The sequence below is a fragment of the Grammomys surdaster genome, unplaced genomic scaffold (assembly GCF_004785775.1).
Source record: "Grammomys surdaster isolate TR1022 unplaced genomic scaffold, NIH_TR_1.0 210, whole genome shotgun sequence".
Classification (NCBI taxonomy): domain Eukaryota; kingdom Metazoa; phylum Chordata; class Mammalia; order Rodentia; family Muridae; genus Grammomys; species Grammomys surdaster.
Window position 1 is genome coordinate 5,748 of NW_021604655.1, and position 72,089 is coordinate 77,836.

The following is a 72,089-nucleotide window of genomic DNA, read 5'->3' on the forward strand; positions in this document are numbered from 1 at the left end:
AAGTGTTACAGCTCTTTGAAGTGCCCCGGTGAGGCACTGGCTGGCCGGAGAAAAGGGAAAGGACCTCGGCAGAAGCTCTCAGATGACGGAAGAATCTCACACACCTTTACTTCTGAGTTTGGCCTTTATATACAGTTTTGGGATGGGTTAAGGTCTGGCAGCAGGTAACCCCTATTGGCTTGGTCTGAGAACTTGGGAATGGCTCATCTGCATGATGGTGCTACTCCTACATGATCAATGACCATGGACCTCTCTGTGGGAGGGACTGTGGAGAGCTGGAGCTGAGAGAGCCAGAGGCCTAGGAAGAGTTCAAATCGCCTTCCGCCCAGTGTTTTTCAGACCAGGGTGCCGGGGTTCTAGAGCTCTTCTACCAGATATCCAGACTTTCCTCATAGGGAAGTTATTTGAGATATAAATGAATGGGATGAATAATAATGATTTTTAAAAATGACCCTTATCCCTGGGGCCTAGAAGTCAGTTTTCTACTAGCAGCCTTGAGAAGAAGATATAGAACTCTCAGCTCCTCCTGCACCTTACCTGCCTGGATGCTGCCATGTTCCTGCTTTAATGATAATGGACTAAACCTCTAAGCTTGTAATCTCATCCCAAATAAAATTTATTCTTAAAAGAGTTGCCTTGATCATGGTGTCTGCTCACAGCAGTGAAACCCTAGCTAAGACAGAAGTTGGTACCAGGAACTGGAGTATTGCTGTGATAGGCCTGACCATGCTTTTGTTTGGAAGAATGTGGAAGACTTTGGATTTGGAAAGCAGTGGAATGCTTTAATGGGGCTTAATGGGCCAGGAAGTAGTAGGAATATGGAAAATGTTGTTACTGAGAGTACTTTGAATTGTGCAGTACTGGCCCAAGAGCTTTCAGTGGAGAAGAAATTCAATATGTGGCCTAGAGACTGTGTTTGCAGCATTTTGGTGAAGAACATGGCTGCTTTTTGCCTCTGTCTGAAGAGTCAGCCTGAGGCTAAGGTGAAGAGACTCAAATTAATTGCATTGACAAAGGATGTCTCAGAAATGCCCATCATAGACTTTGTTCTCTGCTTAAGTCTGATGAAGAGCTTTGAGAATAAGCATAGCAAATTTAGAAAGGAAAAATATAAAATATGTAGCTCTAGTATTAAAGGGTCAGGCACCAGGAAGTGAAATGGAGCCGAATCCTGTGTTCAAAGATATTAAATTGAATTAATGGAGTGGTGACCTTGGGGCATGGTCCTACCCAGATAAATTTAGATCCAAGCTTGTTGAAACATGCCTTTAACTTTATGCAAAGGCATCCTTCCAACGAACCACTTCATACACAATGTATAAGTCATGGGTATGTCAGTGCCCTAAGGATCCTGCTGTCTTTGGAAACCCCTCATATCCACAGCTGTGCTTGATGAATCTTCTAGGCAACTTCTAGTGCAATCAAGCTGAGACCCAAGATTAACATCACAACCACTGAGCCACATCCCCAGCCCCTAGCAGCCAGTTTTCAAAAAATTATGTGGTTTTCTAAGGGCTGTCAGAAGTATTTTTGTGTGTCCTTCCCCCAGCCTTGAGCAGGCCTGAGAGATAAGACCTTGTTTACCACAATAGACCAAACAATAGGACTCTGGAGGCATTACCTGCCTTGGCATTGTCTGCCTTGGCGCCTCCTTGGCTGTCTGTAGCCTGGTATATAAGCTGAGAAGAATAGACTGCCTGTTGAGCTTGTGGTGACATCTCTGGCCCGCAATTAAGTATGGATTCCCCTCACCCCCAGCAGGATGGATTCCTCTCACTCCAGCAGGATGGTTTCCGCCCCCGGCCAGCTGAAGCAAGAAGGAACTCTGGGGGTGGGGGTGGGTTTTCCCCTTTAAATTAGAAGCTGAACATTAAAGCATTGAGCCTCCATCAGAAACCTTTGTCCTGGCTTCATCTCTTCCCACCCTCCTGTCCCTTCTTCCACTCCCAGCCTCTCTTTCAGGTGAACCTGGTCGACTGTGGCCGCTGGCCCTCAACATTTTTGTACCATAATGAATACAAGGAATTAAAAATGGTTAATGTGTTTTAATCCATTATGTTTTTAGCTCATTGAACACAAATTGCCTCATTTTTTAAATCCCTGCGATAGAGTTTCTCTGTGTAGCCCTGTTTGTCCTGGACCTTTCTCTGTAGATCAAGATGCCCTGATTTCAAAATCTGCCGGCCTTTTCTTCCTGAGTACAGGGACTAAAGCTATGTGTCACCGTGATTGAAAATTTCTCACGAATGAGACACTCCTGTATTTCTTTAAGGGAGTCTTTTATGTTCTTCTTAAAGTCCTGTATCATCTTCATGAGGTAGGATTTTAGATGTGAATCTTGGTTTTTAGGTGTGTTGGGATATCTGGGACTTAGTCTGGTAAAGGAAATGGGTTCCGATGTTGTGGAGCAGCATTGGTTTCTGTTGCTTATGTTCTTCTGCTTGCCCTTCTCCATGTGGGTATCCCTGGTGTGACCTGGCCTTGCTGTCTTTGACTCAAACATGTCCTTCCTATGAGCCTGTTATGCTGGGTGTGTCAGAATTCCTGGGGTCAAGCCACATCTGGTTGTGGGATCAGTGCATGGGATCCAGAGCACAGGCTCTGCTCCAGCACACAGGAGCAATCTGGACAGAGCCTGTGTGGCTGGACCGGGTTGCTCTGTCTCCTGGTTCCAGGTGGTCCCTGTTAGGCCAGGTATTAGGGCAGGGGTTAGAGTCTCACCTGTGATCCTAGATGTGTCAGAACACCTGTGGGTCAAGCTGTGTCTGGGCTGAGTAGGTGGGGATCCAGAGCACAGGCTCCACTTCTGGGTGCAGCTTGAAAAACCCAGTCAGTGCTCTTATCTATGTGTCATCTCCCCAATGACAAGACACTGTATTCTATATAGTGTTGTATATGTAGGATGTACTTTAAGCTCTCATAAAATAAATGTTAATATAATATTTATATAATAAATATAATACTTACATAACATTTCTTTACAAGAGCAGTAAGCTAGGCTTATGGCGAACAAAAGATTCATTTAGAGATCATGTGATGGCTGAGATTTTTAGGCCCCCGTAGCCCGGGGCTGACCTTTACTACATGAAGCTCCTGCTTCAGCTTTGTGAGTGATTTCATTCCAGGTGTAAACCACCATGCCCTATTGTATGGGACCTCCACCTTTGGCTGTTGTTCTGGTTAGCTTTATGTCAGCTTGACACAAGCTAGGGTCATTTGGAAAGAGGGAACTCTCAATTGAGGAAAATGCCTCCAGAAGACTGGCCTGTAGGCAAGTCTATAGTGCATTTGCTTAATCAGTGATCAGTGTGGGAGGGACCACACCCTGTTTTGAGTGAGGTCACACTTAGTGTTCCTAAGTGCTATAAAAAAGTAGGCAGGAGGAGCAAACAAATGAGTCTCATTCCTGCATGGCTTTTGCATCAGTTTCTGCCTTCAGTTCCTTTCCTGACTTCCTTCAGTGAAGTGTTCTCTGGCAAGCATAAATGTAAGTGAAATAAATCCTTCTTCCTCAAGCTGATTTTGGTCATGGTGTTTCATCAAAAGAATAGAAATCCTAACTAAGCAGGGCAGTGGTGGTGCACGCCTTTAATCCCATCACTTGGGAGGCAGAGGCAGGCAGATTTGAGTTCAAGGCCAGCCTGGTCTACAGAGTAAGTTCCAGGACAGCCAGGGCTACACAGAGAAACCCTGTTTCGAAAAATGAAAAAGAAAGAAAGAAAGAAAGAAAGAAAGAAAGAAAGAAAGAAAGAAAGAAAGAAAGAAAGATTAATTCTAACTAAGACAGATGTTAATCCACTGGGCCTGTGTGCCAGCACCAATAACCTGCCTCACAGAAGAAAGCCTCTCTGTTGTTTGTGAGTCACATGCATGCAGTGTCCTTGGAGGCCAGGAGAAGTGATTTGATCCCCTTGGACTGAGGTTGTGTTACAGACGGTTGTGAGCTGCTCTGTGGTGAATGAACATGAATGTAGTTGACGTATAAGACAGAGATTCTAACTCTTGAGTAATCCTTCACAACTGTGTTAGCTGCTAACCCATGCTTACTGTCAAATGTAAGGATTTGCATCTTGGAATTTTGCAAAAGGAGCATGGGAGATGGTGCCAAAGCCCATCTGCTTGCTCCTCCTACACAAATGACACTTTGTCCTTCTACCCACTGAAGAGATGTAAAAATTCATAGAGAAGTTTGAGACACCCCCCCCCCATCTGAATTAAGGTTAGCAAGTTCACAGGCCTAGGTTCCAGGAACTAGCTGGCCACCCAAAGAAAGAACTAGCCAGGGGACAGGTCAGCAAGGTCCTTATGACAAAGAATAGCTGAACTAATACAGGTTGGCTAAGTCACTCCAGGAAGTAGCTGACCACAAGAGAATGGTCAGGTTAAGGTCACATTCCTGAATATAATGTGTATAGGATGTTTCCCACTCCTCACCCTGGTTTATGACCAGCTAAATAATGAGTTAAGAATTTTCTACTATTTTTATGATGTGGGTTGGGATTTTCCACTGTTCCCTCTTGGTTTCCCTCTTCACCCCCCTGGTTTGTGGTTTTCTCCTTTAAATACCCCTTGCTCCCGAGCCTGGGGGTCGATGCTCCTCTTGTGAGCCTCGGCCTCAGCCGGCTGATATCCCTATACAGAAATAAAGCCTTTTGCAGTCTGTAACAAGTTTGGTCTCTCCAGTGATTCTGGGTAATTGTGATTTCCTGTGGCTTGAGTGGGGGTCTCCCCAATCCAGGAGTCTTTCACCCACAATCAGACATCAGCAAGTAGACCCTTTTGTCTCTCAGGATCCCATTGGCCTCAGCATGACTAGAATTTTCAATTGCTGTCTCTCCTAGTAAGAGAGTCTGTGCTGCCTGCTATGTGCCCCTTTCCTGGCAGAATGAGATTTAATTCACCAAGACTACTAAAACTGACATTAAAGCCCTTGGTCTGCCTCTCACATGAGGCCAGATCTACTTTGGGTGCAGAGGGTCAACAGAGACCAAGGAGCTCTGATGTTTCTGATGGGTTTTCTCCCTCCAATTACAGGAAGCATTGATCCATTGTTCTCTAATTGCTTGCTACAGTTGCATTTGGGCAATGCTTTATTTTCTTTCCTTTTGCTTTCTTTCCCCTTTGGACAAAAGCTTGGTTTCTGTCTCCTCTTTTTTTTTTTTTCTAAGACTGTGTTTCTGTATATAGCCCTGGCTGTCCTTGAATTCATTATGTAGACCAGGCTGACCTCAAACTTACAGAGGTCCTCCTGCCTCTACCTCAGTAGTACTTAAATTAAAGGTGAACACCACCACTCCTGGGAAAGTCTGGTTTCTGATATTTCTCTTGATCCTCCATTTCTTCCCTCTCCCTCTCTCTTTTCTTCCTTGGTCCTCTGCCACAATAGAGACACACTCTTCTTATGATAAACAGAGGAACATGGTGTGAACAGAAGAACATAGTGTGGCATTTTTGGAGAAGCCATTTTACCTCTTGTACACTGTTGCTGTGATGGTTAACTTTTATTGCCTTCTTGATGGGGCTTAGTATCACCATGGAAACAAATCTCTAGGCACATTTGAGGAATTTTGTACATTAGGTTAGTTGAGGTGGGGAGGCCTAAGAAAGACCTACTCAACAGGCTGAACACCAGTGGAAGACAGATGGGTGGCTTACTCTACTTCCTGCCTCCTGAGATGGCCATCTTTCTCTGTCACATGCTCCTCTTACCATGACGCTGTTCACATAGGCACACTCCGCTGGGAACTGGCTGGCCACAGACAGAAATCATCAAAGTATGAACCAAAATGAACATTTCTGTCCCTTTTAAGTATTTGGACAAAGCTGCTGAGCCCTGGACATGTAGCCAGTATAGAGGCCAGGCTTCGAGGGCAGAGGGAAGGGAAGGGTGGAAAAAACCTCTGGGATAAACACAGAGACTATTCAGTTCAGGGGCTTACTCAGCGCTGCTCTCCATAGTAGTATCACATTTTCAGTGTGTGGACATCTACAGGAGATCAGAACTTGCTATATAATTGAAGAATCATGGACAATGAAGGTTGGAAGGGCCCTTAGCATTCCATCCATGAAATCCTTTGCTTTACATGAGAAAACCCAAGACCCGTGGTCGATTAATGGTGTGGGGAAGGTTGGAATCCAATTTTCTTTTTTTTTTTTTTTTGTTTTGTTTTTTTGTTTTGTTTTTGTTTTGTTTTGTTTTTGGGGTTTTTTTTTTTCGAGACAGGGTTTCTCTATGTAGCCCTGTCTGTCCTGGAACTCACTCTGTGGTCAATAACTTGTTAGTTATGAAGAATTACCACTCATCATTTGCTCAATTCTTATTAAAATCGGCTGAAGACCCTAGGGTGTAACTGTCTTTAGCCTTACATGGTTACCAGAAATTGCTTTCTTTCTGACTCCATCACTGGTTCAAGTGGAACTCCCAATTCCAGAAGGCAGCCTTGGAATCAGCCTGGTGTGGCCTGGGCTCAACACAGTGTCTATGGCAGTAGTTCTCAGTCTTTGACTTCAATAGGGGTTACATATCTGATAACATGCATATCAGATATTTATGTTATGTTTCATAATAGCATCAAAACTAGAGTTATGAAGTAGCAACAAAATAATTTTATGGCTGAGATCATCACAACACAAGGAGTTGTATTAAAGGGTCCAAATACTAGGAAGGCTGAGAACCACTGATCTACACAGTGATCTTAGACAATCAGGTCTCTGGACCATAGTTTCCTCAATTCTAAAATGGAGTATAATGATGATAGGGATAGCATATATCATGAAGATTAAATACAAAAATATACATAAAGCATCCAGATTAGTATAGAACATCGAATGTAATCAAATACATACCGATTTATCCTACTCCAAGAAACTTGTTTAGGATTCTGATTCACAAAGGTTGCTGAAGAGACACCTCAGTTAAGTAAAGTACTTCTCTTTCAAACATGAGAACCTCAGTCTGATCCCCAGGAGCCCTCCCAGAAAAACAAACGAGGTCTAGCAGTGCATGCTTGAAATTCTAGCACCAGGGTGGCACCCACTGAGGGATCCCAAGAACTTGGCTAGACTACTTGTCAAATTGCAGGTCAATGGGATCCTGTCTTTAAAAAAAAGAAAAAGAAAAAGAAAAAGAAAAGGTGGTGGCACGTAAGGAAAGACATTGAGATTGTACTTGGCTGCCATACGGATAGATTCCCATTGTACACACCCAACATGTGTACCTGCACACACATGCAGTCACAGATACACATCACTCTGATGTAGAATATTCACCCCTTCTATCTCCTGGAGTAAAACAGAGTTCTAGGTTCTATCACAGAGATTTAGGGTTTGTTTGTTTGTTTTTATCTTTAGTCTTTTCTTTTTTACAGTCCAGTCTTTATTCCCCTCCAGGTCTCCCCTCTTACAATTCTTCATTCCATTCTTCTTCCCCTTGCTTCAAGAGGATGTCCCCACTCCCTGGGGTCTCAAGTGTCTCAAAGGTTAGGTGTATCTCTTCTCACTGAGGCCAGACCACCCAGTCCTCTGCTGTATATGTCAGATTTAGTTTTAAGAGGCCCCTCTACTGCTTCCTCTGCTTCTTGCCTTCACGCTCATGTTCCTTGGAGTGACTGCTATCAGAGCATCTTTTAGAGCCATGGTGCTGTTTTCCTTCTTCCAAAAACTTGTCCAAACCAAAACGATCTTCCTCAAACTGAACTGGTCCTTCTCGGCCCCTCTGTCTATGGTCTGTACCAGAAAACTCCTTATCAGGAACAAATCTGGGGGAAAAGGAGAAGAGGTCATGAACTACTTCTGTTTTACTGGCATAAACAGAACCAACCATCAGCTGTCTGCTTTGGTACCTGTTGGTCTTTATCCTGGTTTCGAGGTCATCACCATACACATCCTTGTCCTTGTCCAGACTTTTACTGGGCCTGTAGATACTCTGAGCCATATCTTTGCCAGCCCTCCAGGCCTGATCCTACCCTTCTGCACAGACATGATCTGGATTCCCTTTCCTATGCCTGACATTCTCAGGACTAACTACTAGTTCTACAAGGTGAAGGATGACTAGGGAACCTCATAGGGAGCTTTTTTTTTTTTTTTTTTTTTTTGGTTTTTCGAGACAGTGTTTCTCTGTGTAGTCCTGGCTGTCCTGGAACTCACTCTGTAGACCAGGCTAGCCTCGAACTCAGAAATCTGCCTGCCTCTGCCTCCCAAGTGCTGGGATTAAAGGCGTGCGCCACCACTGCCGGGCGTGGGAGCTTGAATTCTGTTAAGATAAATCATTTGATCGTGGCAAAGTTTGTTCTCATTTTATTACCAAGCTAAAGAACTGCCCTTCTTCCTGACTCACATTTATGCAGGTAACAACCCACCTCTTATCAGGAGCTGCCCTGGAAAGGTTCCGGTCGTGCTGCCTCTCTTTGCGCCTATCATGACGGATTTCATCTCTTTCATGGGCCTCTCCATCCTCTGTGGACACAGTTGAAAATCAGCTTGTCACTCTATTAGCTTCTCATATTTTGGACAAGAGGCTCATCAACCTTAGAAAACACCATGGTTTTTTTTCTTTTCTTTTCTTTTCTTTTTTTTTTTTTTGTGAGACATGGCCTAGGCTAGCTTCAAACTCTGGCCTTTGTATCCCATCCAGCTGCTGGGATTACAGGTGTGCACCACCACTTCTTTGTGGCCACACTCAGCCCTTTAACATTAACTGCAGTCAATTTAAATCCAGTTTGTGGAGACCCCTAGGTCAGCTACAAGTTACTGAAATCCACCTAAGTAGGAAGCTGGACTGTGGGAGAGGAGAGCATGTGGTGATGAAGGAAATCCAGTCATGCTAATTGTTACAAAAAATTAACCAGAGTCCAGGTGGAGAGAGGTTCATTTCATCATACATAGCTTTTCAGCTCTTCCTCCTCATGTTTGAGAATTGTCATGATAAAATGCAAAGACAGAGCTGGGGAAATGACTGAGTTGCTAAAGAGTCTGCTGTTCAAGCCTGAGGATCTGAGTGTGGATCTCTAGCAGCCAGGTAGACAGCTACACATTGAAGTGTGTGTCTGTCGAAAACTCCTCTAGTCAGCCAGCTGGGGAGCTTCCAACTCAGTAAGACCCTTTCTCAAAAATACAAATAGTGATTGAGCCAGGACACTCAATGTCACCCTCTTGCCTCCACATGAACATTTAATGGGTATGTGCATGCACACATCCATATCAGCATACACACACACACACCACACCACACTGATCTTTTTACAAATGGAAAGAAACGAGAACCATGTACACGCTTTTGTTGGAGCTTGCTGCACAGCCAGCCTAGCTAAATTTGTGAGCTCCAAGCAGAAAGGCTTTGTTTCAAAAACTAAGGTGACCCTTTCCACCTCTCACTTGGTCCTTTTTGCTGGGCAGACACCTAGCTGCTCTGCTCCGAGAAGACACCATATCCTGAGCCATCCTAGAGGAACCACTGAGCTCAGGAGCAGAGAGCTCAGGATCACAGGACCACAGAGACATCTGGACTCTGAGAAGTTCTGACACAAGCAAGATAACTGGAAAGACAGGCTCCAATCAGAGACAGTGTGTGCAGGTAGCACTAGAGTTAACCAGGTTGCGAAACGCACGCTTAAGAACATAAGCAACAGAAACCAAATTTACTTGGTATCATCAGAACCCAATTCTCCCACCATAGCAAGCCCTGGACACCCCATCACACCAGAGAAGCAGGATTTAGATTTAAAATCACTTCTCATGATGACGATAGAGGACTTTAAGAAGGACATAAATAACTCCCTTAAAGAATTAGGGGGGCGGGGGAGGAAGGGGTACATGGAGGCTGATGTTCGTGTGTCTCCACCAATCAAAGAGAGCTGGTATATCTAGGTTGGGTATTGGGTTACACTTCTGATTATATGGGTATCTTGTTATTGAGCATTACCAAACTTATACAGCCTTTGATTAACATTTTTTAAAAAGTTACTAATTTAAAAAATTAAATATAAAGAATAAAAAAACCTGAAAAAAAATCACAAAGCCTTTATTAATGCTAATTTAAAATTCTCCAGAGTCATAGCTTATAAAATGTGTATTTCTGAATTATCTTGATGAGTAAATTGTTTTTCTTTTAACTACTTGAGGTGTTTATGATGGGAAGACATGAAGTTAACTGATTGCAGTATGATTTATTACCCCAGTGGTTTACTTTTTACAAATATTACAATGACTACACATTGTATAAATTGCCATGTTATCATACTCTTGTAAGTCCTGGGGTGGGGGGGGGGGAAACAAACACATGGTTCCATCTTTGGTTTCCAAAAGAATTTGATTATTTTTCATAACTTCTTTGAGAACTTCAAACAACGGCTATTTATTATATTCTCTCCTATTTCAGTTCTTCCAAGATCCATTCCCCTTTGCCTACACACTCAAATGTCAGTTCTTTTCTTAAAAACACATTTACTCTGAAAAAAAAAAAAAAGAAGAATTACAGGAGAATACAGGTAAACAAGTAGAAGCCCTGAAAGAGGAGACACAAAAATGCATTATAGAACTGCAAGAAAACACAACCAAACAGGTGAAAGAATTTAAAAAACCGCCAGGCGGTGGTGGCACACACCTTTAATCCCAGCACTTGGGAGGCAAAGGCAGGTGGATTTCTGAGTTCAAGAGTTCGAGGCTAGCCTGGTCTACAGAGTGAGTTCCAGGACAGCCAGGGCTACACAGAGAAACCCTGTCTCGAAAAAACAACCCCCCCCCAAAAAAAAAAAACCATCCAAGATCTAAAAATGGAAGTAGAAACAATAAAGAAATCTCAAAGGGAGACTACCCTGGAGATAGAAAACCTAGGAAAGAAATCTGGAGTCATAGACACAAGCATCACCAACAGAATACAAAAGATAGAAGAGAGAATCTCATGTGTAGAAGATACCATGGAAAACATTGACACAACTGTCAAAGAAAATGCAAAATGCAAAAGGCTCCTAACCCAAAACATCCAGGAAATCCAGGACACAATGAGAAGACCAAAATTAAGGATAATAGGTATAGATGAGAGTGAAGATTTCCAACTTAACAGGCCAGTAAACATCTTCAACAAAATTATAGAGGAAAACTTTCCTAACCTAAAGAAAGAGATGTTCATGAACATACAAGAAGCCTACAGAACTCCAAATAGACTAAACCAGAAAAGAAATTCCTCTCATCACATAATAATCAAAACATCAAATGCACAAAACAAAGGAAAAATACTAAAAGCAGTAAGGGAAAAATGTCAAGTAACAAAGGCAGACCTATAAGAATTACACCAGACTTCTCACCAGAGACTATAAAAGCCAGAAGATCCTGGACAGATATCATACAGACCCTAAGAGAACACAAATGCCAGCCCAGACTACTATGCCCAGCAAAACTCTCAATTACCATAGATGGAGAAACCAAGATATTCCATGACAAAACCAAATTTACACAGTATCTTCCCACAAATCCAGCACTTCAAAGGATAATTGAAGGAAAACTGCAACAAAAGGAGGGAAACTACAACCTAGAAAAAGCAAGAAAGTAATCTTCCAACAACCTCAAAAGAAGATAGCTACACAAACATAATTCCACTTCTAATAACAAAAATAACAGGAAGCCATAATCATTTTTCCTTAATATCTCTTAACATCAATGAACTCAATTCCCCAATAAAAAGATGTAGACTAACATACTAGATACGTAAACAGGACCCAGAATTTTGCTGGATACAGAAAATGCACCTCAGTGACAAAGACAGACACTACCTCAGAGTAAAAGGATGGAAAACAATTTTCCAACAAATGGCCCCAAGAAACAAGCTGGTATAGCCATTCTAATATCAAATAAAATCAACTTTGAACCAAAAGTAATCACAAAAGATAAGGAAGGACACTTCATACTTATCAAAGGAAAAATCTACCAAGATGAACTCTCAATTCTGAACATCTATGCTCCAAATGTAAGGGCACCCATTTACATAAAAGAAACTTTACTAAAACTCAAAGCACACAATGCATCTCACACAATAATAGTGGGGGATTTCAACACCAAACTCTCAGCAATGGACAGATCATGGAAACAGAAACAAAACAAATACACAATGAAATTACCAGAAGTTATGGGGAAAATGGATTTAACAGATATCTATAGAACATTTCATCCTAAAACAAAAGAATATACCTTTTTCTCAGCACCTCATGGTACCCTCTCCAAAATAGACCATATAATTGGTCACAAAACAGGCCTCAACAGATTAAAAAAAAAATTGAAATAATCCCTTGCATCCTATCAGATCACCATGGACTAAGGCTGGTCTTCAATAACGACAAAAACAATGGAAAGCCCACATACATGTGTGTGGGGAAAATTAAAGAAGGCCGCCGCCGTGGCGGCTCCCACATTAGGGAGAAAATCCTATGGTTCCAGCGGCCTGAGGGCCTTGGCGGTGGCAGGCCCCAGTAACACGAGGAAGTCCTTGGTTCCAAAAAGGTTTATTGTCATGGCAGATAATAGATGGATCTAGGTGTACCCCCCCAAAACTCAGGGCAGTCCCAAGTTATATAGGGAGGGAGAAAGGGGGAGGATTGGGGGAGGATCTGGGGAGGCATGTTTAATTTGCTCTGCCCTCTGGCCTTCATTAGTATGTAAATCCCTAGGGCCTGAGGCCTATAGCCTGGCCTATGTGACTCTATGGAGACTGTAACTGCTTTTCAGGATCCTGGATGATGGGGGGGACCGAACTCCTGCCGGTTCTCGAGCAGAATTCCACGGAGAATCTCGGGGTTCTAGGCACCTGCTCAACCATGACCCAGGATACCCTTACTCAGTCCCACACATGTGGAAACTGAACAACGCTCTACTCAATGATGCATTGGTCAAGGAAGACATAAAGAAAAAAATTAAAGACTTTTTAGACTTTAATGAAAATGAGGGCCAGGCAGTGGTGGCACACTTCTTTGATCCCAGCACTTGGGAGGCAGAGGCAGGAGGATGTCTGAGTTCAACACCAGCCTGGTCTACAAAGTGAGTTCTAGGACAGCCAGGGCTACACAGAGAAACCCTGTCTCGAAAAAACAAACAAAAAAAAAAGAAAAAGAAAGAAAGAAAGAAAGAAGGAAGGAAGGAAGGAAGGAAGGAAGGAAAGAAAGAAAGAAAGAAAGAAAGAAAGAAAGAAAGAAAGAAAGAAAAAGTGAGGACACATCATACCAAAAGTGTGGGACTTCATGAAAGCAGTGCTAAGACAAAAACTCATAGCTCTAAGTGACTACAAAAAGAAACTGGAATGAGCATACACTAACAACTTGACAGCACACCTGAAAGCTCTAGAACAAAAAGAAGCAAATACACCCAGGAGGAGTAGAAGGCAGGAAATAATCAAACTCAGGGCTGAAATCAACCAAGTAGAAACTGAAAGAACTATACAAAATATCAACAAAACCAGGAGCTGGTTCTTTGAGAAAAATCAACAAGATAGATAAACCCTTAGCCAGACTAACCAGAGGGTACAGAGACAGTATCCAAATTAATAAAATCATACATGAAAAGGGAAACATAACAACAGAAACTGAGGAGATTCAAAACATCATCAGATCCTACTACAAAAGCCTATACTCAACAAAACTGGAGGTCTAAAGGAAATGGACAACTTTCTAGACAGATACCAGATACCAAAGTTAAATCAGGAGCAGATAAACCATCTAAACAGTCCCATAACCCCTAAAGAAATAGTAGTCATTAAAAGTCTCCCCACCAAACAAAGCACAGGACCAGATGGTTTTAGTGCAGAATTCTATCAGACCTTCGAGGAAGACCTAATACTAATTCTCTTCAAACTACTCCACAAAATTGAAACAGAAAGAACACTACTCAATTCATTCTATGAAGCCACGATCATGCTCATACCTAAACCTCACAAAGATCCAACAAAGAAAGAGAACTTCAGGCCAATCTCCCTTATGAATATCGATGCAAAAATACTCAATTAAATTCTCACAAACCAAATCCAAGAACATATCAAAACAATCATCCATCATGATCAAGTAGGCTTTATCCCAGGAATGCAGGGATGATTCAATATTTGGAAATCCATCAATGTAATTCACTATATACACAAAATCAAAGGAAAAAATCCACATGATCATCTCACTAGATGCTTAGAAAGCATTTGATAAAATTCAACATCCCTTCATTGTAAACATCTTGGAAAGATCAGGAAGTCAAGCCCCATACCTCAACATAGTTAAAGCAATATACAGCAAGCCAGTAGCCAAAATCAAACTAAATGAAGAGAAACTTGAAGCAATCCCACTAAAATCAGGCACTAGACAAGGCTGCCCACTTTCTCCCTACCTATTCAATATAGTACTGCAAGTCCTACCCAGAGCAATTAGACAACAGAAGGAGGCCAAAGGGATACAAATAGGAAAGGAAAGGAAAAAGTCAAAATTTCACTATTTGCAGATGATATGATAGTATACTTAAATGACCCTAAAACTTCCACCAGAGAACTCCTTTTTTTTTTTTTAAAGAAGAATGGAACTTAATCTTTATTTACAGGACATGACAGGGTACGAAATTACACATAGAAATAAACTCAGAGGACAGCTTCATAGAGTATGTACAGTTTATAACTGTTCAAGTATAGTTTTTTTGTAAAAAGTACTACAGTAACAAAGCACATTTAAAAAGAGTTCTTAGTAGAGAAACAGTAAGACAAATTTATGAGAACACAGAAATAGCACAGCACATAGCTAACAACTTTGTGCCTTGGCTAGACATTAGAAGTTAAAGGTCCCGGGAGCTCCATCCTGAACTTGGAAGGCGAAGCCTTCAGAGGTAGTTTCTGGCACCCCATTTTGATCTTCCTCTTCCTCCACTGAGAAGTACTTCTCAATTAAGTTTAATGAGGCCTTGTATAAAGACTCGTTTTCATGGCTCTGTAGTGCCTCAATTTTATCCAAGCCTCCACACTCTTCAATCATTATACTGAGTTTTTCTGTCTCACCTAGTTTCTCGGCAGCCTGAAAGATATTTGAAATGGCATCAAGAATAACCTGAATAACCTTGGTATCTTTTGCACTCAAGAAGTTCATCAAAGGTTCTATTATCCCACAATGAACGAGATACACAATCTGTTCAACAGTCCCACCACTGGTATAGTTGGTTATAGCCCACGCGGCCTCCTTCTGTGTCTTAAAATCTGCCTTAGAGAGGACACCAACAAGAAACGGGACTACGCCATGATTCACAACTTGCTATATCTTGTCCTGGCGTCTGGCTGTAATGTTCGACATTGTCCACGTGGCCTCCTTCTGAATATTAGTGTTGGGATTTGTTAGCAGGCTGGGAAAGACTGCAAGTGCTCCTGCATCTATCACTTTCTGAGTCTGTTCATCTGTTCCAGTGTTCCAATATTCCCTATGGCTCTCAGTGCAGGAGTCACAATGGGCAATTCAGTAGCTCCCAGAAGCTTCACAAGTTGGGGAACAACTCCCTTCTTCACAACCATCTCAATCCGCTCATTTGGACCATCAGTCAGGTAGGAAATAGCCCAGCAGGAATCTGCTAGTACTTCTGGATCATTGTGGTGCAGAAGCCGAACTAACGTAGGAAGAATCAGCTCGACAGCATCTAAGGGGGGCGCAGGATTCTTGTTTCGACAAAGGTTTGAGAGTGTCCAGGTAAGATTCCATAAGTAACCACATGCCAAGGATAACAGATCAGGAACTGCAAGAAGTGCCAACAGTGGGTCAATTGCACCATGTTTGATAACTAAGTCTCGAAAAACTGAACCATCACCTGCAATGTTTCCAAGAGCCCATACAGCTTGCTCGCTGATGTGAGCATGGGGAGATGCCAAGAGAGAGATGAATGCTGGGATAGCACCTCCGTCTACCACAGCTTTGGTCTGCTCAGATGTTCCAGAAGCAATGTTGGTGAGTGCCCAAGCAGATTCAAACTGAATGGAACTACAATCAGTTTTGCCCAAGAAGGACACAAATTTTAGGATCAAACCAGTCCGGATGATGTTGTCTATAGGAGGCTGTTTCTCTCTAGAAAGCAGTTTCCGAGCTGCTTGAGTAGCTTGGAGCTGGCTTTCCAAATTGTTACTGTTTATGCCTTTAACAATGTCCTCAGCAGGCCAATTTACAGTACCCTGATTGTTTCAGTTTTCCTGGAGTGGAGAAGTAGTAGCATCATCAGGAAATGAGCTGACATTTCTCCTTTTCAGCATCTGGTCATCTTTTTTAGCTTTTCTAAGTTCCACATTAACTTCTATTCGGAGGCGACACATTTCTGTACTGTCTTTTCCCTTGTTCTTGAATCTGTTAAAGCCTGGCAGCTGGTGAATTAGTATTCTCGTTGGTAGACATGGTTGCAGAACAGGAGGAAAGCTGCACAGCCAGCTCAGACTTCCACGAAAGTCGGCGCGGGGCTCTCAAGCTGCGGGTCGGCGGCTGTCGAAACGTCCACTAGCCCTCAGCCCTCAGACTTTGTCCAGAGAACTCCTAAACCTGATAAACAACTTCAGCCAAGTGGCTGGATATAAAATAAACTCAAACAAATCAGTAGCCTTTCTCTACTTAAAGGATAAACAGGCTGAGAAAGCCACTAGGGAAATGACACCCTTCAGAATAGTCACAAATAATATAAAATACCTTGGTGTGAATCTACCCAAGCAAGTGAAAGATCTGTATGACAGGAACTTCAAGTCTCTGAAGAAAGAAATCGAGGAAGATCAGAAGATGGAAAGATCTCCCATGCTCGTGGATTGGCAGGATTAATATAGTAAAAGTGGCCATCTTGCCAAAAGCAATCAACAGATTCAATGCAATACCCATCAAAATTCCTAATCAATTCTTCATAGAGATAGAAAGAGCAATTTAGAATAACAAAAAAAAAAAACAGAGTAGCAAGAACTATTCTCAACAATAAAAGAACTTCTGGGGGAATCACCAACCCTGATCTCAAACTGTACTACAGAGCAATAGTGATTAAAAAAAAAAAAAAAAAAAACTACATGGTATTGGTACAGAAACAGGCAGGGAGATCAATGGAATAGAATTGAAGACCCAGAAATGAACCCACACACCTATGGTCACTTGATCTTAGCATCAAAAGGTGCTAAAACCATCCAGTGGAAAAAGGACAGCATTTTCAACAAATGATGCTGGCTCAACTGGAGGTCAGCATGTAGAAGAAAGCAAATCGATCCATTCTTATCTCCTTGTACAAAGCTCAAGTCTAAGTGGATAAAGGACCTTCCCATAAAACCAGATAGGCTGAAACTAATAGAAGAGAACGTGGGGAAGACCCTCAAATACCTGGGCACAGGGGAAAAGTTCCTGAACAGAACACCAATGGCTTATGCTCTAAGATCAAGAATTGACAAATGGGACCTCATAAAGTTGCAAAGCTTCTGTAAAGCAAAGGGCACTGTCAATAGGACAAAACGGCAACCAACAGATTGGGAAAAGATCTTTACCAATCCTACATCTGATAGAGGGCTAATATCCAATATATACAAAGAACTCAAGAAATTAGACTCCAGACAACCAAATAACCCTATTAAAAATGGGGTACAGAGCTAAACAAAGAATTCTCAACTGAGGAAACTCGAATGGCTGAGAAGCACCTTAAGAAATGTTCAGTATCCTTAGTCATCAGGGCAATGCAAATCAAAACAACCCTGAGATTCCACCTCACACCAGTCAGAATGGCTAAGATCAAAACCTCAGGTGATAGCAGATGTCATTGACTCTCTGTCCAACAAGGTCTAAAAACTTGAGGTAAGGCAGCTTGTCCCATGTGGGATATAGGCAAGTAAAGGTGGGTCAGGAACATATGTCCAATACAGCTTCCCAGTCACCATTGTCAGGGCACTTGGGAAGCTCACAGGTCAGCATCATCTTTGTCTCAGCAACAGCGTGTCTCACCAATCATTCTGGCAGCCACCATGTTCCTATAGCATCCTGCAGGAAAAAAAAACACAAACATGCCCTCTTCTCCATATTAGATACCTGGTCAGGATCATGCCATATGCTTGTAAATGGATCCTTCCTTTTCACCTAGGCATAAGTATGCCTAGTTGAAGGGTGCCCTAGACACTCAGCAGAAAGTTCCTTGGCATTCAATTTTTTTTAATTTAAAATAAAAAGAGTATGATTAAAAAAAAAAAAACCTAAGGTGACTTCTGGCCAGCTTTAATAGTGCCACAGAAGCCACTGGGGGGTGGAATGCAGGAATTAGTGGTGTTATCCAAGTGCTGGACCCTGCACACCACAATCCTGACCTGTCCGGCAGGGTGAGCCCACTGGTGCAGCAGGGACAGTGCTGTCATGGGGCTGACCTGCTGTTTTGGGGTCAGATCCCTAGCTGCTCTGACACATCTCCTATGCACAGAATCAGCTGTACTCGGGTAAACTCAAGGGCTTTTGTAGTCATCTATCTTTCTATCTAGAATGTTCTTCTCCCAGATAGCCACATGGTTTATTCCAGGTCTTTGTACGAATATTAGCTTTTACAAGTAAGCCCCCTTCTGACAAGACTTTCTTTCTGGCATTTTTATATCCCTTGTCTTTTATTTTTCTTTAATCATTGTATTATATACTATATGATTCACTTCATTTGCTTTGTTGTTGTTGTTTTAAAGACAGGATCTTACTATTTAACTTTGACCATCCTCAAACTCTCCATCCTCCTGCCTCAGCCTCCTCAGTGCTAGAAGTAGAAGTATACTTCCAAGTGAGTTACTCTCATACTACAGATTTCTTTAAGATATGTACTCCTTCTTTTGGGGGAGTTCAGTTCTACATTATTTCTGAAATAACTCAATTTTTCTTGTACATATAACCTACTTTTGTATGCTGTAAAAATACCCCCCCACACGCATGCTCAGACCACAAGGACCTTAAAAGATGACATATATGTTGTCACAAAGTAACACATAGGGTAGCACTTCAAGCCTATAAGCAATAGGAATTAGGAAATGCATCCCTTATTTTACATATCCTCACTAATTCTGGAAGCTCTGGCACCTGAGGGACATAGGATTTCCGTTCATTTGTTTGTTTTTTGAGACTCTCTATGTACTTGTGGTTTTCAATGCAACACTGGCTGTCCTGAAACCCACTTTTAGAGCAGACTGGCCTCGAACCTATAGAAGTTCACCCGACTGTGTCTCGGGAGTGCCACCATGCTCTGCAACACAAAGGTTTTATTTTTAGGCCTTATTTTTTTAGACAGGATCTGGCTATGTAGTCCAGAGTAGCCTTCAACTTGTTATCCCACTGCTTCATTTCATGTGTGCAGGAATCACACGCATGTAACTCCACTCCTGACAGCACTGTGAAGAGCAATGCTACACAGCAGAATAGCCAGCAATAAATAAATAAATAAATAAATAAATAAATAAATAAATAAAACAATGATACAGCCCTAATCACCACCTCCTACCCCTGAACATTCAACTGTTGTCCTTTCTCCAGTGAACATTGAGATTGGCTTAATTTTTTCTTGGAAATAATTCTAACCTAGAAGTTTGACCTTCATGGAGAATCCTATCTTTAATAAAGAAGCATCATTTCTAGTGTAGTTTAAAATGCCCCATGAAGCTGTCTCTCTATTACTCTGGGGAACACCAGGTCTCAGATGCTGAATGTGTGTACTTCCGCTGAGCTCTGCTCTCAGAAGTTGTAATTTCTTATTGGGAATGTTAAGCTAACTGAGGAGCTAAAGCTTCAAGGAATGTCCACAGGCTGCAATTCCTTCCTGAGCAATCCCCAGGAACAGTCCTAAGAGACAGTGTGACAATAATCCCCTTAGAGTTCTTGCAGTTGGAAATACAAAGAGGGATTTTCCACTCCTGCTGTTCCTTCACAGTCCTCTTCCCAGAAGAAGAGTACATTACAGATGTAGGAGGAGATGGTGGTCCCCGAGGACATTTCTTATTAATCTTGAATCTTGGAGGCTCCATTGGGGCTTTCTGCACTCCTACCATGCGAATCACCCTCGGTTTCACTCCAGAATCGAATGCTTATCCTTGCTGAGATGGAGTGTACTGGTTATACTGAGCTGAGCAGGCGCCAGTTTGTCAGCTGCATGAACTGGCATGGCCGCAGTAACCTTCCTTGATACTATCTTCTCCAAGGCTGCTCTTGTACTTTCTGTTATTTCTTTACTCATCTCTTCATCAGGCCTTTGCAGTTCTGGGTCATCTGGATTCATAACCTCCTTTGGAACAAGGTCAGTATATTTGCTATAAATGACCTTGTCTTTGGAGTGTCCCTGTCCAGCAATTGTGTCATATTTAATTTTCCCTTCCTGATCCAAATGAATGGGCAGATCTTTGGATTTTTTTTTCTTTTGCCCCATATCCAGAGTAAACTGGGCCACATGGATTTCAGAAAAAGCACCTCCATCTCCAAAATCCTCCGGCAACCGTGGAATCCAGCCTTTCCTGTATCAATATGAGGGAGGTTCCTTTCCAGACAAATCCAGAGAGGTCTGCAGTGATCTCTGAGATCTTGCCCTTTCTTCAGCTTCAAGTTGATCCTGAGATAGCTGAGTAGGCACAGGTAAAAAGCTACAGGAAATCAAAGTCAGAATTTAATTATCACAATTAGCTATGATATTCCTTTGCTCAGCACATAGACATTTTAATGATTTCTAGAAGCATTCAGTATTTATTATATTCTAATGTGTGGAAAGAAAAAAACTACTCAGAGACAAATAGTAAAGATCCCCTGACTAGTCCAGGAGCAAATGTTTGTCCAGACTTAAAAACTAACAGGTATGTTTTTACACAGCTGACAATCTGCAGATTTCTGTGTTTCTATACTTTATACAGAAGCCAACCACCAGCTCATAGTGTCCTAAGAATCCTTCCTAATTTTTGTTTAACAAGGTCTAATTAGGTAGCCCAGGCTGATCTCAAACTTGAACTCTCTAGCCTCAGCCTCTAGAATTTTGAGTTTATAGAGGAGTTTAACACTATGTTACTGTGCTTTCCTATTTTTTTCTTCTTTTCTGTAGACAGGGACTCACTGTGTAAATCCAGCTGCTTCCCCACTTCTGGGATTACAGCTCTCCAGACCATCTATCTTTCTGCATCATGATTAACTATTCATTTACCAGACTGAGCAACCTGAGGAGAGGAACTGCATCCTGTGCTTCTTTTGTCCCTAACTGTCCCAGCCCTGTCTGGTAACAGGAGATGCTCCAACATTTCCATGTGATTCACTCTGCATTCATGGTTTTATATCATGGTAGTCTTCTTGCCTTTATTTTAACAAGTCATCTCAAATCCTTTGTCAAAAAATATTAAATATTCACCCGGATGTTTTTAAACTTACTTATTAAGGGTCTCATTAGTTAGCCCAGGCTCACCCTAAACTCAGAGATCTGCTTGTCTCTACTTACCAAGAGCTAGGATTAAAGTCACGAAGCAGTACACCCAGCCAGACTCACATTTTTATTTAGTTTGTGTATGAAGGGGGGGGGTGTGTTTGTGTGTGTGTGTGTGTGTGTGTGTGTGTGTAATGGCACTATTGAAGTGTGAAGACAACTGTGGGAATAAGTTCTCTCTTCCCATCATGTGGGTCCCACAGATGGAACTCCTGGTCTTTGAGCTTGGCAGCAAGTGCTTCTATCCACTAAGACATCCCTTGATAACCCTGTATTCCAAACTTTTAAGTTATACTCTTAGCTTGTCCCAGCTGTAGCATTTATTATCTGAATGCATTATCAATTGCTTTTTCTTATGGAATCTCTCTCCTAAAGGAAGTAAGCTCATGAGCATATTGAGTAAAAAGATACAGGAAGCTTACCTTACCATCTCACCAAATAACCAATAGAACACAGGACACCGGGTATGTGTCTTGTACTTTTCCCACACACCCAGCAAACAAGCAATACTCCAGAAGACTGCAACTATGTATTTCCTAATTCAACTCAGTCCCCAGAGACTGAGGACTCAACACCAATGGACTGCCTCTACTTCCAATAACCACCAGAGACTTTGTCACCAGTATTTTGGTTGCACTGACTAAAATTGGGGTCCCCACTGTTTTAAATATTAAATATTCTCTTCAGATTCAGTACAGAGGTATGCTGAGATGGATTTTGAGTGACTAGTTCCTTTAATAAAGGCAACAGAAGCTGGAGTATGGTGGAGACCTTAATCCCACTTGGGAGGCAGATGCAGGTGGATCTGTATGACCAGGCCAACCCAGTCTTCAGAGCACGTTCCAGGTCAGCCAGAGCTACACAGAGAAACAGTCTCAAAAAACAAAAAACAAACAAAAAAAAGCAAACAACAATAACAACAACAACACAAAAAAAAACCTCAAGACATCAACAACAACAAAAAACTGTAGTGGAGAGCTTCCTGAGCTTAGCCTATTAGTGACAGCATAAGGTATGGCTGATCTCTACAGATGCAGTCACTGGGAACTAACACTTTCCTCCCCTCTTTCGATTTTAGATGCATTTGCTAGGAGAGTTCATGAACCTGAAAAGCAAAGCAAAATGAAACAAAGCAATCAAATAAACATAAAACCAATACTTTCATTGTTTGTTCCTTTTTTTTTTTAAGTAGGCTCATTTCATTTTTATGTGTATGAGTGCTTTGCCTGGCTGTATGTCTATGTACCACATATATGCCTGGTCCCGTCAGAGATTGGAAGAGGGTGTCAGATTCCTAAACTGCAGTCATAGATGGTTGTGAGATGTCATGTGGGTGATGGGAACCAAACCAGGTCCTCTGCAAGAACAACCAACTCTCTGACCCACTAAGCTGTTTCTTCCAGCCAGTATTTGCTAGTTTTTATAAATGACATTTAAAAACATACAAATGAGAGCTAACTGAAAGCTTTGCAGTCACCAAGCCTGGCCATTTTGTGATGGCATAAAATGATGGCATTTCAGCCACAACCCCCAGGCAATATACAAAAGAACAACAACAACAAACATGGCAGGTTATACCCTCAACAAGACCATAGTCTCCAGGTTAATTCCCCCAACAAACCTGTACCCCAAGATTACAAGCCCACCCCCTGCCTAATGACCACCAATGCAGAGGGGAGCAGAAATTAAGTTTAGGATATGACTCCCAGCACCACCCAATTATGTTAAAGGCCACAGTGGCTTTCCAATTAGATGCTTGCACATGTACTCCCTGCTTGCTGCTTACTATAATGTTAGACATTCCAAGTTCCCCCACTACCAAAACTGTACTATGTGACTGTAGCTGTCCAGCAGTCACAGGAGAATTGGGTTTACCTGAAAGTGGAGCTGGAAATGAATAAAGGCAGGAGATGGAGAGAAAAATGAAGCCAAGACAAAGTTCTGATCAAGGTTTCAAGTTTAATGTTCAGCTCTGAGTTTATAAAGGGAAAACCCACAAAACCTATCCCTGCTTCAGCTAGAGTATGTTGTAGAGCAAGGGTAGCATAGGCAGCCAAAACAGCTAAGTTTCCATGGGAACCTGCAACTGCAGCCAAGGCAGATGTCTCTGTCCAGGTGGATAAGACCTGTCAGTGGCAAATGTTCAAGGTCTGCTTAGTCTGCTCAAGGCTGAGAAGGCCCTGCTCAAGGCTGGGAAGGCCACATGTGACAGTAGTGTGTTGGTTGAGTTAGGAGGGAGAGCTAGCTCCAATAGCATAATGACCCTACTGTGAGTTGCATCAGATCTGCTCTTGTCTGTGTTTAGGGGACCACTAACATTTCCCTGGCACTACAATTTCACCTCACTGATACTGGTCTGTTCTTAATCACTGCTCATTTCTTAGCTCTAGTTAATCACCAGTTGTCTCAGTAGTCTCCTTCTCCTGTTGACTATAAAACCAGAGACACGTAGCCAAAGCTGTCAACGTTCTGCTGCATGCTGGATCTGGAACATGCCTCTTTGTTCTACTACATTATCACCACTTCTGATCTCAACTACTAGACTTCAACATATGTGTTGACTCTTGAGTCCAGTCAACACTTCCAAGGCTTAGGCTAAGGCAAGGTTACTGTCAGCTGCTTCTGCAGGCAGAAAATTCAGGCTTTACCTGCCTGTGGGTCGTTGAGACCCCTAAGTGGCAATACCTGCAACACCCTCTAGCACTGCACATATGGGGTGTTTGTTGTTCTGGGTGTCCTCTGTTGATCAAGTCTGCTTGTTCCAAAAACCAATGCTAGTGAGCTGATTAAAACTCACAGAACCTATGCTAGTGTGGTTTGCTTATATTACATCCACCCTTTACGTGTGTGTGTGTGTGTGTGTGTGTGTGTGTGTGTGTGTGTGTGTTTGTAACTGCCACAACACCTGCGTGAAGGTCAGAGAACCACCTGAGAGAGTCTGTTTTCTCCATCTATCTGAGACTGCACTCGGGTAGTCAAAAATGGCAGTAAGAGCCTTTATCGCTGTGTCACCCAATCAGTTTTACAGATGTACTTTCACAATTGTGTTGTAGTAAATTTGCTGTTCTCTGTATAACCATAGGACATTGAGAGATCATCACGGTACAAGCATCCCTAATGATTGCCTCTGTGGAAAATGAGACTTGACTTAAGAACACGGATCCATCCCTTTCTTTCAATCCTACATCCTGGGTTTTAGTCTATGCCTTTCTGATGTTCCACATTCATTATTTTAACATTGTCCTCTGTAGCCCTCTGTTGTCTCCCATTACCATGGAAACCCAGTCTATCTCAATAACTGTCCTTTTGTGTGTTTCGTTGGTGTGGTAATTTGATCATGCTTGGTGCTGCTTGTGGTACTATCTGGAGGTATGGCCTTGTTAGAGGATGTGTGTTTTTATAGAGGCAGAGCCTTGAGGAAAAATATATATACACATATGTATATATATAATATATTTACATATATTTGAACTGAAACCCTGAAAGTGTAAGACAACTGAAATTAAATAGTTTTCTTTTTAAAAGTTGCCTTGGTCATTGTACTGGCTGGTTTGTGTATTAACTTGACACAGCTGGTGTGATCACAGAGAAAGGAGCTTCCCTTGAAGAAATGCCTCCATGAGATCCAGCTGTAAGGCATTTTCTCCATTAGTTATCAAGAAAATAGGGCCCAGCCAATTGTGGGTGGTGCCATCCCTGGGCTGGTAGTCCTGGGTTTCATAAGAAAGCAACCTGAGCGAGCTCAGGGAAGCAATCCAGTAAGCAGCAGCCCTCCATGTTCACTTCATCAGTTCCTTTTACCAAGTTTCTACCCTGTGTGAGTTCCTCTCCTGACTTCCTTTGGTGATGGACAGCAATGTGTAAGTAGAAGCTGAATAAACATTTTCCTCCCCTACTTGCTTTTGGTCATGATGTTTGTTGCAGGAATACAACCCTGACTAAGATAGTCACGGTGTCTCTTCACAGTAATGGAAACCCTAAGACAGTTGGTTTTTATTTTTTGAGACAGGGTTTCTTTGTGTAGCCTTGGCCTCACTGAGAGTGCCCTACAGACCCAGGCTGAGGAGGACACAAAGGGAAGCAGAGGCTTATTGATGTCTGCTGTACAAAGCATGCCAGTCTTTCCAGGGGCTTGTGTGCTTTGGGCTTTTCTTTTCCTCCTGGTACTCTCTCTTCTGAAAAAAAGATTTTTTTTTTCAAAAAAAACAAGTGTTGGGAACTTCCAAGAACTGACCAAAAATGTTTAAATTGGCAAGCAGTGGAGTTGCTGTTTTACTAAATGTGCAGCTGCTCTGCAATTTAACTTTGGACCTTAGAATTACTTTTGTACATAGAACCACCTCCGACTTCTGCTGTTTCTGCTTGCCCTCATTACCATAAGTAAAGTGCTCAAAGCCTTTTAAAAAAGAATGCAAAGTGGGAGATTTCCAAAAAGTTATATGACTCCTAAGTGATCTAATTGGAAAAACGTTCCATGCAAACTCAGCCACAAAAGTCTGATTTTAAAGAAGGTTTTAGGACCCTGGCTTGCACCTGTCAAGCCCTCTTATATTCTTTCTGGCTTGGAACAGTATGAATCCTGAGAATATTTTGGTCATGGGAATTAAGGTTCATTGTCCTGCTTTGCCCTAGAGGTTGTATATATAGAATGAAATACACTTTTTTAATTTTGTTTTTGTTTTTTTTTCATTTATTTATTTCATGTATGTGAGTACACTGTTGTTGTCTTCAAACACACCAGAAGAGGGCATCAGATCCTCATTATAGATGGTTGAGTCACCATGTGGTTGCTGGGAATTGAACTCGGGACCTCTGGAAGAGCAGTCAGTGCTCTTAACTGCTGAGCCATCCCTCCAGCCCTTTGTTTGTTTGTTTGTTTGTTTTTTGTTTTTTTGAGACAAGGTTTCTCTGTGTAGCCCTGGCTGTCCTGGAACTCACTCTGTAGACCAGGCTGGCCTCGAACTCAGAAACCTGCCTTTTTGTTTGTTTGTTTGTTTGTTACAAGTAGATACACAAATGAAAATAGTACAGGCAGGAGGATCTCTGAGTTCCAAGGCCAACCGAGTCTGTATAGGTAGTTTAAGGTCAGGAAGAAAAAAGAAACCAACACTGTCCTGTTAGCTTTAACTGTCTGCTTAACACCTGGTAAAAAGCTATCAGGTGTTGTTTGACATGCGTGGCTCAGGACAGAACACACCAGGCCAAATGGTTCCACGTGAGGTTTATTCAGGAGATAGGGCAAAGGTGATGGCAAGAAGAGGGGGAAGAGGTCAGGGGGCTCTCCCTATTTATATGGATAGTGACTTAGCCTCTTGCAGGTAAAGGTGGGAGGTGAGCTAGGTGGATTCTGGGAATGTTTGGATGTTGCCTTGGCAATGATGTGGAGGTCTACTAGATGTATTGTGACTGGGTTCAGAGCCAGTCCTGATGCCAACATCAGGCAAAAGAACTACATAGGTCAGATTGGCATATGGACATATTGTGGGATAGTGCTTTTCTTGCTAAGAGATGCAGGAATATCCAAACCACTATGGACAGCACCATTCGCTAGGCAGGTGGTTCTGAAGAGAGTAAGAAATAAGAAAGGTAGATGAGGCAGTTTCAGGTGCCTTGCCTGCCTGTTTGCCTCTGTCCCTTTCTGCAAGAAAGTAGCTCCCTCTTTGATTGTGGGTTTTCTCTAGCTGCCTTGACAACCCTTGGTGGATTGTAACCTGCAATTGTAAGCCAAATGAGTCCCTCCTCCTTTAAACCTTTTTTTTTTTGGTTCATCCGAGTATGTTAACAGCAACAGAAATGAAATTAGAACCAATAGATGATGCTTACTAGTGTGGTAGTAGCCTTGGTATAGAAAACTAAGGTGAATTATGCTGACTACTGTTTACAGGTAGCAAACATTCAAGGCTTCTTCAGGCACTATGATATAGATTAGTAGGACTATGAGGGCAAAGGTAGAATTTGAAATGGATGCATAGGAGGAAAATGCCAAGGGTGTAGTGTGTATCCTGTGCTTATCGTAACAAAGGTGAAAAGTGATATATCAAAATGACCAGGCTTGGGGACTCCAAAGGTTTTACTTGTATGTTTCAAATATCATTTATAAAAACTAGCAAATATGGGTTGGAGAAACAGCTCAGTGGTTCAGAGCATTGGTTGTTCTTACAGACGACCTTGTTTGTTTGCCAGCACCCAAATGGCAGATCACTACCATCTGTGACTACAATTTAAGAATCTGACACCCTCTTCCAGTGTCTGAAGGCACCATGCATGTATGTGATACATAGACATACATCAAGGCAAAGCACTCATACACATAAAAATTAAATAAGCCTACTTGTTTTTAAAACTGGGAACAAGCAATAAAAGTATTAGTTTGATATGTATGTGTCTGTTTTTGTTTCATTTTGCTTTGCTTTTTGGGTTCATGAACTGTCCTACTAAATGCATCTAACCCAAAGTGGGGAGGAAGGTGTTAGGTCCCAGTGGCTACATCTGAAGAGAGATCAGGGCCAGCAAGGGATGTCTTAGTGGATAGACGCACTTGCTGCCAATCTCAAAGACCTGAGTTCCATCTGTGGGACCCACGTGATGGGAAGCGAGAACTGACTCCCACAGTTTTCTTCACACTTGCAACAGTGCCATTACACACACATGCACACACACACACACACCTACCTCCATACACAAACTAAATAAAAATGTGAGTCTGGCTGGGTGTAGTGCCGCATGCCTTTAATCCTTGCTCTTGGTAGACAGGGAGAAGCAGATGTCTGAGCTTGGGGTTAGCCTAGGCTACATAGTGAGACACTTAATAAGGAAGTTTAAACACATAGTAAATCTTTAATATTTTTGGCAAAGGTTGTTTTTAAACCCTTATGTATACAATAGTCTGCCTGCATGTATGCCTGTACACCAGAAGGAGAGACTGGATCTCATTACAGATGCTTGTGAGCCACCACGTGGTTGCTGGGAATTGAACTCGGGACCTCTAGAAGACCAAACAGTGCTCTTAACCTCTGAACCTTCTCTCTCCAGGCCTTGGTAAAGGATTTGAGATGACTTGTTAAAGTAAAGGCAAGAAGACTGCCATGATATAAAACCATGAATGCAGAGTGAATCACATGGAAATGTTGGAGCATCTCTTGTTACCAGACAGGGCTGGGACAGTTAGGGACAAAAGAAGCACAAGATGCAGTTCCTCTCCTCAGGTTGCTCAGTCTGGTAAGTGAATAGTTAATCATAATGCAGAAAGATAGATGGAATACACATGGTCTGGAGAGCTGTAATCCCAGAACTGGGGAAGCAGCTGGATCTACACAGTGAGTCCCTGTCTACAGAAAAGAAGAAAAAAATAGGAAAGCACAGTAACATAGTGTTAAACTCTTCTATAATCTCATTACTCAAGTGGGTGAGGTTAGAGGGTGCAAGTTTAAGACTAGTCTCGGCTACCTAATTAGACCTTGGCAAACGAAAATTAGTCTAGGTTCTTAGGAAACCATGCATTGGAGGTTGGCTTTTATATAACGTATAGAAAAACACAGAAACCTGCAGCTTGTGACCTGTGTTCAAAAATTCCTGCTTTTAAGTCTGGACAAGCATTTGCTCCTGGAGTAGTCAAGGGGTCTTTACTGTTTGTCTCTGAGTAATTTTTTTCTTTCCACACATTAGAATATAATAAATACTGAATGCTTCTAGAAACCCTTAAAAAGTCTATGTGCTGAGCAAAGGAATATTGTAGCTGAACTGTGATAATTAAATTCTAACTTTAATTTCCTGTAGCTTTTTACCTGTGCCTACTCAGCTAACTCAGGATCAACTTGAAGCTGAAGAAAGGGCAAGATCTCAGAGATCACTGAAGACCTCTCTGGATTTGTCTAGAAGGGAACCTCCCTCATATGGATACAGGAAAGGCTGGATTCCTCGGTTGCTGGAGGATTTTGGAGATGGAGGTGCTTCTTCTGAAATCCATGTGGCCCAGTTTCCTCTGGATATGGGGCAAAAGAAAAAAATGGACAATGGTCTGCCCATTCATTTGGATCAGGAAGGGAAAATTAAATATGACACAATTGCTGGACAGGGACATTCCAAAGACAAGGTCATTTATAGCAAATATACTATACTTCAGTTCAGCAATGTCTAACACTTCATCCAGTCAGCAAAAAGTTCATTTATATGGACAATCTGACGTTCTCTTCCATCAGCAGCCTCCTGTTTATCCAGTGGAATTGTGTAACCTTTTGAGTTTTTCCACTGGATACACATGGTGGGATCCATTCCTTCTCTTCTTCTACATTCCAAGAAGGAGAGTGCATTACAGGTACAGGAGGAGAAGGGGGGCCCCACAGGGAATTTTCTTATGACTCCTGAATTTTGGAGGCTCTAATGGATCTTTGTTTTTTAAGGATCCAAATAACCCTCTGTTTAGCTCCCAAATTATGTTTTTGCTTGCTCAGATGGCGTGTAGTGGATATACTGGAAGGAGGCTGGTTCTTTGCTGCATCAACAGGCTTGGCCTCAGCAATCTTCTTTGATATTTTCTCCAAGGCTACTCTTATCCTTCCTGTAATTTCTTTATTGTCTCTTCATCAGCAATTTCTATCGCAGCAGACCCAGAACTGCAAAGGCCTGATGAGCAGACGGTTAAAGCAATTCTAGGTCGGCTGAGATGAAAATTGTTGATGAGGAAACAATAAAGAAATTACAGAAAGGACAAGAGCAGCCTTGGAGAAGATCATATCAAAGAAGATTGCTGGGGCCAAGCCTGTTCATGCAGCTGAGAACCTGCCTCCTGCTCAGTATATCCAGTACATGCCATCTCAGCAAACAAGAACATTACATTTGGGAGCTAAACAGAGGGTTATTCTGATCGTTTAAAGGCAGAAAGATGCAATGGAACCTCCACAATTCAGGATTAATAAAATTCCCCGGGAAGGGGAGGCCCGTCTCCTCCTGTACCTGTAATGTACTCTCCTCCTCGGAAGACGAATGTAGAAGAACAGAAGCAGAAGATCTCGCCATGTGTATCCAAGTGGAAGAACTCAAAGGGTTACACAATTCCACTGGATAAACGGGAGGCTGCTGACGGAAGGGGACTTCAGATTGTCCACATAAATGAAAATTTTGCCAAACTGGCTGAAGTGCTATACATTGCTGAACGGAAGGTTAGACTTTTACAGTTTTTGCTGAATGTTCTTGAATATGTGAGTCCACATCAGTTTATCTCAGGTCCAGATGGACACTGACCTGTGTGTGTGTGCTAATGGCAGCAGGGGGTATCTGCAGCTGTGTACAGAGACCCCCCTTTCTAGCAGCAATGACTCTCCTGTGCCAGTTAGTGGTTTCCTAGGCTTACCTAATTCTTTGAAGATTATCAAGTACTGTTGCATGTTGCACAGTTTTGTAAAGTAAAAGTAAAGTTTACTAACTCACTTTACTTTTACTAACTCACTTTACTAACTTCTCTCCACCTAGACTCTGGTTAATTTTTAAAAACCAATTAGCATGACTGGATTTGCTTCATCACCACATGCTCCCTGTCCAGCAGTTCAGCTTTCTATTTAGGTACATTTCAGTAACTTGTGGCTGACAGAGACACACAAACACTCCACAAACTGGATTTAAATTGACTGCAGTTAATGTTAAAGGGCTGAGTGTGGCCACAAAGAAGTGGTGGTGCACACCTGTAATCCCAGCAGCAGGGTGGGACAGAAGAGCCAGAGGCCATGTAGAAATGGTGGAAATTCAAACCTGGGTAGAGAGAAAGATGGCTCAAAAAGAAAAGGAGAAACATGAAGAGAAACTTAGAGAAATGGCCAAGAAAACCAGAGAAAGGAGAGCTGGGATCAAAACCTGTGTGGAAAAAGGTATGACAATTTCCATTGTGGAATTTACGTTATGACAGTGTATATGTCATTTTAAAAAGGTCTTTGTGCACTGAGCATGGATGTGGGAAAATATTTTACAGCATGCAAAAGTAGTTTATAGTTACAAGAAAACTTGAGTTGTTTCAGAAATAATGTAGAACTGAACTCCCCAAAAATGAAGAGAGTACATGTCTAAAAGAAGTCTTTAATATGGGAGTAACTCACTTGGTAGTATACTTCTGCTTCCAGCACTGAGGAAGACGAGGCAGGAGGATGGAATGTTTGAGGACAGTCAGGACTACAGTGTAAGATCCTGTCTCCAAAACAACAACAAAGCAAATGAAGTCAATCATATAGTATATAATACAATAGATAAAGACAAATAAAACACAAGGGATATAGAAATTGCAGAAGGAAAGTCTTGTCAGAAGGGGGCTTACTTGTAAATGCTAATATTCGTACAAAGACCTGGAATAAACCATGTGGCTATCTGGGAGAAGAACATTCTAGATAGAAAGATAGATGACTACAAAAGCCCTTGAGTTTACCCGAGTATAGCTGATTCTGTGCATAGGAGATGTGTCAGAGCAGCTAGGGATCTGACCCCAAAACAGCAGGTCAGCCCCATGACAGCACTGTCCCTGCTGCACCAGTGGGCTCACCCTGCCGGACCGGTCAGGATTGTGGTGTGCAGGGTCCAGTGCTTGGATAACATCATTAATTCCCGTATTCCACCCCCAGTGGCTTCTGTGGCACTATTAAAGCTGGCCAGAAGTCACCTTAGTTTTTGAAACAAAGCCTCTCTGCTTGGAGCTCACAAATTTAGCTAGGCTGTCTGGGCAGCAAGCTCCAACCAAAGCCTGTACATGGTTTTCAGTTCTTTCCATTTGTTAAAAGATCTGTGTGGTGTGCTGTGTGTGTGCACATACCCATTACATGTTCATGTGGAGGCAAGAGGGTGACATTGAGTGTCCTGGCTCAATCACTATTTGTATTTTGAGAAAAGGTCTCACTGAGTTGAAAGCTCCCCAGCTGGCTGTCTAGAGGAGTTTTTCGACAGACACACACTTCAATGTGTAGCCATCTACCTGGAGATCCAGACTCGGATCCTCAGGCTTGAACAACAGACTCTTTACCAACTCAGCCATTTCCCCAGCCCTGTCTTTGCATTTTATCATGACAATTCTCAAACATGAGGAAGAGCTGAAAAGCCATGTGCGATGAAATGAACCTCTCTCCACCTAGACTCTGGTTAATTTTTAAACCCAATTAGCATGACTGGATTTCCTTCATGACCACATGCTCCCTGTCCAGCAGTCCAGCTTCCTACTTAGGTGGATTTCAGTAACTTGTAGCTGACCTAGGGGTCTCCACAAACTGGATTTAAATTGACTGCAGTTAATGTTAAAGGGCTGAGTGTGACCATAAAAAAGTTGTGGTGCACACCTGTAATCCCAGCATCAGGGTGGGACACAAGAGCCAGAGGCCATGTCTCAAAAAAAAAAATGAAAGAAAAGAAAAACGTGGCATTTTCTAGGTTGAAGAACCTCTTGTCCAAAATATGAATAGTGACGAATTAATTTTCAACTGTGTCCACAGAGGATGGAGAGGCCCGTGAAAGAGATGAAATCCGTCATGACAGGCACAAAGAGAGGCAACACGACTGGAACCTTCCCAGGGCAGCTCCTGATAAGAGGTGGGTTGTTACCTGCATAAATGTGAGTCAGGAAGAAGGGCAGTTCTTTAGCTTGGTAATAAAATGAGAACAAACTTTGCCACACTCAAAAGGTTTATCGTAACAGAATTGAAGCTCCCTAAAAGATTCCCTGCTCGTTCTTTACCTTGTAGAACTAGCAGTTAGTCTTGAGAATGTCAGGCGTAGGAAAGGGAAACATAATTAATGTCTGTATTGAAGGGAAGGATAAAATTGTTCAGGTGTCTGCTTTTTGATTCCCAAGTGATGGAAGAAGCTGCTTGCATGCCTGTGTGTAGATGGAAAGCCAGGCACCATAGCCTTAGTGACATCCTTTCTAGGTCATGTGCTGTGCCACATACAGTGGAAAGAAGAGTAAGTTTTGAAGGAAGATTCTTGACTCCTGTGAGCAGTTTATTTAACATTCAGAACAGGACTTTGTATAACGGGAAAATGAAGTGGTGTAAAACAAACCCAATAGATTCATAGGAACATAAAGTGGGCATTGGCAAAGTTTGTGATTTACAAGAGCCTGAGGACTGAGGTTGCTTCAAAGTCCAGAAAATGCTGTGCTCCAGAAGTGGGATTTGGGTTAAATGCAAATAAGAAACACTCTTCCCATATGAGCAATTATCCATCCTCTGGTGATGTTAGCACCTGATCTAATCCATTTTCAAGCTTAAATCTTGACTCTGCCAAGGTGGTTCCTTGTTTAATTGGCCTATTTCTCCTCTTTGCAAAAACTGAACCCATGGAGAAGAGAGAAATGAAAGAAATATCAAGGTGGTCAGTGAGTTGGGGATTTGCCACGTTGTAAAGTGACAGTGGATCTGTACAGAAATTGGGCCCTTAAAACCAGTAAAATGGCTGTGAACTTGTAACTGGATGAAAATAAAATTGTCTACAGAAATATTTTAAGACATGAGCATCTTGTGAGGTGGTGACAGTTCTCTTTTTTTCTCGGCTGCATCTGAAGTGTTCTCAGGGCTGCTAGTGTGATTGTGCATCATCAGAACATATATGTTCATGAGACATAAATACAACACATTCATTTCCTTTGCTTCTGAGAGTGGGTGTATTTATATTGCGTATATTCCTTGTCTGTGAAAATGTATTGATAATTATGTATTTCAAATAGGTCAAAACTACAGAGAAATTAAAATCGAGATATCAGTGAAGTCATTGCTCTTGGTGTGCCCAATCCTCGAACTTCCAATGAAGTTCAGTATGACCAAAGGCTCTGCAACCAATCCAAGGTATGAGGAACTAGAAAACACCTTTATCTTGTGTATAGGTTTCTTATGGTTTCTATTGCCGTGACAAAATACCACAACTGAAAAGTAAGTTGGGAAGGAAGGGGTTTGTTTTAAAGGCATACACTTCCTTTTTTTTTCTTTTTTTTTTTCTTTTGGAATTCAGTTTTTTTGAGAATTTAATACAATTGACTTTGACCATATTCACTCTCCTCCACCTCCTCCCAGATCCACCCCACCTTCCCCAATACACCCAACTTTGTATCTTCTTTGTCTTGTTTGGGGATTTTGTTTGGTTTTGGTTTTTGAAGGTAGGTTCTCTGTATCCCTGGCTGTCCTGGAATTTACTATGTAAGCCAGGCTTGCCTTTGTAAACCAGATCTACCTATTCTCCTCCTGAGTGTAGAGATTAGCTATGCATCCCCACACCCAGACATGTGTCCTTTATTGTTTGATTAGTCAACACTTGGTTGGTGGTGGTGTTTGAGACAGGGTATAGTATATAGCTCTGGCTGTCTTAAAAAAGGCTATTTAGACCAGGCTGACTTCAGACTGGCAGAGAGTCACCTGCTGCCTCATTAGTGCTGGGATTAAAGACTTGCAACACTACAGCCACCTGAATCTAATGAGTACCTTGACTTAATCTTAGTCTCTAAGAACTTAAATGTGTGTGGAGAAGTTTATACTTGTTATTTTATATGAATGTTGCAGTTGCAGTTTTTATCTGTAAACACGGAGCTATTCATTGCTCAGTCAGATTCAGCATTGGATAAGTATACCTTTATATTTGGTGTCTTTCATTTTTCTACAGGGTATGGGCAGTGGATTTGCAGGTGGAGAAGATGAAATTTACAATGTTTGTGATCAGGCCTGGAGAGGTGGCAAAGATATGGCTCAGAGTATCTACAGGCCCAGTAAAAAATCTGGACAAGGATATGTATGGTGATGACCTCGAAACCAGGATAAAGACCAACAGGTACCAAAGCAGACAGCTGATGGTTGGTCCTGCTTACGCCAGTAAAACAGAAGTCGTTTATGACCTTTTCTCCTTTTCCTCCAGATTTGTTCCTGATAAGGAGTTTTCTGGTTCAGACCATAGACAGAGGGGCCGAGAAGGACCAGTTCAGTTTGAGGAAGATCCTTTTGGTTTGGACAAGTTTTTGGAAGAAGTGCCTCTTCTGGCCTCAAGTCTTTCCTCTGTTGCTGCCCAGCTCATGTTGCAGTCTGAGAACTGTCACTTCATGTTTTCTGGAACTTGGCCCAGCAGTCCCACCAATTACAGTACATTGAGTTTTGTCAAAGTGTGTGGCTGTGGTGGGTGCCTTCGGAACTGCTGGACAGGAAACAGCCCTTGCAAAGGGGATGGTGGCTTCTTCTCTTTGTACAGTTTCTTATTTACATAGTTGTTGAGCTTCATGGACCAGGAGTTTTGTTTTGGTTTTTGAACAAACCCTAGAGTAGAGAATCTTAGTCATGCTAGTCTTTATACTGGTTTTGATGTCATCACAATACATGCCCTTGTCCTGCTTTTGTATGCTATAAAATACCTTCCCCCATACATATAATCTTCATTAAAATACTATATTTATTAAAATACTTCTTAAAATACCATAAATATCTTTAAAATATCTAAAATATATAATAAGAAATGTATATATGATTCTAAGTCGAGACAGTCCTCTATATTTCAGTAGGCCTGTCTATTCCTTGGACTGCTTCTTCATGCTGCAGTTCTGATTCCCATGGAAACAGGGCATCTTAGAAGATCTAGTTCAACTCAAGATGATCCTTTGGGTTTAAACAAGTTTTTTAAGAAATTAAAACACCATACAAGTCTTAAGGAACCCTCAGAAACCATTCTCGCCATGGAACTGGAGCAAGGAGAGAAGCAGTCCAAGGAATAGAGATGCCTAGTAAAATTTAGAGGATTGTCTCGACTTAGAATCGTGTGTGTGTGTGTGTGTGTGTGTGTGTGTGTGTGTGTGTGTGTCTTATTATATATTTTAAGATATTTTTAAGATATTAAAGGTATTTAAGGAGTATTTTAATTAACGTAGTATCTTAATGAAGATTATGTGTATGGGGGAGGGTATTTTACTGTCAGGAGCCATAATGGGACAAGCTAATAATTAGCAGTTGATCATCCTGAAATGCTTGCTTGAGATTATTATATAATCTGTGACAGGTGTGCCCTATTCAGCAAGACTGTGGCGGATGTATTTTAGGAAAGATCCTGCTATTAATATGCTTTTTTCTATTGTTAAACATATGTAACAATCACTAAGCAATAACACACCCCTTTGGAGCAGATCTCTGCAGACCCACGAAGATGTACTGTCTTGTAGTGATGGTATATAGACAAATAGATGACTTCTTAAGTCTTAATGATGATCCTATAAGAATGCTAAAATTATATCAATGATTATTAAGGTCTTTTATAGTGGGACTGCTATTAAGTCCCTTTCTGATATTCAAAACTGCAATGAAAACTCTGCCAGTCTCCCGAGTGTCATCAGTTATTTTGCCCTTAGATAGTAACCAAACTCTCTCCTGCTCAGAGCACATTCCAAGGTGGTTGTAAAACAATTAACCAAAGGTCACTAAAAGGGAACTCATTTATTATAGATGCTAGGACAGAAGAGAAAATATTGCCTGGGTTTATCTATACAAAACTTCACTAATTTTTTAGTTATAGTTTTAAACCATCGGTGAACCTATGGAGCTAGACAGGTGATGGATGTTTAGTCAGATAATTACTCCTAATATGCATGTAAACATTATCTGTTGTAAACTTCTATTTCAATTTATGATTTGAATTTTGGTGTGAACTTGTGACGAACTTTGTAACATGTGATCATGTACTCGGAATGAGGTATAAGTACTGAAGACAAAGACGTTCGTTCGTTAGGAGCCATCTGCTCTCCCCCTTCTTTTTTCCCTGCTTAGAATTTCCCCACTTAGAATTTTTCCTCTGTTAGAAGTCTTTCCCTTTCCCCACTTAGGGCCTTTCCACCTTTTCTCTTAGATAGCTTTCATGGAAACTCTTTACACTTAGCAATAAACTATAACTTTTCTGCGACTTCAAACTAACAGACCTAAGTTAGTACTCTCTCTGCAGGCACTGCCAGGCTCTAAGGTTATTTGCCTAATCCTCTGATGTCCTTGGGCTGAGGTGCTAAGTGTACCCAGAAACTGCAGTTTCTGGCCTCAGAGGATCAAACAGATAGCAGGTCAGCTACAGTAGCCTAGTAAGTAAACTTTAGTAGAGAAGTAAACCTTATCATACAGCAACCTTAAATATCTCCTAAGACCAAGTCTTACCTCCGCCAACACTCTTCCAATTCCCACCCCCCTCGGCTGCCTCAAGAAGAACCGACAAGATCACCTTCTCCTTGCACCAAGCCGGGGCTGGCTCTCGGCATTTTACAGCATACAAAAAAGCTGGACAAGGGCATGTATTGTGATGATGTCAAAACCAGGATAAAGACAGATACCAATGCAGACAGTTGATGTTTGGTCCTGTTTCAACCAGCAAAGAAGTAGTTCACCTCTTCTCCTTTCCCCTATATTCCCTGATAAGACATTTTCTGATTCTCATGGAAAAGGGGCATCTTAGAAGATCCAGTTCAACTGTCTAGACACACACATACATATATATATACATATATATTTCTATTTCTTATATATTTTAAGATATTTAAGTTATTTAAGTATTTTAGGACATATTTTAATAAACATAGTATTTTAATGAAGATTACCTTTGCCTATTGTGTGGTATTTATATCACAAAACACCATATGAAAATCAGCACATAGCTCTGAAGCACATAGACTGTAGGGAATATCTTCTACTCACACAGACCCCAGGTGAGAAGTTCAGACACTCCACTGTCCCTTACTGTCCACCCTTGGGAGGTAAATAGGAACACATGGTCAAAGATGAAGTGGAAATGTGGAGGTTACACAACCTCCTTCCTTTAGACACATACACACATCCCTCGATCACAGCGTGGCCCCTCCTAGAAAGTCAGTGTAGTGTATTTCTCAAAGGGAGAAGAGAGGTAACATCTGAATAAAAATGCGAAGCTGAAGAAAAAGAGCAGATGATCAAACTCTTATGTCTGTTCCATGGAGAAATCTGGAATCCTCATAGGATGCAGATCTACAGCCCAGTGCATGATAACACCAGTACCTGTTGGTAGAAGCCATGATCTCCCTACAGTCATGTCTACACAGGCGTCGCAGAGTGTCTGATTAGAGCAGACAGCCAAGAATGAGGCCACGTGGTAAACTGTCACCCCAAAAAACCAAGTGCAAAATCAACTTCTATGACTCAAGAGCTAAACCAGGTCGAAGCTTTGGTGTATGCTGGAGGTTATTTTGGTGACAACCAGAGCTGACAAAGATTCTCTACTCTAGGGTTTGTTCAAAAACCAAAACAAAACTCCTGGTCCACGAAGCTCAACAACTATGTAAATAAGAAACTGTACAAAGAGAAGAAGCCACCATCCCCTTTGCAAGGGCTGTTTCCTATGCAGCAGTTCTGAAGGCACCCACCACAGCCACACACTTTGACAAAACTCGATGTACTGTAATTGGTGGGACTGCTGGGCCAAGTTCCAGAAAACACAAAGTGATAGTTCTCAGACTGAAACATAAGCTGGGCAAGGAAAGACTTGAGGCCAGAAGAGGTGCTGGAGTCACCCCACTGCCTCCGGTAGGGACTCTTTCTAATAGTAGAGGCTGCTTCTCAGCTGCTAGCTGTCAGACACCATTTCCTCCTCATCTTCCTTCCTGTCAAGTTCAGGTGTCTGAAGATTCATGAAGCAAGACATATTCTCTGCTACTGAACCCAAATTTAAGTGCGTCATCTTCTTTCAGTTCATAGTATCTCTGTGACTCAATAAGCTTGTTCAAAAATGTTCCGTTGCCCGAGCCGAGGTCAATGCTTTAAGGCTTCACCGTCTGCCCAACCGTGCCATTAGCACGGGTGTACTCCACAAGCCAGTACTAGAAGACTGCATGTTGCTTTGAGCCAGAGGGATGGTCCATGGGAAAGTCTGTGATACCACGATGTCTACCCAAAAGGTCCGCACTCTGCTGATGGGTGTACAGGACTGGAAGTACCTCATCGTTTTTAAAAGGGTAGAGACGCCACCATTTTGGGGGGATTCTAGCTTCTAGGGGCACCCTGTTTTAATAACCACACCCCCAAAGGTATTAGTGTCCTGGAGAAGTGCCCCAGAAAGTTCAAAGCTTGGTTTTTCTTTCAGGGGCACCTCTTCTGTTCCCAGCAGGGAGATGGATCACCTACTGAGCCTCACCTCCAGCACTTTCATTCTGCTGGCTGTGCTCCTTGCACCTCCCATTATAAAAGTGCCTCTCTTCTTCCTGGGCCTGCAAGTCTGCCGGTCTCAATCTGGACCCCGCCCACTGACAAGCCTCTCATTAGAGCTCTTCCTTTGGTGGCAATGACCCCGGTCTGGTCTCACTATTCTGAGCTCTCCTGTGCTCCTGTTCTGATGGCTCCCAGTGGCGTTGAACCTCTCGTCCTCTCCGTGGATGGTCCTCATGTTCCTGTTTCATTTTGACCGTGGAGTAGTCCGGCTTCTCTTAGCCCCAGGAGACTTGCTTCATCTCCCAGAGGACTTACTTTTCTTTTCTTTTTTTTTTTTTTTTTTTTGGCTGGGGAGACCGGCTTGCTCCCCGGGCTCCACTCCTGGGGTGACAGGCGTGGCCAGGCTTGGCAGCAGGCAAGGATGGGCTAGCAACTGGAGTGTCAGGCCCACGGGTGCGCAATGGATTCGGGGATCAGATGCTCCTGCTTCACTACCATGGTCCCCAAATCTTCACCTGAGCCGGGCGGTGGTGGCGCACGCCTTCAATCCCAGCACTTGGGAGGCAGATGCAGGCAGATTTCTGAGTTCGAGGCCAGCCTGGTCTACAGCCAGGGCTACACAGAAAAACCCTGTCTCAAAAAACAAACAAACAAACAAACAAACAAATCTTCACCTGAGCAGTGTCTCAGCAGGCCACTTTGCTCCTGATCTCTCATTTATTCCCTCCCCCTCCCCTGCCTTCCAACCTGAGGCCAAACTGAGATTCACTTGAATGGTCTATTGACCTTTTTTTTTTTTTAAATTCAAGCTTTATTACTTTTTTGGGAACTCTAGTTCACGATTAAAATGCTTAGGCCGTTCGAGAGTACTGAGAACGCCAGCCACAGGAGGCCTGCAGGCCTAGAGCTGAATCTTGGCTTCTGCAACAGAGAGAGTCAGTCCGTTCCTGAAACAAATATCAACTTCCATCTGAAATAGTCAGCTCCTCCTAAACACCAGTGCATTCACTGCTGATGATCTTCAGCTTACACCGAAAGCGGTATTGAAACGCATCTTAATTCTTGTCAGAAAAACAACACAAACGAACCTAATCTAGTCCAGCATTCTCAGGCATCCAGGGACCCAATTCCAAATCAAGAGGACAGAGTACTCTATAGTTGCATGTTCCCAGTCATGATCCACATACTCAATACCTTGATGCACTCTGGGCTTCAGTCCAGACCAACATCATACATGTCTTCTGAATATACACATACTCCACAAGTCACACAGTGTAATGTACTTTACCTCATCCCCAGACTGAAACATTACCTGACACTTTAAAGAGACTCTTAGGAGGTTTACTCTTTCTAAGTATGCCTGTGAACAGGAGCAGGGCAGCGAGGAGGGAGCCTAGTGGGCTCACTATAGGTCAGAGGTAAGCACATAAAGGATCTCCAATTTTCTGAAAGACACTAGAGACAACAGGTGCAGATGATTGCCCGTTTTTACCTCTCCTTATAACTTGTGAAAATTAGAAAGCCAGTTCCGTATCTGTCTGTGACACCTGTAGAACTACCAAACCTGACAAGAGAATAACAAAAGGTTGTGAAGTATAAAGGCCTCATTTTCTTAAAGATTTATTTATTTTTATTGATATGAGTACACTGCAGCTGTCTTCAGACACACACTAGAAGAGTGCATCGGATCCCATTATAGATGGTTGTGAGCCACCATGTGGTTGCTGGGTATTGAACTCAGGACCTCTGGAAGAGCAGTCAGTGCTCTTAACTTCTGAGCCATCTCTCCAGCCCTTAAAAGCCTCATTCACATGGTACAGATATATAAAAACACACTGATGAATTTCTCAATCTGACATGATTCTTCCAAACATTAAGAGTCCAGAAGGAGGGTGTCAGAAATCCTCTGGGGACAGGAATCTCCCTGCATTGCTGACATTTCTCAAAGAACTGATTCAAGCATCTGAAAGATCCCATCTGTCCTGAGCTCATGATGGCTTCAATTCCGGGCAAGTAGTCCTCTTGGCTGAGAAGTATCATCTTCCAGGACTGGACCTGGTACTGCTTCATGAGTGCATTCCCACACACCTCCAAGAAGTCAAACAGGAGAGTAGCTGTCACGTCTGAGAGATGTTCCGTGTTTAAGATCTGTGCCAACCAGTGCCAACCATGATTTAAGCCATGAGCATGAGTTCCCGCAGGTTTCCACATGGCCACTGGAGCTAGATGATGGCAGCATACAGACAGATCATCCCAGACATTCGTTTTAGAAAGTTGTCCTGTTGCCCAACCTGGAGTCTGTCACTTGGTAGCCAAGCATCCGTTGATAATCCTCCAAAGCCATCCCTTCCTTGAAAGCTGGGTAGAAGGGAACAGAGTAAGGACACTTCTTGTGGAGATGAGCAAGAATGAGGTCTCCCACTTTGGGGTGGAGCATCAGATGCCAGATGCCACCACTGCAATGGGGAATGCTGCTTCATGGTGAAAGGCCACTTTCTCCTCCCCTTGTTTCACAAATTTCTCTGCCAGTTTGTACTGGACAAAGTCCAGCCCCTGAGGGTGAAGAGTGACAGACAGGGAATGCCCACCGGATTGGACAGGCTGTCCAGAGAGCAGGCTATGGATCTTGTCAAAGACCTCCTTCAGCTTGGAACCTGCCATAGTGGAGATCTGGCTCACTGGGGCGGTGGCTGCCTTCTGCAAGTCTATCTTTATCATTTTGGTCTGACTGTCCCTGTTGCTGGTCAGGTCCTCAAAGGCCAACACACATTTGACAGCAGCATCCTGAAGTTGCTGGTACCACTGAGTCATACTAACTTGTACCTTCTTTACCTGCAGGACTTCATTCTGCATCCCTGCTGGGCTTCAACTGGGTATAAAAGTCTGGGCGGGAGCCACCGGCCCCTGCTGTACTTGTGACTCCTGCTGCTTGACCCGGGCCTCCTCCTCTTCCTTCTTCACTTCAGAGGCTCTGGTGGTCTCCTGCTCCAAATTTGAGAGGAGGGCCTGCATTTCCTGCAGCGCCAGCTCAGCCTCAGCTTGGTTCTCTACTGTGGGATAGCCACTCTTCAAGGTGATGTGAATGATTCCGAAGATGAGACTAAACAATTGGTTGCCCCGGATCTGGAAGGCAGCCAGGTCCATATTCAGCAGGTCTTTGTGCTGACTCCTCTGGCAGGGTGCGCAGAAGGACCTGGCCTTCCTCCTTCCGAAGTTGTCCCTGCTCTGCCTGCTTCACAGGCTGCTGCTGCTACTGCTCTGCCTCTCGAAGCTGTAGGTTGAGAACTTTGGCTCTGTGGCGATCCTCAACTTTAAGCTTCTCCTGCTGGCCCAGGGCTTCTCTGGTCCTCTTCTCCATCACTTCCTCTAAGTCTGGGACTCCTCGCATATCTTCAGCCCCTTCAGCTCGTCAAACCTCTTTAGCTGTTTGGATGCAATTGCTGAGGGGGCCCGCATCTTCCTCTCTTGCTCCTCCTGCCACTGCCTCAGGCTCTCTGTTCCTCTCATTCTGTGCGCCAATTCGTACATTCGCATGCAATCTTCAACTTTGACCGCTGGAGAAGACTAAAGTGCAAGAAGTTCTGTGAACCGGGACTCATGTGTGCTCTTGGTTCCGTTGGGTGTTGAGGGTGAGGATTGTGGGGTTCCTCTGTCAGGAGACTTAGTAGTGTGGACTGGTACTGGCCTGAAGCAGATCCAGAGGATGGTGAATTATCCGAGGAAGGAGCATTCTCTTGGGTGTGGCGTGAGGTGTTGGGTATAATCTACCACCCACGCAGAGTGAGAAGATAGTTTGGGAAGAGACTTGTATTCTTCCAAAACATTCTCCTAGCACAGCATCCACTCGTGGTCATAGTGCAGGCATCCTTTGCTGGAGTTGCGGAGCGCCCTCAGGATTTCCCAGCAGTGACCTCAGGACATCCCGCTGGACCACACTGACCTTTTAACAAATAAAATTTTAAATAAGTTTTCCTCTAAAATGTATTTTGGAAAGAATTTTTTATCAAAATTTCTGCACACAACATTGAATTGTACAGCTTAATAGAAATTTCATCTTATCATTCTGAGGAATGTTGCTTTTTATTTTTAAAAAAAAGCAGTCTAAGATTTAATAAAACACTTAATAGACTCAGATACCACCTTAATAGATTTTTAAGAAGTTTAGAGTACCTTAGAGTACTCAAGATAATCAGGTCATTTATATTTATCAGGACTTTAGTATATCACTAGAACACTGACAAATATGCACTACTGCACTTTGAATGGACATGCTGAAAATATGTAATAAAAACAATTTCAGGGCTGAAGAGATGGCTCAGCACTTGAAAGCACTGACTATTCTTGCAGAGGTCCTGAGTTCAATTCCCGACAACCACGTGGTAGTTCACAACCATTTGCAATGGGTTCTGATACACTCTTTTGGTTGATGTGTCTGAAGACAGCTAGACTATGCTTATAGAAATAAATAACTCTTAAAAAAATTTTTCAGCTCACAAAATGAATGAGAAATTGGAGAAGCCACAGATTTTGTTACTTGGATCTACTTTGGGACACAAAATAACACATGAAAGCAGTTGACATAGACAGATATGACAATTACATGAAGTCCTGGTGCATCCAGTGAAAGCATAACAGCAAAGGCCAACCAGAAAGTTCATCTCCATCTCCTTAAGATGTGAGAAAGGCTTAGTAACAAACCAACCAGCCAGAATAGGACAAAACAAATTAACAACAACAACAAAAATCTCCAGAAACACTATTGAGTTCATGTTGTATTGGCCATCTACTTCTGGATATGGGCCTTTCCCTTAAGAGTGGTTTTGTGCATAGTGAGACTCCCTTGGAGAAAATTAACTTTTCTTTTGTGAGCAGTTACTGGAGATAGTATCTGGAACCAAACCAGGTCCTATGCAAGAGCAGCCAGTGCTCTGAATGACTGAGCTATTTCCCCAGCCCGCATTTGCTAGTTTTTATAAATGACATTTGAAAACATACAAGTGAAAGTCAACTGAAAGCTTTGTGTTCAACAAGCCCAGCCATTTTGAGACTTCACTTTTTGCCCTTGCTACAATAAGTACACGATACACACTGCACCCCTGGCATTTTTCTTGTGTGCATCCATTTCAAATTCTACCTTTCCCCTCGTAGACCTACTAATCTATATCATAGTGCTTGAAGAAGACTCGAATGTTTGCTACCTCTAACAATTAGTCACCACAACTTTATTTTTCTGTACCAAGGCTAGTTCCACACTAGTAAACATCATCTGTTGGTTCTAGTTTCATTTCTGTGGCTGTTGTTAAAATACTCCAGCAAAACACAATGTACAGGAGGGGCTTATCTGGGTTACAATTCCAGGTTACAACCCACCAAGGGATGTCAAGGCAGCTAGTGAAATCCCACACACAAACAAAAGCAAGAGGGACTTGTTTTCTTGCAGAATGGGAAGGAAGGAGACAAGCAGGCAGGCAAGGCACCTAATGAAAGATGCCAGCTTCTGAGCAGCCTAGTCGCCAAGGAAGCCTGCAAGGGGTTCTAGCCATGGCTGTGGCCAGGTTACCTCTGCTCCCCAGCCAGAACTGTCCAGGTAGAAAAATGGAAAATATATGTATGCCCAGACCCTTCTGTATCCAGGACCCAAATCAACAAGCTACCTGGTGAGCACCATCTTCTCTGAAGGAGGACTAAGACACGTAAGAAAGATGATTCTTTCTTTCTGAGATAGGGTTTTCCTGTGTAGTCCTGGCTGCCCTGGAACTCTTTCTACAGACTAGGTTGGCCTAGATCAGATATCTGCTTGCCTCCGCCTCCCAATTTAAAGGCAGCACGGATAGACTACTGTGTTTCATCCTGGGCAGAGCTGGGGTATACATACATTTCCCCAAAGCTCCGCCTCCACACAGTGACACACCTCCTCCAACAAGGCCACACCTCCCGATAGCACCACACTCTGCTCCAAGCACAATTCAACCACCACACAAACAAAATAAACAAACAACAGGACAATTCTCACCGAATACTGGGTTTCTATGGTAATGAGAGACAAAAGAGGCTATAGAGGACAATGTTAAAATAATGAATGTGGAACATCAGAAAGGCATAGACCAAAACCCGGGATGTAGGATTGAAAGAAAAGGATGGACATGTGTTCTTAAGTCAAGTCTCATTTTCCACAGAGGCAATCATTAGGGATGCTTGTACCGTGATGATCTCTCAATGTCCTATGGTTATACGGAGAACAGCAATTTTACTACAACACAATTGTGAAAGTACATCTGTAAAACTGATTGGGTGACACAGTGTTAAAGGCTCTTACTGCCATGCTTGACTACCCGAGTACAGTCTCAGATAGATGGAGAAAACAGACTCTCTCAGATGGTTCTCTGACCTTCACACAGGTGTTGTGGCAGTTTTACACACACACCCACGCTCACATACATACACATGTCCACACACTCATACACTACATGTAAAAAAAATTATTTTATAATTTTATTATATATATAAAGGTGTTTTGTCTGCATGTATATCTGTAACCACATGCATGCCTGGTGCCCGAGGAGGTTAGAAGAGGGCATTGGAGCCCTATGAGTACCCCTAGAGTAGCAGCTGTTTCTGGATCACTGTGTGAGCATTGGGAATTAGTACTCTTAACTGGTCTCTTCAACTCAATAAAATTTATTTTTAAATGACTTGGCACAGGCAATGCTTTCCTTTAGTTCTGTGGGGTGTGGGTTTGATTCACTTGTGCTGGATTTTCATGAGTTTCCCTACCTCATCTGGTTCTGGAACTTAGTAAATTACCTAAGTTGTCTGTGTTTCAGCCCCCCACTCCAGCAATTTACAAAAAAAACAAACAAAGGAATGTTTCAGAAGACCTAACTTTTCTCTATCTCAGTTGTAATCCCTGGATACTTAAAGTTGTTAGGAAGTTGAAGTGAGCTGACCCGGGCTGGGGAGGAGATCTGCTAACTCAGTACAGTGCTCACTGCTCAAGCAGGAAGACTTGAGTCTCCTATTAGGGACTACCTCCGACCTGCAACGCACCAGGGTCCCATGTGTGAGAACAATGGGTCTTTTTCAGTGTGTGTAGACCCATTTTCTCTGGTACAGTTAGTTTGTAGTCAGCTGTACTCCATAACCCCTGACCCCCAACGCACTGCTGTCACACAGGATGGTTTTGTTGATGGGAGAGCCCCAAATGTCTATCGAGGCAAGACTTTATAGTCAGCAGCAAGCAGAGGGCACATATGCAAGCATCTAATTGGAAAGCCATTGTGGCCTTTAACATAGTTGGCTGGTGTTGGGAGTCATATGCTAAACTTAATTTCTGTTCCCCTCTGCATTGGTGGTCATTAGGCAGGGAGTGGGCTTGTAATCTGGGGATGCAGTTTTGTTGGGGGATTAACCTGGAGATGCTGGTCTTGTTGAGGGTTTAACCTGGAGATGCTGGTCTTGTTGGAGATTAGCCTAGAGACTGGAGCTAGGCTTGGGTTTTGTTGGGGGGCAACTTGGAAACGAATGCTAGGTACTAGCCTGTTAGTTTGCCTGAGTTCAAACTTAGGTCAGGTTCTCTAAAATGTAGTCTGAACTTAAAAGATTTGGCATCTCATTCCCCCCTTTCTCTTGTGACAAGATGTCCCAATCAGGGAATATTCTGAAGCTTTTCTGTCTTTGTGGTGTCCCTGGGAAATGGGTAGGGCCCCATTAGTGAGAGACAGGAGGGAGTATTGAGGCTGAATTCTCCTCCTGCTGACCATGGTCTTCTTCAGCTGCAAAGGGACGTGTAGTGGATCTACACTGCAACTCTGTAGCACAGGGACCCTCTCAGTGAAGCTCTAGTGACTCCTGGCAGTGTCTCTTAATTAGGGCCCAAGCTTCAGGCTAAAGTTGGTGGAGCTCAGGAGGAGGATCTATTTTATGGAAAGCACAAAGTTTAAGCCAAACACATTCGTGTACTCATTGGACACTCTGGAGGTCCTGTAATAACTGCCAGTAGGTGAACCAAACATAACTTTAAAAGGGATGAGTCCCATCTTGTATGGAGAGTTATTTTACTCTATAAAGGATGCAGGGGAGAAGAATCAACAAGTCACCATGAGTCTCTAAGGTCAATTCAGTTAAGGTTTCTTTTAGGGTTCTATTTGTTTTCTCTACCTGACCTGCACTCTGGGGTCTATAAGCACAAAAAGTTTCCAATCAATCTCCAGAATATTAGCTAATCCCTAACTTACCTGGGACACAAATGTAGGTCCACTGACTGACTCTAAAAACTTAGAAAAATACATACCTTGGGAGAATTTTTTAGTAGTTTCTTTGTTATCATCTCCACAGTCCAATGCTCCTAAAAAGGTATCTATGAACACCAGCAAATACGTACATCTAAGTTTTACCTCTGTGGAATCCGTTAGTCTGTTTCCTGATAGACTCCTGACTTGGTGCTCTGGTATTGAGTACTGGCAACCCCATTAGTCAGTTGACAGTCCTTATAGTTTTTAACAAGTTTAGCAGTTTTCAAACTGGCATCATTAATTCTGATATGGGACTGGTGGGCTAAGTCCTGTATTCTCCAGGATCCCCTGTGTGAGAACAATGGGTCTTTTTCAGGGTATGTAGACCCGTTTTCTCTGGTACAGTTAGTTTGTAGTCAGCTGTACTCCATCATCTCTTATGATATTGAGACGTGGACAGGTTTTTGGCCCAGATCACATTTCCTGACTGGTCCGAGAGTGTGGGATCTCCTGAGTTTAGGGCAGTCAAGGACATGGGGGCCAACTGGGCTGCCTTGTTGCCCTCTGAGTTGGAGTTTAGTCCTTCCTTCTGATGTCAGAAGGCCTCTCTCTATATAAATAGCCCTATGGATATGAGCTGTAGCAAAGGCACACCGGTGGGCCATCTGAGTCTCTGGTCTTTTCTCAGCTCTAATGCCTTGGTCAGAGCTGCCAGTTCAACTTTCTGGGCTGACATGCCTGTCAAGAGTGGCTCTGCCCATATGATCTCGGTGTCTGAGACCACCGCTGCCCCAGCATACCTCTGTCCATCCTGAATGAGGCTGTTGTCATTGGTGAACCATGTTACTTCTGCATCCAACCAAGCAGTCGTTCGGGGGCCCATCAATCAAGCTCAGGGTCAGGCAGCAGGGCAGCGGAAAAGTTATCCTGGGGGCATTCAAGAATAGAGGCTGTTAATGAGTCATTCTGGCATCATCTTTAACCAGGAGGCCATTGCTGCACTGATGTGTAAACAGGACAGGGGCCAGCTTCTGCCAATTGGTGGTGACACATTGGCCATTGGCTGATGCCAGGGATCTGAGTCTGAGTATGCATCCCCTGGGTCTAGGGAGGTCACCTGTAGTTGGCAGAATAAAGCCTTCTTAGTGTAGGCTCAGTAGTCTGAATTTTTTTTATTGGATATGTCATTTATTTACATTTCAAATATTACCCCCTCTTCCAGTTTCCCCTCTCCAAACCCCTTATCCTATCCTCCTTTACCCTGCATCTATGAGGGTGCTTCCTCATCCACACACCCACCCACTCCTGCCTCACTGTCCTAGCATTCCCCTATACTGGGACATCGAGTCTTCACAGGACCAAAGGCCTACCCTCCCATTGATGCCAGATAAGCCCCCTTCAGCTCCTTCAGTCCTTCCCCTAACCCCTCCATTGGGGTCCCAATGCTCAGTTCGATGGTTAGCTGCAAGCATCTGCATCTGTATTGGTCAGGCTCTGGTAGAGCCTCTCAAGAGACAGCTCTATCAGGCTCCTGTCAGCAACCACTTCTTGCTATCAAAATAGTATCTGGGTTTGGTGTCTGTATGTGGGATGGATCCCTAGGTAGAGCACTCTCTGGATGGCCTTTCGTCAGTCTCTGCTCCACTCTTTGTGTCTCTATTTCCTTTAGAGAGGAGCAGTTCTGGGTTAACATTTTGGAGATGGGTGGGTGGCCTCATCCCTCAACTGGGGTTCCCTGCCTAACCTCTGGATATGGTCTCTACAGGTTCTCTCTACTTTTTGTTGAGTATTTTAGCTAATGTCTTCCCCGTGGGGTACTTGGAGGGTCTTGCTTTCCTGGCATCTGGGACTTACTGTTGGTTATCCAGTCCCCATCCCTCATTGCTACATACCTCTGTTCAATTTCCTGACCCTCTGTACATCTCCTACATCTCCTCCCACACCTGTTCTGCTCCCCTTTTCCCCTTCCCCCTCCTTTCTTCTTCCTACCCTCTACCTCCTGAGAATATTTTGTTAACCCTTCTAAACAGGACTAAAACATCCACTCTTTGATCTTCCTTCTTATTGAGATTCATCTGAATTTTTTTAAGGCCTCTAAGAGGCCTTGTGGTTTTATTTTGACTCTGTTGCCACCGGGAAGTCATTTATAAACTGATGAAGATACTTTATCTTCAGGTTTTAGCAATACAGAATGTTGACTTTCATTAATTATCAACAAAAAATCTGATGGGTTTCCCTTTTACTTTTAGAAGTATGCTGGACTTGGGGAGGGGGCATTTTTGATCTTTAGGGGCCCCCTTATCTGTTTCTTCTGAAGCTATCTGCTTTAGGCTTCTCTTAGAGTCTTCTGGTTTGGCCAAGGCTGCCAACAGGATCTTTGCCAGGTCTCGAGTCTGTTGCTTTTATCCTCTCATCTGCTTGTCTTCTGTAGTTTTTCTTTATTAAATATTCTCTCTGCAACTATCACTAAGTCCCCAGACTCTTTTTTCCTAACCTCTCAACTCTCTGGAGCTTTCTCTTAACATCTAGTGTTGTCTGATTAATAAAAGCTAGGGTGCAACTGCTGCCTTTGTTTCTGGTGATTCAGAGTCCATGGGGCTGTGTTGTTGAAATGTCTCTATGACCCTCTCTGTAGGGCTTTTATTTTCTCCCTGCCTAATGTCATACACTCTGTCCAAATTTGTGGGTTGTCTTTCGGCTGCCTTGAGACCTGCCAACAGAGCCTGCTGGTAGACCAACAACCTCCTCTTATCTTCAACAGTGTTAAAATGCCAGTCAGGGCGAGTCAGGGGGAAGCAAGCATATGGGGGTGGCGGGGGAGTAGCAATTCCCCTGTGGGGTCAGGAACCAGCTTCCTGTCCTCTTCTGTGGTTAAGGGAACCCATAGAATGTGGTAGATGTAGCCTCCCTCATGCTGATAAGTCTGTCAAAGTCATTTTGTCAGAGTTATCTCATCAAGGTCACCTCATCAAGGTCACCTCATCAAGGTCACCTCGTCAAGGTCACCTCAATGTCATCTCATAACAAGAAACACAAAAACACAAATTAAACCTTCCATGTCTATGCAGCACAAACAAGAAACAACCAGAAAGTTGCACTCATGAAAAAGACCTCTCAATGACACCCAAAACACAAATTCAACCAGTTCTCTCTATCAAGTAGACATGAGAAACAATCAAAAGTGGTGCACACACACAAGAAGAGAACCAGACTGGTGGACATCTCTCAACTCCCCTAAGCCCACACCCACCTCAGACCAAGACTCAGGAAGTCTCCTGACCCTGCTGTAGCTACAGCTCCCAGATACCTCTGTCTTAACCTCAAATCAGACAAGGAACAAAGTCAAGGCCTTGTTCCCATAAAGATGTGGCACCATTTAGAATCAGTAAACAGAAAAAGGCACAACCAGAAACAAAAGCCAACCAAAACCATAAAAAGACATGGCTTACAGTAACAAGAACCAACCAGTAGGTGGCCCGCACAGAAAACCGGATGTGGTGCCACGCAGACTCTGTGAACAGAGACAGCCTGCAACCAAAACCAAAATCAGAAAAAGGTACAGCCCACAATAACAAAAATTAACCAGAAGGGGGCGCTGACACACATGACAACCCTCAGTATTGATTTTACTCAGACCTGGAAAAAGTACCGTGGCGATATAAGTCATTGATCTTTACCCAAGTTTTCATTCTGCTCAGTAGACCTCACAGAAAGTTTCTAACACTCAGACAAATTCAGCCCTCAGACAGGCAAGAAGCAGGAAGCTTAACACAGTGTTAAAAACATAAAAACACAAATACCTAGACTAGTTTTGCCAGCTTCAAGACCCTCCAGATTGGTAGTCCTGTGTGTCATGGGCAACTTCCCGGCCAACACAACAAAATGTAATGCCAGGAAAATGTTAGCGATCCTCAAAACACGAACAGGAGCTGATCTGATGCAACTCACAGAAGGGTCTTTATTCTATTTGAGCTAGCTCACCCCCACCCAAATCCACTGCTGTCACACAGAACAATTTTGGTAGTGAGGGAGCCCCAAATGTCTAACAGGGCAAGGCTTTATAGTCAGCAGCAAGCAGAGAGTACATGTGCAAGCATCCAATTAGAAAGCCACTCTGACCTTTAACATAATTGGCTGGTGCTGGGAGTCACACATAAATTTAATTTCTGCTCCCCTTTGCATTGGTGGTCATTAGGCAGGGAGTGGACTAGTAACCTGAGGGTGCAGTTTTGTTGGAGGATTCACCTGGAGATGCTGGTCTTTGGGGTGTAACCTGGAGACACTGGTCTTGTTGAGGGTTAGCCTAGAGACTGGAGCTAGGCTTACGTTTTGTGGGGAGCAACTTGGAAGCTAATGCTAGTTACCAGCCTGTTAGTTTAGCTGAGTTCAAACTTAGGTCAGGTTCTCTAAATGGATTCTGAACTTAAAAAATTTGGCATCTCAAAATCTTCTGGGAAGTATTTTCTGAGAGCACAAAGAAGCTGTGTTCCAGAGATAGGCAAGGTTGTACCTTGTGCTGCAGCTGTACTTGGTAATGTGCAAGAGTCACCCAGATGGTACTTGTTTTGAAGGCATGAAGGGGACATAGAGAGCAGCTGAGACTTGGCACTGTGAGAGGCCTTGGAAGGCCACTGGTGAAAGTACAGTCTCAGTTGTATCTGACAGCCCAGGACTGAAGGGGTCATCCAAAGTATCTGAGACTTGACATCATGAATACAACCTATGAGAGGCTATTGGTGAAGCCTCGTTGCAGCAGAAGACCCCAATGTATTAGAGATGCCAGTACCATGGGATGATCACCATGAACAGCAATGGTAATGGAGTGGATCAACCTGAGCTTAGAGTGCTACAGAGGGCAGAGCTGGTGAAGTTGCCCAGAAGATCACGTGTGGATCTCAGACATTGAAACAAGAAGCTGTAACATAGAAGTTACCTTGGAGACTCCAAGATGTTCAAGATGCCAGAGCCATGAGGGCTATCTGCTGAGGAAAACTGCTAACAGGGAGTAGAATCAGCCCAGGAAAAAGAAATTTGTTGCAGTCAATAAAGCCAATAAAGAGTCGGAGATCTGAAGATCGCTTTGACATCAGCCATGGAGATGCAGAGTTTGGAGTTTGCCCAGCTGGTTTCCTGTCTTGCTTTGAAGATTACAGTTATGTGATTGGATGAATCTCAGACGAGACCTTGAACTTTGGACTTTTAACATTGTTGAGACTGCTATAGACTATGGGGGCTTAGGAAGTTGGACAAATGTATTTTGTATAATGCTATGGGTAGGTATGGCCCCCATAGGCTCATGTGATCGAATAAGCTTATGGGAGCCAGGGAGCAGAATGTGATGATTTGTTTATGTTTGTCCCAGGAAGTGGCACTATTAAGAAATGTAGCCTTGTTGGAGTAGGTGTGTCCCTGTGAGTTTAGGCTTTAAGACCCTCATCCTAGCTGCCTGGAAGTGACTCTTCTGCTATCTGCCTTCGGAACAAGAGGTGGAGCTCTCAGCCCCTCCAGCCCCATGTCTGCTTGGATGCTGCCATGCTCCTTGTTAATGGACTGAACCTCTGAACCTATAAGCCAGCCCCAATTAAATGTCATCCTTATAAGGGTTGCCTTGGTCATGGTTTCTGTTCACAGCAGTATAACCCTAACTAAGATACTTACTAAATATTACACTAATTTTTATTATTAAGTTAGCCAAAAGTGTTCTGAAATATCAAAAGTCAAGTTTTGACTACCCATGGCTTTGATTCTGCAGCCCCTTTGGACTGAGCTGTTCTTGGGGTGGGGGAGTAGGAGAGAAGCATTGCTATTGGCTGCTTTCTCACTAACACTGATATTTATTTAAAAGCTCTGTGGGTCCTGCAGATTCCATTCCTTCCCAGATGTAATTAGTTCTTTGGAGCACTGGCTCAAATCTTAAGGGTATCTGAACCACAAAGATGAAGCTTTAGACCCAAAATGATTCGTTTTTCTATAGAATAGTTTGGCAGGGGAACAATTAACCCCTTGCTCTGAGCCCTGCCATATACTTTGAAAATCTTCATTACTACCTAGCATTCTGTGGCTCAGAAGGCAACCATCTGATATCTGAGGCCACTACTCTACAGTCTGCCTTAGGGTTTCTATTGCTGTGATGAGACACCATGACTATGGCAACTCTTATAAAGGAAAGCATTTAATTGAGGCTGGCTTACAGTTTCAGAGATTCTTTATTGTCACTGTGAGAAGCCTGGCAGCATGTCGGCAGAAGTGGTCCTGGAGAGGAAACAGAGAGTTCTTCATCTGAACTGGCAGGGAGCAGGAAGAGTGTGCCACACTGGGCCTGGCTTTGAGCATCTGAAACCTCCAAGATATGTGTATGTCTCATGGAAGTGGGAGCTTATGTCTTTGGAGGTGCATGTGCATGCAGAGATCTGAGGTTGACACTGCATGTATCCTTAGATCACTCTTCCTCTTACAGATTGAAGCAGGGGCTCTTGCTGAACCATAGTTTGCTGTTTGGCCAGTCTGGCTAGCTAGTTTGCTGTGGGGATTCCGTGTCTCCACCTCCTGCATACTGGAATCACAGGCTGGCTTCCATGCACACTCAGATTTTCATGTTGGTTCTGGTGATCCAAATTCTGGATCTCATCCTTTACCCACAGAACCACCTCCACAGGTCTATTAGTGTTTAAACAGTGAGAAGCTAGTTTCCCTGTAGTAGATGAATCCCTCACTTCATGTTTCTGAAAATCACAAGAACAAAAACAACCTACTCTAAAATGCTAGTTCCTGACAACGGTAAACATAAATGTTTCCAAGCGCAATAAAGAAAAACATCTATACATGAGAGTATTTCTCTGGGAGGGATCCAGAAAACTAAGAGAGTGCAAATTTGTCTTCTATCTAAATGGATAGGGCCAGAATTAGCCCATAGAAAAGTAATTTTGTTCATTGCAGGTAGATGTTGATTACACCTACACACACACACACACACACACACACATACACACATACACACACCTTTTAGAAACAGCTAAGGAAATAGCAGGCTTAGACCCAATTGGTAGGAAGGTGAATAAAAATGAAGGTCATGAGCCTGACCTTTTCAGACCTGAACAGCAGCTCACTTCTGCCAAGGGCAAAGAGAGGTGACAGAGGCCAGAAGATGGTTAAAGAAAGGATTTTCTTTTTGAAGTTCAAGATTAAATCCAATTCACAGTCAGGAACTCTGCTGGGCTATCCAGCATCATTCACTAGGTTGGTAGAATCAAATAGACAGTAACAGACATAGGGAGAATGTGTGCAAACCTCTGTGACACAACTCTTCCTGGGGTGAGGAGACAAGTGTCCTCCCCAGATAGGGAACCCACAACAGACCAAAGTATGGATACCACCAAAGTCCAGCTTGGTGAACCAATGAATTTTATTGTGGTTACTTACAGAAATATGGGTGAGAGATTGTTTATTAAGTTTTGCTAGAGCCAGGCAGTGGTGGCGCATGCCTTTAATCCCAGCACTTCGGAGGCAGAGGCAGGCAGATTTCTGAGTTCGAGGCCAGCCTGATCTACAGAGTGAGTTCCAGAGAAACCCTGTCTCCAAAAACAAAAACAAAATAAAACAAAAAAAAAGTTTTATTAGCACACAGTAATGATTTCATTACGACACTTTCATACATTCATTTTACTTTGCTCTCAGTCATCCCCGTCACTCTCCTTCATCCCTTCTCCACCTCCCCTCCCTCATCCCCCTCCACACACACATAATTCTATTTCTCCTCTCAGGTCTCTACATATACACGTTATATATAGTTTAAACGTTATAGATTTCACATGTGCAAGAAAACCTAAGATGTGACTATATTAGGAAAGAAGAGGGAAAATTATCTTTACATAAAGACCACATATTTTCTCTGTTGTTGTTGCTGCTGCTGCTGCTATTGTTTTATTGTCGTTCTTAGTTCTGTTTTTATTATTGGGTTCTCAAAGTTTTGTTTGATTATTTTCTGATTTCTTTATATAAATATTTTTCGTGGGATACATTTTAATAATACCTTCCCTCCCTCAACCCCTCCCAGATTCTCTCCAGCTCCCTACCTACCCAGTATCTATCTACCTCTATTTATTTATTTATTTATTTATTTATCTCTTAAAAACAAAAAAATAAAAATTAAAACAAGTGGATAACCAAAAACTCAGTAAGACCAATACCAAAACAAAACAGACAGCAGAGGAGACAGAGAGAGAGAGAGAGAGAGAGAGAGAGAGAGAGAGAGAGAGAGAGAGAGTGAGTGAGTCTGTTTTGTGTTGGTCAACTATTCTTGGGTTTGGGAGCTGCCCTGCAGTGTGGTTTATGTACACAGGGACAATGCATTAGGAAAAAACTGATTTTTTTCTTTTCCCAGTCATAAATAGCTTCTTGGTTAGTATGACTTTGTGTGACTCCCTCTTCTCAGTGCTAGGATTTTGTCTGATTTGAACTTGTCCAGGTCTTAAGCATGCTTTCATATTCTCCTTAAGTATCACATACGTCCTGATGTGTCTGGAAGACATTGTCTTCTTGGAGTCATCAGCCACCTCTGACTCTTACAGTTTTTCTGCCTCCTCTTCCACATAAATCCCTGAATCTTGAGAGCAGGCATTTGATAAAGACATTCATTTAGGCCTAAGTGCTCCAAAGTCTTTCACTCTCTACACACTGTACAGGTATGAATCTGTGTTAATTTCTATCTTCTTCAAGAAGATGATTCTCTGATGAAGGTTGACTAATACATTGATCTGTGGGTATTGACAGCATGTCATTAAGAGTCATGCAGTTGCTATGTTCCCTTACCAGAATTCTAGCAGTAGGTTTTCCCCTAGGATCCATGACCTATCTAGTCTCAGGTTCTTGTCCACTTAGACAATGTTGAGTTATATCTAATGGAGTATGCCTTAATCTAATACAAAAAAAGTGGTTCATTATTCCCATAACATTTGTGCCAGTATTGTAACAGTGTATCTTATAGGTAGATTCCCTGTTGTAGGTCACAAGGTTTATAGCTCAGTGACAGTGATGATTTCTTTTCTCCTCCAGTAATGTGCAAAGTACATTTCTAGCACCATGAATGCTAGTCAGTGATGTGAAGATCATAGTTGGGCACAAGATCAATTTCTCCATGTTTGTTAACTTAAGTAAGTAATGTCTTCTGCGATAGAGCTTTATTGTCATGTTGCAGAGAGTAACAAATAGCCTGTAATATTTCATAGTGGGCAGGGGTATATGGCCAACAACACAACAAGATGTAACCCATTATGGCACAAAGAGTTTACTTAGTGGCATAAGATGTCTAGTTGGGCAAGGCCTCCCTCATTATACAGAGACTGCATAATTTTGTTCTTATATTTTTGGTTGAGTCTAGCCTTTAATGGCTGAGCCATCTCTCCAGCCCAATTTTGTTCTTCTTAATAGTTGAATAATATTCCATTGTGTAAATGAACCCCTTTTCATTATCAATCTCCACAGAGATTGAAAAAAATCTTTTTTGGGTTGGGGGCAGACAGTGTTTAGAGACAGGGTTTCTCTGCATAGCCCTGACTGTCCTGGAACTCACTCTGTATGTTGAGGGCCATCGGCCATAGTCAACCAGGTTCACCTGAAAGAGAGCCTGGGAATGGAAGAGGGACAGGAGGGCGGGAAGAGATGAAGCCAGGACAAAGGTTTCTGATCGAGGCTCAATGCTTTAATGTTCAGCTTCTAATTTAAAGGGGATAACCCACCCCCACCCACAGAGTTCCTTCTTGCTTCAGCCGGCTAGGGGTGAGCTGAATCCATCCTGCTGGAGGTGAGAGGAATCCATACTTAATAGCAGGCCGGAGATGTCTCAAGCAAGCTCAGCAGGCAGTCTATTCTCATCAGCTTGTGTTCCAGGCTACAGGGCAGCCAAGGAGGCGCTAAGGCCCGCAATGCCAAGGCAGGCAATGCCTCCCGAGTCCTATTGTTTGGTCTATTGTGGTAACAAGATCTCTCAGGCCCGCTCAAGGCTGGGGGAAAGGGCACATCTGTAGACCAGGCTGGCCTCGAACTCAGAAATCTGCCTGCCTCTGCCTCCCAAGCACTGGGATTAATGGTGTGTGCCACCACTTCCCAGCTTGAAAAAAAATTTAAACTTCATTTGGAAACACACCACACACACACAAACACACAAACACACATGTGCAAATACACATAAGCCACAAGATGGCTAAAACAATCCTGAATAATAAAAGAAATGCTGGAGCTATCCCAGATTTCAAGATGCGTTACACAACTATAGGAATAAAATCAACATGGCATTGTCATAAAAATAAACATGTTATTCACAGGAATAGAAGACACAGATATAATTCCACACAGCTACAGACACCTGGTTCTTTACAAAGAAGCCAAAAATACACACTGGAGAAAAGACAGCATCTCTACGAATGGTGCTGGTCAAACTGCATGTACTAGAATAAAATAGATCCATATTTATCACTGTATACAAAACCCAGAACTAGTTAATGTCCCAACTAGACATAAGAACGATCAAAGAATTCAACATAAGGCTAGGTATCCTAAATTTGGGAGAAGAGAAAGTAGTGAATAGGTTTGAACTTATCATAAAATAGACCCATCTGAAGAGGACACCAATAGAACAGGCATTAAAACTAACAATTAATGATCGGGACCTTGACACAGTAGGAGACATGGGTTCCTTCTAGTTTGCACCTGCATCCAGAAGTGGAGTCTGTGCTCTGGAACCACACCCACTCAGCCAACACCCAGATGCAACTTGACCCTCAGAAGTTCTTACACACCCAGGATAACAGGATCACAGGATCACAGGATCACAGGATCACAGGATCACAGGATCACAGGATCACAGGAGGGACAGGCTCCAGTAGAGAGAGCAAAACCAGTTAACACCAGAGATAACCAGATGATGAGAAGCAATTGCAAGAACATAGGCAACAAAAAACAATACTACTTGGCAACATCATAACTCAGTTCTCTCACCATACCAAGCCCTGGATACTCCAACACACCTGAAAAGCAAGATTCACATCTAAAATCCCATCTCATGGAGCTGATGGAAGGCATTAAGAAGAACATAAGTAACTCCCTTAAAGAAATACAGGAGAACATAGGTAAACAGAACAAAGATAAGTAGAAGCCCTTAAAGAGGAAGCACAAAAAAACTCTTAAACAAATACAGAAAAACACAATCAAACAGGTGAAGGAATTGAACAAAATCATCCAGGATTTAAACATGGAAATAGAAACATTGACGAAAACACAAAGAGAGACAATCCCGGAGATGGAAAACCTAGGAAAGAGAGCATGAGTCACAGATGCAAGCATCACAAACAGAATACAAGAGATAGAAGAGAGAATCTCAGGTGTAGAAGATACCACAGAAGACATTGACACAACAGTCAAGGAAAATACAATAAGCAAAAAGCTTCTAACTCAAAACATTCAAGAAATTCAGCACACAATGAAAAGACCAAACCTAAGAATAATAGGTGTAGAAGAGACTGAAGATTCTCAATTCAAAGGGTCAGTAAACATCTTCAACAAAATTATAGAAGAAAACTTCCCTAACCTAAAGAAAGAGATGCCCATAGACATATCAGAAGCCTACAGAACATCAAATAAATTGGACCAGAAAAGAAATTCTTCCCGGCACATAATAAAACTCCAAATGCACAGAACAAAGAAAGAATATTGAAAGCAGCAAGGGGGAAAGGTCAAGTAATATATAAAGGCAGATCTATCAGAATTACACCAGTCTTCGAAACAGAGACTCTAAAAGCCAAAAGATCTTGGGGAGATATCCCAGCACAAGTGAACCAAACCCACAGTGTACATAACTAAAGGAAAGCATTGCCTATGGCAAGTCATTTAAAAAATAAATTTTATTGGGTTGAAGAGCTCAGTTGAGAGAAATGACTACTCTTCCAGAGAACCTGTGTTTAATTCCCAACACCCACATGGTGGCTCACAAACTTCTGCTAGTCTAGTACCAGGGAGTCCAATGCCCTCTTCTTTCTAGCCTCTTTGTGCACCAGACATGCATGTGGTTACAGATATACATGCAGACAAAACACCTATACACATAAAATAAAATTATAAAATAAGTTTTGTTACATGTAGTGTATGAGTGTATGGGTGTATGTTTGTGTATGTGAGTGTGTGTGTGTAAAACTACTACAACACCCATGTGAAGGTCAGAGAACCACCTGAGAGAGTCTGTTTTCTCCATCTATCTGAGACTGTACTCAGGTAGTCAAACATGGCAGTAAGAGCCTTTAACACTATGTCACCCAATCAGTTTTACAGATCTACTTTCACAATTGTGTTGTAGTAAAATTGCTGTTTTCTGTATAACCATAGGACATTGAGAGATCATCACGGTACAAGCATCCCAAATGATTGCCTCTGTGGAAAATGAGACTTGACTGTAAGAACACGGATCCATCCCTTTCTTTCAATCCTACATCCTGGGTTTTGGTCTATGCCTTTCTGATGTCCCATATTAATTATTTGAACATTGTCCTCAGTAGCCTCTTTTGTCTCTCATTACCATAGAAACCCAGTTTACCTCAAGCATTGTCCTTTTGTTTGTTTTGTTGGTGTGGTGATGTGATTATGCTTGGTACAGGGAGCAGTACTTTAAGAAGGTGTAGACTTGTTGGAGGGAGTGTGGCACTGTGGATGTGAGGCTTTAAGGAAATCTATATATTATACTCAAGCTCTGCCCAGGCTGAGACATAGTAGTCTCTCTTTGCTGCCTTCGAATTGGGGTGCAGAACTCTCAGCTCCTTCTCCAGCACCATGTCTGCCCAGATGCTGCTATGATGATAATGAACTTAACCTCTGAAAGTGTAAGCCAGCCGCAACTAAATATTTTCTGTTATAAAAGTTGCCTTGGTTATGGTATCTCTTCACAGTAATGGATACATTAAGACACTTTGTTTTTGGTGTTTTGAGACAGAGTTTCTTTGTATCCTCTTGGGCACCCTAGAACTAGCTCTGTAACCAGACTGGCCTTGAACTCACAGTGATCTGCCTCTAGGACTGAAGGTATGTGCCACAACTGCCAAACTAAGAATTGTCTTTCTTGAGCATACAGTGGCAAACACCTTTGATCCTAACACTTGGGAGATAGAGTCAAACTACTATCTGATCCAGGCCAGCCTGGTCTATAGAAAGAGTTACAGGGCAGCCAGGGCTACACAGGAAAACACTATCTCAAAAAGAAAGACTTGTCTTTCTTACATGTCTCCGTCCTCCTTCGGCTCCAAATCATCTGCTGAATTAAATCTTAGCTCCTTGGTCTTTGTTTCTAGCATCGTCTCTATTTGCCCCACCCCCACACTGTTCTTTAAAGAATTCGTTTGTGAAGCAAAACTTAAAATAGATGAATGCTAACAGAACTATTAACTATAAGCACGGAGGGTGGCTTATAGAGGGGAATCACCCAGACTTTGCATCCTATTCAATACTCTTAAGCAGTACTAGGTGTAACAGCCTTCAAGTATTAATACAGTATTAGTTTCCCAAATTAAGGCTTTATATCATATCTTGTATTATCACTACTGATATGTTAAACTCAGAGACCCTCTCGCCTGTAAAATCTACAGATGTAAGGAACTTCGTACGTTAAGGTAGTTAGTTGTTGATGGCTCTGCTCACCCACTTTAAACAGACTGGCTGCCGGCAAGTCCCACTCAAAGAACTACAAGGCCCAGAGGGCCGTGCGGTCAGAGCGACTGCGCAGTGAGCATTTTTTAATTGGGTTCCTCGTTCCCGGGCAAGACTCGCCCCGCGACGCTGTGGCCTGCGCAGAAAGGAGCGGAAGAAGATGGCGCTCACCAGGTGGGTTGTTGATTTGGATCCTCGATACGGAAGGGTCTGGAGTACAAATCTTTTCCTTTTTTCTGCCCGGACTTCTCGGGTTCTGCCCTGGCCTGAGGCGCAGAAGTAACCTGGCCAAAACCATGGCTAGAACCTATCCTCGGTCTTCCTTGGCGACTAGGCCTCCCCGAAGCCGGGGTCTTTCCTTAAGGGCTTCTCGGGTTGAGTTCGCCCCTTCCCTGTTCCGAGAGCCTCGACGTGGCCTCGCCACGAGGACCTCACATGTGCTTCGCGTAAGCGGCGCGGTAGATTGGCGAGTGCCTTGTGGACTCCTGGCTTAGGTAGTTGTGATGCGTAGCAACGGCTTATTTATCCCTGCTGAGCAAAGCTCGCCAATCTTGTGGCTTTCCAGCCGCTTGTATGCTTTGGGCTTCTCATTTTCTCCTGCTACTCTCTCCTCCGAAACAAAGATTTTTGCAAAAAACAAAGAGTTGGGAACATCCAAGAACCGACCAAAATTTTTTAATTGACAGCAGTAGCAGCGGCTGCTGTTTACTAAATGCGAGCAGCTCCGCGCTCTAACTTTGGACCTTAGAATTTCTTTTGTACATAGAACCACCTCCGATTTATGCTGTTCCTGGTTGCCCTGGTTACCGTATGTAAAGTGTTCCCAGCCTTTAAGAAAAAAATGCTAAGTAGGAGACTTCCAAAAAGTTATGTAACTCCTAACTGCTCCAAGTGGAAAAACTTTCCGTGAGAGCTCAGCTGGAAAAGTCTGATTTTAAAGAAGGTGTAAAGAAGGTATTCATTTTAGGACATTGGCTTAGACATAGACTGTCTAACCCACTTCTCATATTTTTCCTGACTCGTAACAGTATGAATCCTAAAAATATTTTGGTCATGGGAATTAAGGTTCATTGTCCTGCTTTGCCCTAGAGGTTATGTATATAGAATGAAATATATTTTTTTATTTGTTACCAGAAGATGGACAAGTAGATACACAGATGAAAATAGTGCAGGCAGGAGGATCTGAGTTCTAAGGTCAACCAGGTCTGTATAGGTAGTTTAATACCAGAATGAAAAAAAACAGAACAACACTGTCCTGGTTAGCTTTAACTGTCTGCTTAACGCCTAGTAAAAAGGTATCAGGCAAAAGAATTGCCTAGATCAGATTGACCTATGGACCTGTCTGTGGGGGATTGTTTTCCTTACTAAGAGATGCAGGAAGATCCAAACCACTGTGGGCAGCACCATTCTCTAGGCAGGTGGTTCTGAAAGGAGTAAGAAAGCTAGATGATTATTAGCCACTCTGCAACCCAGCAAGCAGTTTCAGGTGCCTTGCCTGCCTGCTTGCCTCCGTCCTTCCTTTTCTGCAAGAAAGTAGGTCCCTCTTTTGATTGTGGGTTTTCTCTAGCTGCCTTGACAACCCTTGGTGGATTGTAACCTGGAATTGTAAGACAAATGGACTGGTTGGTTTTGTGTGTCAAGTTGACACAAGCTGGATTTATCACTTAGGAGCCTCCCTTGAGGAAATGCCTCCATGAGATCCTGCTGTAATTAGTGTTCAAGGGGGGAAGGCCCAGCCGATTGTGGGTGATGCCACCCCTAGGCTGATAGTCCTGGGTTTTCTAAGAAAGCCAGCTGAGCAAGCCAGGGGAAGCAATCCAGTAAGCAGCACACCTGCATGGTCTCTGCATCAGCTCCTTCCTCTAAGTTCCTGTCTTGGGTGAGACCCTGTCCTGACTTTCTTTGATGATAAACAGTAATAATGTGGAAGTGTAAGCTAAATAAACCGTTTCCTTCCCTACTTGCTTCTTGGTCATATTTTGTGCAAGAATACAAATCTTGACTAAGACAACAAATAAGCCTCTCGTCCTTTAATTTGTTTGTTTTTTTGTTTTGTTTTTGTTGTTGTTTTGGTTTGGTTTTTTGCGGGAGTATTTTAACAAAAGCAATAGAAATGAAACTAGAGCCAACAGAGGATGCTTACTTGTGCCATACTGGCCTTGGTTATGCTGACTAAGTGTTACAGGTAGCAAACATTGAAGTCTTCAGGCACTATGATATAGATTAGTAGGACTATGAGGGGAAAGGTAGAATTTAAAATGGATGCACAAAAACACCAGGGGTGTATTGTGTATTGTGTGCTTATCTTAGCAATGGTGAAGAGTGAAGTCTCGAAACGGTTGGGCTTGGGGACTACAAAGCTTTAAGTTAGCTTTCATTTGTTTGTTTTTAAGTGTTATTTATTAAAATCATCTAGTTTGATTCCCAGCACCTACATAGCAGCTCACAACCATCTGTAACTTCAATTTAGGAATCTGACACCCTCTTCCAGTCTCTGAAGGCACCAGGCATGTATGTGGTAACTAGACATACAGCCAGGCAAAGCACTCATACACATAAAAATGAAATGAGCCTACTTATATTTTTGAAAACTCAAAACGAGCATTGAATATGTTGGCTTGTTGTGTGTGTGTGTTTGTTTTGTTTCATTTTGCCTTGCCTTTTAGGTTCATGAACTGTCCTAGCAAATGCATCAAAGAGGGGAGGAAGGTGTTAGGTCCCAGTGGCTGCACCTGTAGAGGTCAGCCACACCTTATGCTGTCACCTAATAGGCTAAGCTCAGGAACCTGTCCCCTGTAGAGTTTTTGTGGTTTTGTTTTTTTGTTTTTTTGTTGTTTGATTTGGTTTTGGTTTTTTGAAATAGTGTTCTCTGTGTAGCCCTGGCTTACCTGGAACATGCTCTGAAGACCAGGTTGGCCTGGTCATACAGATCCACCTGCATCTGCCTCCCAAGTGGGATTAAGGTCTCCACCGTGCTCCAGCTTCTGTTGCCTTTATTAAAGGAACTGGTCACCCAAAATCCATCTCAGCACACCTCTGTACTGAATCTGAAGAGAATATTTAATATTTAAAACAGTGGGGACCCCAGTTTTAGTCAGTGGAACCAAAGTACTGGTAACAAAGTCTCTGTTGGTTATTGGAAGTAGAGGCAGTCTGTTGGTGTTGAGTCCTCAGCCTCTGAGGACTGAATTGAATTAGGAATTGCCTAGTTACAGTCTTCTGGAGTATCACCTGTTTGCTGGGTGTGTGGGAAAAGTACAGGACACATACCCGGTGTCCTGTGTTCTATTGGTTATTGGTGAGATGGTAGGTAAGCTTCCTGTGTCTTTTTACTCAATATGCTCATGAGCTTACTTCCATTAGGAAAGAGATTACATGAGAAAAAAATTGATAATGCAAATGCTACAGCTGGGGTAAAGCATTAGAATATAACTTAAAAGTTTCGGGTACAGGCCCAGCAAGGGATGCCTTAGTGGATAGAAGCACTTGCTGCCAATCTCAAAGACCTGACTTCCATCTGTGAGACCCACATGATGGGAAGAGAGAACTGACTCCCACAGTTGTCTTCACACTTACAACAGTGCCATCACACACACACACACACACACCTCCATACACAAACTAAATAAAAATGTGAGTCTGGCTGGGTGTAGTGCTGCGTGACTTTAATCCTAGCTCTTGGTAGGCAGAGACAAGCAGATGCCTGAGTTGAGGTCAGCCTGGTGAGACCCTTAATAAGTAAGTTTAAAAACATTACTGGTAAATCTTTAGTATTTTTTGGCAAAGGATTTGAGATGACTTGTTAAAGGCAAGAAGACTGCCATGATATAAAACCATGAATGCAGAGTGAATCACATGGAAATGTTGGAGCATCTCCTGTTACCAGACAGGGCTGGGACAGTTAGGGACAAAAGAAGCACAGGATGCAGTTCCTCTCCTCAGGTTGCTGAATCTGGTAAATGAATAGTTAATCATAATGCAGAAAGATAGATGGTCTGGAGAGCTGTAATCGCAGAACTGGGGAAGCAGCTGGAACTACACAGTGAGTCCCTGTCTACAGAAATAGAAAAAAGAAAAGAAATCAATAGTAAAGGACGGTAACATAGTGTTAAATTCCTCTATAATCTCATCACTCAAGTGGCTGAGGCTAGATGGTGGCAAGTTCAAGACCAGCCTGAGCTACCTAACTAGATCTTGGTAAATGAAAATTGGGAAGAAGTCTTAGGAAACTATGCGCTGTAGGTTGGCTTCTGTATAGAGTATAGAATAACACAGAAATCTGCAGCTTATCAGTGGTGATATATATATATATTAATTTGTGTGTGTGTGTGTATGTGCGCGCGTGCCTGCGTGCCTGCGTGCGTTCGTTCATATGCCTGTTTTAAAGTCTGGACAAGCATTTGCTCCTGGAATAGTCAAGGGGTTTTTACGTTTGTCTCTGAGTAATTTTTTTTTCCTTTCCACACATAAGAATGTAATAAATATTGAATGGTTCTATAAATCATTGAAAAGTCTGTGTGCTGAGCAAAAGAATATTGTAGCTGAATCATGAAAAATTAAATTCTGACTTTGATATCCTGTAGCTTTTTACCTGCGCCTACTCAGCTCTCTCAGGACCAACTTGAAGCTGAAGAAAGGGCAAGATCTCAGCGATCACGGCAGACCTCTCTGGTCTCCTCTCGAAGGGAGCCTCCCCCATACGGATACAGGAAAGGCTGGATTCCGAGACTGTTAGAGGTAAGTGTGGCTGAAGTATATTACTGTACACTTGTAAGATAAATTTGAACCCTGGAGGGTGCTTGTTAGCAGCCCTGCAGTGGTGAGTTCAGAAAGTATGCTCTTCCTTGCAAAGACTTTCTTCTTGTTTATTGTCATGGTGGGTGATCACCAGAGAATCACTATTTTACTTCTTATTGTGCTGAACTATTCAACTTATACAAAAGGAGCTAGCATACCTTTACAAATGTAGGCCTTGCAACACATGAACAGTAATGGGAGGGTGTGATACAAATAGAAGAGGCAGATGGCCCAGCAGGAAGCAGCACTTGCTGCACAAACCTGACAATTTGAATTTGATTGCACAGTTCCCAATCCTTTGTTTACATGCACTGTGTTGTGGGTATGTGCCCCCACCTCTTCCTCTCTTTCTTTCCCTCTCCTCCTTTCTCTGTCACACATGCACTAGTAATAATAAATACAAATTTGAAATCTTTATAAGAAGAATGAGAGTGGGTTTGCATTTGAGTTGTGTTCATCCCTATCCCACTTTCAGCAGTGAAAATAATACCATGTCATAACTGAAGAGGTAACTGTCAGGGAAAACCCCAGTAGTGTCTCCTTTGTCGGTTGACTTCTCTGTGTGCTTTTTAAATCTTCAGTTTGAGAATGTTAGCACATACCTGGTCATAATATTACTTACATACGTTTTTAGGAGTATGAAAGCTAAACTTTGGTTGATTTAGTAGAAGCAAAGATCTTTTTGTATGTCTGATTTGTCTCCAAAGAACAAATTTCCTTGACAGCCCATATTTAACTGATTACTCAGAATCCTGTGTGTATTTCATTACATATCTTTTCCCAGTTTCACATATTTGCCTATCTTCCTTATCTGGAGAGAAAAGTAAACATTTGAGACTTAACCTATCTTGACTGAAGAGATGGCTCAGCTGTTAATAGACTTATATATTGTGTTTATAGCAAATGATCTCCCCTTAGCCTGGATATAGTGATGCATTCAGTAGTCCTGTAGTCCCAGCACTCAGGAGGCAGAGGCTGGCAGATTATGAGTTCGAGGCCAGCCTGGTCTGCAGAGTGAGTTCCAGGACAGCCAGGGCTATCCTGGACAGGGAAACTGTCTCGAAAAATAAAAATCAGAGTAAGAGATTTAAGTTATTTTATATGTCTGGGTGTTTTGCCTGCACGTACATTTGTGTGCCACAGTCATACAGGGCCCTTGGAGGTCAGAAGAGGGCCTTGTGACAGGAGTTACAAGTGGGTCCTCTGAACCAAACTTGAGTTCTCTGCAACGAGCAGCCAGTGCTTTTAAGCACAGAGCCAACTCTCCAGGCCAGTGTAGCACTTTCTTACCTGGTGATGACATCTCCTTATACCTGAGGTCTCTGCCTTTCTTCAGTCTGCCTCCAGGTGTGTTTCTAGTATCTTTGGATAAAAACATTGCTTAGCATCTTGCCCAAAGACTTCTGCACTCTGTCTCTCCCTTGTTTGCCATGCCTCTGTCAGGTCAAGAAACTGAGCACCTAACAAGGCCCACCCTGCCTTGCTGTTACACAGTCCTGGGTCTTGTTAGAGTTTGTTTTGTCCAGATTCTCATTTGGTCTTTATGAATCGTCATGTGTGAGGCCTGTCTTGCTGTTATTAGGGATTTTGGTTTTGTTCTGTCTGGAATTAGTGAGATACATGACAAGATAGGAAAGCATTCCAGCCTCCTGGATAATCTATTCCTGTCCACAGCCAAAAAGTAGTGGTGGCAGGCATTATATAATTGTACTTAGTGTCCTTTTTGAGAGGTTATAGATGTGTTGTGGGTGGGGCTTTCCCTGGATTACAGCGAGTGGGTACAGCAGGCTTCATTTTTCATACGTGAGCCTTTGAGCTTTCTGACATCTGGTGGTTGTTAGCTTTTCTAGTCTTAATTGATTATCAAGGGTTTTATATATCCTGGCAGATGAGAGCAGTTCATTTGGAAATCAAAGTTGAGTGGCCAGCTGATCTGAAAATGCCAGGGTGCTTTTCAGGGAGTGGCTGTTCTCTGAAGAAGGCATTTTGTTCTAGTTTTCACAGTAAAAGCTGTGATTTTTCTGACAGGGTTAATGAGCACATAGTGCTACAGCTACAGTTGTGAAGTGCTGACTACAGTCGAAGACCTCCAGTGAATCTGAGCGAGTGTCAGATTGATGGTCTGAGTACAGGAAGGCACTTGTCTTAGGAAGAGTTGATTTCTGCCTAATTTACAAGAATATAGCTCTTTTTCACTTGATTTGTTGGTTTTCAAAAATCTCAACCCTCTCCAGGGGGCTAGAAATTCACATCCAAGATTTAATGAAATACTCTGAAAAAAAAATCTTACAAAAATGAATTTATTTTTCAGTAAATACACTCTTGTTGATGAATTTCACTTTTTTCTAACACTCTTGGTAACGGGGGTCGGATATACCGTAAGTAATCTATTTAGGACCAAAAGTTGTTCTAACTTCAGAGGTGTTTGTTTGTTTGTTTGTTTTTCAGTTTTAAATCATCAAAGTCTATGCCCTCTCACCCCCCCCCCTCTCTCTCTCTCTCCCTCTCTCCCTCTCACCCTCCCTCCCCCCCCCCCCCCCCCTCCCCCGCCCCCCCACCCCCCCACCTTTACCCTTGGGGGGGGGGGGGAGAAAAAAGAAAGAAAATGGTTCCCTTGTGTAGAGTTTGGGTTTTATGGCTGTGAAGAGACACTGTGATCAAGGCCACTCTTATAAAGGAGAACATTTAATTGGGGCTGGGTTATAGTTTCAGAGTTCAGTCCTTTATCATGGTGGGAAGCATGGCAGTACCCAGGCAGACATGGTCCTGGAGAAAGACCTGAGAATTCTACATCATGATCCAAAGGCAGCAGGAGACTGTGTGCCACGTGGGCACTGCCTGAGCATATAAGAGACAGCAAAGCCTATCCTCACAGTGATATACATCAACAAGGCCACGCCTCCTAGTCGTGCCACTCCCTATGGGTCAAGCATTCACACCCATTTGTCTATGGGGCCATAACCTATTCAAACCACCACAGCTTGGATCTTCCTTTGTTTGCTTTTCTTGACTGAGACTTTCACTTGTGTGATTTCTTTAAAGGCCCTCACAGCCACTCCACTGAAAGTATGTCAGTGCCTCTTCCCAGGGCCTTGCATGATCCTCATGGTCCTTCCTACACTCAGTCTGTTTTTATTCCTTTGCCCACTAAATGTAGTCTGCACAAGATGAAAACCTTGCTTTTGTTTACTGCTGTCACTCATACCTAGCATAGATTTGCTAACTTGAATGATTTGCTACTTACTACTAAATATTCTTTTTACTTCTTTTCTTGAAATATACAGGATTTTGGAGATGGAGGTGCTTTCCCAGAAATCCATGTGGCCCAGTATCCTCTGGATATGGGGCGAAAGAAAAAAATGTCAAATGCACTAGCCATTCAGGTGGATCCAGAAGGGAAAATTAAATATGATGCAATTGCTCGACAGGGACAGTCCAAAGACAAGGTAATCCTTGTTGGTTTTGTTTGTTTGCTTTTCTTATTGATAAATATTTTGTGAAGTATATTACATTTTGTGGAAATGGTAAACCACTTGCTGTTGTGGGTTATGTCAAAGTAACAGTGAAGTTGGGGCTGGAGCCATGGCTCCGTGGCTATAGACACTTGTCCTTGCAAAGGGTCTGAGTTCAGTTTCTATCACTCACCCGTGACTTCAGTTTCGGGGCATCTGATGCCATCTTCTGATGCCTGGGTACTAGGGATGCCTGTGACGCACGTGTGCAGGCAGAACATTCATAGACATGCAATAAAGTAAATAGGTCTTTATAAGAAAAAATAGCAGTGAAGTTAGGGCTCTTACTGATGGTAAGTCGCCTGCTTGGTGTACACAAAGCTCTGGGTCCAGCCATAAAAATCTCTACAAAATATACTGTATAGCTATGAAGTATACTAGATTAACTTTGTGACTAACAGTGACATTGTGCCTTGGAATTCTGTACAGCTTGGTAATACCTGCTCTCCCCTTTAAACCATAGTCTTGGCATATAGCCCAAGTTGGCTTTGAGCTTAGACATTCTTGCCTTTACCCTCCCGGTTGCTGTAGGCCACACCCAGCCGTGACAGCTTTTGTACTTAGGTATTTGTTTTATGTTTCAAAAAGTTGTTTGGTATTCTACAAGTGCTGACAAACTTTTAAGATCAGTAATCACAGACTCTTTAAAAAAAACAGTTTTGATTTTGGTCTTGTTAGAGATGAAACCCAGGACCTCATGCATGCTAGGCCATTAATTGTTCTGCACCTGTACTGTGCCCCTGGCCCCAAATCAGCTTTTACTTTTGCCTATAGACAAAAATCAACACACCCACCCACCCACCACCCACCCCCCGTGTATTTGAGGTGCTTGCTTTCTTTACTTTTTCTAGATGGAACTAGCGATCCAATCCAATCCAGGATGTTTGTGTTATGCCAAGCCTAGGCTCCACCACAGAGCTACTTCCCCAGTTCTTATTTGAATAGCTCATTTGGATATAACACAGACTGCTTTTGTCACCCAGCATCTTAAAGAGTAATCCAAAGGCACAACATAAAACTTAGTGTCATCACAGTGTGGCTCTCCTCAGCTGAGGAACTACTCTGAAGAACTAGCTTTGTTGTTTCCCCTTAGACTTGATAGAAGCCGAGAATCTCCTTAGATTCAGTGATGTTAAGCCATGGCAAGCTTTCAGTGGATCCTTACTTCTAGACTTTAGTCTGACCCTCTAGAGCAGTGGCTCTCAACCTGTGGGTCACAACCCCTTTGGGGTTATATAATAGACATCCTGGATATCAGATATTTACATTACAATTCATAACAGTAGGAAAGTTATAGTTAGGAAGTAGCAACAAAGTAATTGTATGGTTGGGGTCAGCTCAGCTTGAGGAACTGTATCAGAGTCAAAGCATTAGGAGGATTGAGAACCACTGCCCTAGAGTCACAACCATGTCTAGTGGTAGGTATAAGAAGCGGGGAAAACACTTCATATTTGAGAAAAGTCTAAGGCTGTTGTTCTCCATGCATTTAAAACTACAATGCATAAAACACTCAGAAACCTGTGAGGAAGAGGTTCTTGGGATATATTTTGATAGAACTTGTGTGGACTTCAGTGATGTCTTAAAAGCCTGGTGTGTGCAGTTTCCTTCTGCAACTATTTTGTGGAAAATGTTCTGTAAATAATAGTACCTAAAGGAATGTCTTCAATCCCTCCTCCCAAACTCCAGCAGCTTCAGCTGACCTTGTGATAAATCCCATGATGTTAACTTATTTATGTATTGCAGACGACATGGTGGATATGTTGACAGGTTCCCCTTTCAGTCAGACCTATTCTTGTCAACCCAGCGGTTGGATGACTTACTGCTTTCTCTTTATGGTTTAAATTCGGTTTATTTTATGTATATGAATATGTTAACTTGTGTACGACGTGTGTGCCTGATGCCTGTAGAGGCCAGAAGAGGCTGCATGCATGCCTGGGCCTGCTCTTCTCTCGATGAGTAAATCCCCATGCTCTTTGCTTCAGGAAAGAGTTTGCAGATGATTCCTCCCAGCTATGTTGCGTACTGAGATATGCTGATATGCTGAGTTTCTTCAGCACATTAAGTTTCAGGCTGTAAAATGCTAGACGTGATGTCCTTCACTCTGCCTTGTCAGATGCTAGAATCTCACTGATGATTGTATAAAGGGTTATTAACTTTGGAATACCCAAATAAGAAGCAGCAAATGGCTCTTATGTACTAAATTAGTATTGAGACTATATCGAACACCATGACTACTGGGAAGCCACGTACTTAGAAGCTCCCTGTAATGTCTACCATGTAAAAGCGGTTAACTCTTGGTAATCTCACTGCTCTCCTCT

The 72,089-nt window shown here is 42.7% G+C and overlaps 2 protein-coding genes and 4 pseudogenes across 2 annotated transcripts in view; 2 read left to right on the forward strand and 4 right to left on the reverse strand.

Annotated features, from left to right (window-relative positions):
- Positions 1 to 7,558: 7,558 nt before the first annotated feature.
- LOC114624786 (SNW domain-containing protein 1-like) lies at positions 7,559 to 20,592 on the reverse strand (the record flags this gene model as incomplete). The annotated part of the gene is given in 6 exon segments (XM_028771884.1): positions 7,559 to 7,757; positions 7,842 to 7,960; positions 14,814 to 15,203; positions 15,443 to 15,968; positions 19,725 to 20,074; positions 20,077 to 20,592. Coding segments are annotated over 6 exon segments (2,100 nt in total), but the record flags the coding sequence as incomplete, so codon positions are not given.
- Positions 14,778 to 16,373, reverse strand: LOC114624802 (annotated as a pseudogene).
- Positions 20,593 to 23,506: 2,914 nt separating the features above from the next.
- On the forward strand, positions 23,507 to 36,115 carry LOC114624787 (annotated as a pseudogene).
- Positions 36,116 to 38,967: 2,852 nt separating this feature from the next.
- LOC114624788 lies at positions 38,968 to 40,602 on the reverse strand (annotated as a pseudogene).
- Positions 40,603 to 41,351: 749 nt separating this feature from the next.
- Positions 41,352 to 48,662, reverse strand: LOC114624789 (annotated as a pseudogene).
- Positions 48,663 to 61,570: 12,908 nt separating this feature from the next.
- Snw1 (SNW domain containing 1) overlaps positions 61,571 to 72,089 on the forward strand; it is a 23,908-nt gene continuing 13,389 nt past the window's right edge. Inside the window, exons 1-3 of the mRNA XM_028771915.1 lie at positions 61,571 to 61,636; positions 66,046 to 66,199; positions 69,544 to 69,705. Of these exons, the coding sequence (XP_028627748.1) occupies positions 61,623 to 61,636; positions 66,046 to 66,199; positions 69,544 to 69,705 (330 nt within the window). The 5' untranslated portion in view covers positions 61,571 to 61,622. The remainder of the gene's footprint in view (positions 61,637 to 66,045; positions 66,200 to 69,543; positions 69,706 to 72,089) is intronic.